The sequence below is a fragment of the Diceros bicornis genome, chromosome 8, assembly GCF_020826845.1.
Source record: "Diceros bicornis minor isolate mBicDic1 chromosome 8, mDicBic1.mat.cur, whole genome shotgun sequence".
NCBI classification, from domain to species: domain Eukaryota; kingdom Metazoa; phylum Chordata; class Mammalia; order Perissodactyla; family Rhinocerotidae; genus Diceros; species Diceros bicornis.
This window is the reverse complement of record NC_080747.1, coordinates 85,863,052-85,935,140: the sequence shown is the minus strand read 5'-3', so window position 1 is coordinate 85,935,140 and position 72,089 is coordinate 85,863,052. Positions and strand designations below refer to the sequence as shown.

Below are 72,089 nucleotides of genomic sequence, written 5' to 3'. Positions count from 1 at the left end.
ACCTGCAAACCAATAAGTTAGCCTACCATGGTCTTACAGATGCTGGCAAAAGACACGAGACCCATGGGTCAGAGATGCAGGACTTAATGACACAGTAATGACAGTGGCCAGAGTATCAACATTTGCACTGGTTCACTAAATCCCACTTCCCAAAGGGTGATACACAGTGGGCCAGGAGACATGCAGAGGGTTGCAAAATCTCAGAGCTTAAGGAACTCATATCTTTGATAACAGGCAGGATGTCTGCTGACCTTTGGCCTGGGGAGGGGTGTTATTTTTATTATACTGGGCAGTAAGCAAGCATGACCTTTGCTGCAGAGGAGGCCATTATTTCTATCTTCCAAGGTTGACAGCTCTACACACGTTCTTGAAAAGATAACCTGGTTTTACTGGCTTTCAAAGATAAGCTTGAATGAGACTTCATCATCATTCCGTTCTTCTGTTACCTTTATTGAGACTGTGCAAATATGCTCTTTTCTCTGTAAGGTTCACTAACTTTATTCATACATAAGGGATGCTTTTGGTTTTATTTATTAAGTTAAAATTTTCTTATTAGATCAAATGAGGAAACTATTATGGGTTGGATCTGAAGGTATGCTTTTCCAGGAAAAATGTGAAAGAAGATCGGTGCTCACAGAACTTTGCCACAAGGAGTTGATATCAACTTAAATGATTTTAATTTGAATACTGTTTTGTACAACTTTCTTCCATATTACCTCATCCTCTCTGCTTCCTGTAACTCTCATATGGGAATGGGGCAGTTTCAGGGATTCACTGAACTCATTTACAATATTAAAATGGTTTTTTCTGTTGTGTGTTTTTTTTTTTATTGAGGTAAAGTTAACATACAACATTAAATTAGTTTCAGCGGTACAACATAATGATTCAATGTTTGTATAAATGTTGAAATGATCACCACAATAAGTCCCGTTAACATCCGTCCCCATACATAGTTACAAATTTTTTTCTCTTGTGATGAGGACACGGCATATTTCAAGGTGCAGAAGAATCAACGATGTCATACTTTTCCATATACAGCTTGATGAATTTGGACATAAGTATACACCCTTGAGACTGTCACCACCATCAAGGCCACAAACATATCCATCACCTCCCAAAGTTTTCTCTCACCTCCTTTATTACTATTATTGTGTGGTAAGAACTCTTAATATCTACACTATTAGCAAATGTGATGTGTGCAATACAGTCTTGTTAGCTGTAAGCACTATGCCATATCCTAGATCTCCAGAACTTATTTATCTTGATTACTGAAACTCTGTATCCTTTGACCATCAGCTCCCCATTTCTCCATCCCCTCAAACCCTGGCAACCACCATTCTAACTTCTGCTTGTATGAGTTTGACTATTTAAGATTCCACATATAAGTGAGTATTTGCCTTTCTCTGTCTGCCTTATTTCGCTTAGCATAATGTCTTCTAGGTCCATCCATGTTGTCAAAAAAGGCAGGATCTCCTTCTTTTTTCAAGGTTGACTAATATTCCATTTCTTTATCCATTCATCCATCAGTGACATTTAGGTTACTTCCATATCTTGGCTATCGTGAATTAGCTACAATGAACATTAGAGTGCAGGTATTTCTTTGAGACCCTGAGTTCAATCCTGTGGGCATATACCAGAAGTGGGATTGCTGGATCATATGCTAGTTTTCATTTTTGGAGTAAGCTCCATACTGTTTTCCATAATGGTTGTACTAGTTTACATTCCCACAAGGGTTCCTTTTCTCCACATCCTCACCAACATTTGCCATCTTTAGTTTTTTTGATAATGGCCATCTTAACAGGTGTGAAGTGATAGCTCATTGTGGTTTTGATTTGCATTCCCTGATGATTAGTGATGCTGAACACCTTTTCATACACCTGTTGGCCACTTGTATGTCTTCATTAGAAAAAGTCTACTCTGGTCCCTTGCTCATTTTTTAAATTGATTTGTCTTCCTCTTATTGAGCCAACACAAAAAAAGAGAACAAAATTTCCAGGCATTATGGATGTTTCCCAGTTGATGCAGATGGTTTTGTATTTACAGTGGTACCAAAAGATCATGTTTCATGCTTTTTATTCAGCTTGTTATAAGACCAGCAGTAGCTGCGGCATGGCAGATAATCGGGATCTTCTGGGTTTGGAGGTTTACAACATAAATGAGTGGTAATGAATTTTTTATTATTCCAAGGAAATTATTGAGATCATAGTCCATGGAATCCAAGATTGATAGGTGTAGGAGGAAATTAAGGTGAGGATCGGTGATCTAGCATTACTTCTGATCATGAGGCACAGGTATCTACTGTATGAGTGTTTGAATAAAAATATTAGAGATCAGGAATTTGTGGTGGGTGAATATGTTTTCTGAATTATTTACTTTTGAACATAACCATTTGGATTATGTGAACATCTGGGATATGGGAGTAAGTCGTTAACAGGGGGTGGTTGATAATGTCACTATTGATTTAACTTCTAAAGGAGCTATGAACACCAAGTGGTCAATGGATTAAGCAAATGAGTAGTCAGAAAACACAGAAATGGTAGGATTTGGGAACTAGTAAAGGACTGGGGACCGACTGTCCTGAGAGGGAGTGCCAGGACTTATGAGGTTGAGAGTGACAAGGACAAGAAGAGAATAGAAACACACTCAAACAAGGAGGGGGTGTTAACAGGATGGAGGGGGAGAAATGATCTGGAGTAGCCTTGAGTTTTGACCTTGAGCTTTCTGTTCTTGATGCAAATCTGCCTGATGACATCCCAGGACACAGGTCAGATCTAGCCCCAGAGGATAGAGGGAGGGTGGAAGTACAAAACAGCCAGGATAATTGTAAAAAGGCAGGCTTCCTTTATCATTTGACCCAATTTCATGATTTATTTTTGTAGGGTAAGAGGAAAAGAAGGATGATAGCCAAGTCTTCACAGAGGAAGCAGCATAACTGTGGGAACCAGTCCAAACCAAAGCCTGGTTTAAACATCTCCATCCCTTTGAGGATGTCTAGTGACATATTCAAGAGGCCGGTTACTAGAATTCCATCCCATCCTGGCAATGAAGGGTCTCTGGGAGGACACCTTGGACGAGCCCCACCAGGTCTGCTGGCCCGAGAAACCACAAGGACTCAAGGCCTGCAGAAGTGCAGGACAACTAGTAAGTCCTTTCAATCTTGCCAAAGCGTTGGAAAAACTTGCACTTAGTCACACAGGTGAATCCCTTCCAGGTGTGCTCGCAGGTGGTCTGCACTCCAGGTCCCATGCCCACTCCTGCCGGTCTTCAGATTTGGCAGAGATGATTCCAGGAGCTGATCTGGGCATTCCACAGTACCACTGCCAACAATTTCTGGCGACTGAGGAAGGTATCAGGAAGGAGGAAAGGGCAATGAAGAACACAGGAGAGAGACTGGTGATAGCACTGATGGTGAACAGACTTGCTAGCGAGGCAGAGAAAGTGAGGGGCCAGGAAGGCCGTCTTGACAGCAGACGAAATGGAGCAGGCACCTCAGTGAGGTCTCTTGGCAGCGTCCCTAATGTTTCCTTGCTTTGAGCTCTTGAAACTTTGAAATATACCAATATGTTTCTTTTATTAAACTCTGCTGCATGACAGAAAATATAGACAGTGGTTTCTTTCTGAGGTGAGAGGTTGAGTTTCAAGTGAGGAGAGAAAGATCTTCCTTTTTCATGCTGTTCTTTCATTTTCCTTTACTATGTATGTTATTGATTTGTACTTTCAAGTCATCAGCGAGTTATCAACGTCACGGGATGATTCAGTTTTGCCCCATACAGTCACAGTAAAACCTACTTAAAGTGGATTATTCTTTTTGTGTAATATTCCAATAGATTCCAAAATATTATTTCAAAAGCACTTCGATGTCTATGTTCTCAAATTAGATATTTACTTCTAGGTCTCCATTTTTGTGTTACTTCTTGCACGCTAATTCAGAGTTGCATCTAAGGAAATACCAGATTTCCCTCAGTTTTTTAGATCCATATGTGTTGGAAATTTGATTCATGAAGATGGACATGGCAGCTGGGGGATCATGTTCTTATCAAAAGAGACCATTTCGGCATCAGTAATCTGACAAGAACTCACTGCTTGTTGAGATTTAATTGACTATTTGAGGGATCAAGCTTTCGCTATTGGTACTTCTCTTTCTCTTTAGAGGCGAAGTATTGCCTTCCCAGTCTTTTCATTACCAAACCACTTTCCTGGGTGGCTGTGCCATGTCAGGAAGGGCCTGGGATGCCGGGAACCAGGAGTCATCCTCAGCTTCTAGCTGTCCTAAGAAGGCTTCCCTGGCAGAGTCCAGCCTGTGTGTCTGGGTGACACTTGCAGCCATCAGTCAGGAGGCGATAACTCACAAGTGCCAAGTGATTCATCTGGCCCTTGTCTTACAGGGTGTTTCCAAGGGATGAGGTTCAAAATGCCACTTGGTAACCCTTTGAAAGCCCTTGTCGTGGGGTGGGTTCTCGGTGTGAGCTCAGAGCAGTGTGTATTCACCACCAGATGGGAAGAATTTCAGTATTTTAATTGGTAAGGCTGTGTTCATACACGACCATGGATCATCAGTTCCGTGGCTTTTCCTGCTGGACCACCCCACACTCCTGTCATGCCTCATCTTTCAAAGCTCCAAACAGGGTTCACACCCCATCAGGTGGTTGTAATGTAACCACAGCACAAGACTGGGGAAAAAAACACAACCACCCAGGGGTGACACACTTTAATGGCTCGGGCCCCATTGCCCCATTTGGACAAGTTGGCAACATCAACACTGAATGTGTAAACTGGAGAACTGTCCAAGACCGTGGACCTCAGAAGGACACAGGCTCAGAAGTCACCTTGGACAGCAAGGGACAGTGTGGGGTCACTCACTGGTCAGGATTATGGTCCCTTATCCTGGTAAAGTAGAGCTCACCCGGGATCCATCAGGCCAAGCCAGGGAGGAGCCTTCTAGGGAATTTCTGCCCTAAAGTGAATGGCATAAGGAAGGCAGAGGTGCTGGAAATCCTGGTTCACAGAGAGCGGTCGTATTTATGGAATGAGGTCCAGTGGTAGCCTTAAAGCTGCATCACAAATCTTTCCCATTGGATACAAAACAAGCAGGAAACAGAATTCAGAGTCCTGGACAAGGATCCCAGCAAGATTCAATTCTAGGTCAGTAGTGAACATGGAGGCACTAGAGGGGTCTCAGGAGGGAAAGTCCTGTCTGCCTTTAGTCCATTTGCAAATCACCTTTTTGGGCCTTGTCCTCTCCATGTGCATGTTTTGATCTTTTTACATTGTTTTTCCCACTTAGAGCTGATGCAATTCCAGAGATTGAACTAGAAAACTACAAGTTCCTAAAATTTGGTCAAAAGAAACCTCAACAAGAGAAGCAGAAAACATTCCCTCTTCCTCCAGAATGTAGAAAGGCACCCCCTGCCTATGGCACGACCTGGTCCTGGGTACTGCTGTTTTAAAGACACCCACATTTCAGTGGTTGTTGCTTTGCCTGGGAAAGTACCATCAACCTTTAAATCCCAAGAGAACGGGCGGGGGGCAGTGTCCGCCCCTGGAGCAGCTGAATGATACTGAAATGAACTTGTCCTCGGAGTTAGGGAGAATTGGGAGTGACGTCACTAGCCAAAAAATGGGCTGGCCTTTCTCCCTTCTCCAACATACAATAAGTTGATGACTCAGAAGAGTTCTTGATTCAAGGAGAAATGTGAGATTCTGTGTCTCACTCACATGCCTACAGAAAGCGACAGAACCACACCACATCTCCCAAGCTGTAAAAAGAACAGGACTTTAATATAATATTCAAATATGTCATTTATTATTTACAACAAATAACCACTGACCCTCCCCAATGGGTGAGTAGGTGCTGAGGTAGAGATGTCAGGGAGCTGGGATGGGGTCGTCCCTTCTCTCTTGGGCTTCAGGGGACCCCAGGAATCAGCTTAAAATGCTCCCCTTCCCATCAAGTGGGAGGAGCTGGCCCGGTGCATCGCAAGCATCCCAACAGTGTCCCCGCTGCTGAGGATGGGGCTGTGATCGGCCACTGGTACGGGGTTCGGCGTTGGGGCCTGGGGGCTGAGTAGAAGAGTCGGGTTATCTTCTGCAGCCTCCCTCTGAATCATGGCCCCCCACCCTGTCCCCACTGCACTGGGTGCTTCAGACCCTGTGCTCAGTGCTGTCAGCCACCAATACCCCATTCGTCCCTGCCACGTGAGCGATCATTTAGTATCACCTATTTCACAGAGAGGGAAACGGAGTCTCAGGAAGCTGAAGAGAGTCACCCCAGTCACAGGACTGGTCAATAGTGGAGCTGGGATCCCAGTGCCAGCTATCCGACTCCCAAAGGCCACGCTTAGCCCGAAGCCTTACTGAACCCCCAGGAGTCAGTCACCCCGGCCCAGACACTCACTCACCCCAGACCTTGATGATGGCCGGTTCTTCTTCGCCTTGCGTATTTTGCAGGCCAACTAGGTCTAGGGCTCTGGCTGGCAGGACAGGTTGTAGCTACAGGACAGAGAGGCACCTGTGAGCCTACCAGGAACCACACCTCAGGGGTCCCCCTACTGCCTGCCCAGCAGCTGGAGTCTGGGTGTCCCAGAGGTCGCCATGTAATAAGGCCGGGGGATGAGTGGGGGACCATGGAGACAGGCTCTCTGGACTGGCCAACAGGGAGAGTCCACCCCTGCCCTCACCCAACTCCTGCCCGGCCTCACCTCTCATTCTCGTTGAGCAACTCCATGTCTTGGAACCAGGCCACAAATTGCTCCCTCGGGTTCTAGGTTGTAATTCTTGGCAGCCTCCTGGAGCAGCAGGATCTTCCTCATGACTCGGTATTCCTGGGACCAGAAGGAAGGAGAGGAGGCAGACAGGGCCTGGGTGGAGGATGCTGCAGGGGCCTTGTTGGAGGTGAGAAGTGGGGCAGGGGACCAGTCCTGGAAACCATCCTTCCCTCCAGTTCCATCCAGGCTCTACCAGTTCTCAGAATGGGAATAATCAGCTCCTCCTCCAGGAAGATATCCTTGATGCCATCCTCCCCTCAACCCACCCGCCAATTGGATGGGTCTCCCACTCCTCTGTTATCAAACTCTTCCACTCAATGTAAGATACAGGGGGTGAAGCCAGGGACTGTTCTGCCCAGAAGGTCTCTGATTTCCACCTCTTTCCCCTCCCCTGCAGGGAGTGCCACAGCTGCTCCTCAGTCCTCTTCTCAAGGTTAATCTCATTCCCCTGAAAGGTAGACAGCCAGAGTCCATCAGACAAAGCCCCTTAGCCTGACTAGCTCCCTATGCCCACCCCTTCTCATGTTGCACTACTGCCAGGTACCCAGAGGGGGCCCGGCATGCAGAGAAAAGAGGACTTGGACCTAGGCTGGGCTCTGGGCTCCAGAGTAGGAGGACATGGGGGTGAGACTGAGGGACCTGGCAGCACAACTCTCTCTGATGACAGACTTGGAGGCTGAGGCCTTAGGCAGAGGGGACTGCTCAGCAACTTATGTGCTGCCTGACTTGGGGGGGCCCGACTTCTCTCTCCCTTCATGGGCAGCATAGGAGTTAGAGGCTGAGTCCAGCTCAGATAAAACCTCACGCAGCTGTGCCATCAGGCAGCTCTGAGCTTCCCCAGCCTGGGGAACTGGAATGGGTGTCTCTGGCAGAGCCTCTTTTCACTCATCCCTAAGATGGGCCTGATGCCCCAGCTCCCAGGGGCAGCTGCGAGGCTCTCATGAGAGGAGATGTGCCAAGTGCTGAGAACTCAGAGCTCAGTTTGGGGGCTCCCGCATCCCAAGGCTCAGAATCCTGGTCCTTCCTGCCTAGTCCTCAGGTTCACCCGCCTGGAGATAGTCACCCATCGCCAGGTGCAGCATCAGCAGGTCACTGAGCAGATTGCCAAGATAGGGGAAGACACCCTGTGACATCGGGGTGGGGTGGGATGAGCCCTTGCTCTCAAGTAGACCCCATGTAGACCCTCTCCTGAAAAGTCCCCACCCTCAGCCTCCTGGCCCACCACAGGTTTCCCACGAGGAGCAGCCTAGGATCCTCAGCAGCCTCCCCTCAATTCTTCCTCCCTTCACACCCCAAGAACACCACACTCCTCCTCCTCACCTCCCAGGGCCGGCTTCTGGCAAATCACATGGTGTGCCTTCCCTGGACCTCCCCAAAACAACCCATCCTGCACCATCTCTTCCAGGCCCTCCTCTTGGTCACTTCTACTGGGGGATTTGGGCACTGTGGCACCAAGAGAAAGGGCCCTCCTCTCTTGATCTGAGGCCTCCAGCTGGGAGCGCAGAGCCCCTGCCCCACAGGCACACTTACCTACTGCTGCTGCTGCTTCTCCTGCACTCTCTGGGGGTTGCACTCTGGGGGGGCAAACGTGAAGGGCCCCTCCTGTCAGGGTCAAGGAGAGTGTCAGCGAGGCGATACTCCCCTCACCCCATTTCTCTCCAGCTCCACTGGCCTCCGACACTGGACATCTGACTTGAGTCAACTGGTACCAATGTCATTCCATCCTCCAAGGTCTTGTGATTCCAGAACAAGCCCAGCTCCAACTCTCACTCTGGGTGTGAGCTTGGGCTCGTGGCCTGGCCTCCTTGAGCCTGTTTCCTCATCTGGAAAGTGTGAGAACTCCAGCTACCACACAGGTTCTCATGAGGACTCAGTGTCACAAGACTGTCATCCTTGTTCTGGCCCTCACCCCTCCAGGTGGAGCAGGCAGAAAGCTCCCACATTCCTTTCCTCCCTCTTACCTCAACACCACCCTGTGAGGCCTGCACAACACAATCACCATCCCTCCATTTCCCTGATGGGGAGACAGAGGCCCAAACATGGGCAGAGAGGTGCTCAGGGGCCCAGAGAGGAGAGGCCGCTTGCCCCTCTCAGCCAGAGGCCCTGTTCCAACATCCTCGCCTAACCCCCAGCCCCACCACTGAAAACAGTCCTGTCCCCTGAGCTCTCAAAGCTTGGTCCTGGGCCGAGTCATGGATGGAGAGGATGGGGTGTCTTGGGAGTCTGGTTGAGTGGCTCCTGCCTGCCCCAGTCATGTGGAGTGTCTGGCCCCCAGGCTGGGCCAGAGGCCAAGCCAAAGCCTTCTGCTCCCTAAGGAACGCCTCAGGACATTCCCCTGCACTGAATCCTTTTTTTTTTTTTTTTCTGTGAGGAGATCAGCCTTGTGCTAACATCTGCCAATCCTCCTCTTTTTTTGCTGAGGAAGACTGGCCCTGGGCTAACATCCATGCCCATCTTCCTCCACTTTATATGGGACGCTGCCACATCATAGGTCGACAAGCGGTGGGTCGGTGCGCGCCTGAGACCCGAACCGGTGAACCCTCAGCCGCTGCAGCGGAGTGCGCGCACTTAACCGCTTGTGTCACCGGGCAGGCCCCTGACCTCTTTCTTTATCCACTCAGGAACTGGACCCCCAAGGTGCCACCTCTGATCAACAGGGAAGGGGATGACAGGACATTTTGATTCCCTTTTTACATGAGGCTCCTAACTTCCTTTCAGCAGGGTCCACTAAGAATCCATCAGTTGCCTAGACACTTCTCATAAGCCACCGGGGGCCTATGTCATTGCCAACCAGGCACTCAGGTTAGACTCCTGTGGTTCACTCAAGTGACTGCACTAGGGGTCCAGTGGGGAGTCCCACAATGCACACACATCTGCCACCTAAGGATGAGCAGCCTGTTTGTCCACCTGGGCCATGGGAATCCTCTGCCATGCACATCCCTGGGGCAGGCAGGCGGCAGCCCCTTGGAGATGTGGTGAAGATAGAAGGAGCAGAGGGGTCCTGGCTTCCTGAGGATAGTTTTAGGCTGAGGGCTAAACCCACACCAACCACCCAACAGCCTGGAAGAAGCTACATCCAGCAGGATGGACATACATGGAAGCCAGAGACCTGCTGATGGCGCCAGCTCGGCAACTCCTCCTGGAACAGCCCAGCCAACACCATTGTGTCCCATGACCAGGGCCTCTTGCCCACAAACGGCACCCCACCTTCCCATGGGCAGAACAGATCTCTCTGCTTATTAATCTGGATGAAATAGATGAGAATGTTTCAGAGAAAGTTCAAGTGAGAAACTATCAAAATCACAGCCTGCCCAGTGCCCCTCCTCCGCACCCCCCTCCTCTCTTTCCAGACCCCCAGCCTCCACTCTACCTTGATCATCAGTTCTCTGTTCAAGGACTTGTCTTGACTATTGAGTTCCTTAAGATTTTCAGGGTTCTCTCTCAGGGGAGGGGAAAGAACGAGGGATAAATTTAGGAATAATGTGAGGGGTCTGAATGCAAATCCCTTTTCTTTGCAAACCCGAGAGATTCAAACGGCCTGGAGAAGTGTTCTCACTGGGCTCCTCTGAGCGCTGAGGTCTCATGGTACTGGGAGGGGGCTCTCCTGTTGGTCACTGGGGTCTCCACTCCCCAGCTCTACAGAGCAGCTCTGTTTTGACTGCTTTGAGTTTCAAATGGGCATAGAGTTCTGTTGCCATAAACACTTGAAAATCTCCAATGTGGCTCAACTGAGTACCCGACACTCAAGGAAGCCAAGTCCTGAAGCAGAGCTTGTGACTAAGGACCCGGGAGGCTTAGAGACCCCCTGCCGAGGCCCAGGCCCGGTCCCCAGCATTTGCTGCCTCCCAGGAGTTCCCAGCTGACTGAGGGGCCAATGGCAGACATACGGGAGATCCCCCATCCACCCTGGCCCTCCTATGGAGAGAGGCCTACCCACCGGGAAACTTCCCCCGTGTGTTCTTCAGGTGGCTTGTGGAGGTTTCCTGCAGAGCAGAGATGACAGTGCAGGACGAGGAGAAGTTCTTCAGGATCTCGAACTCCTGGGGAAGGGAAGAGAATGAGCTGTGAGGTGGGGCGCTGGAGCCCTGCTTGCTCTAGCTTCAGTCCCCTTCTATTTAAATCTCCCCTCTTGGATGAGACAGATGCTCAGGGAGCCCCAGAAGGGCACATTTAGGACCCAAAGAGTAACACTCACAGGGAGCAGGATTTTAGCTCAACCCAGGGAAGGAGCCAGGTAGGAAGTGAGCATCCTCTCACTGGGACCTGGAGTCAAAGTCAGCGGGCCCCTGGCAGGAAGGGCCTAGGGGCTGTGCAGGGGCTTAGACCACACACTGCAATCCTGGGAGCTGATAAAGGTGGAGAGGCAGTTCCCAAGGCTTCAGAGAGGGGCTCCACTGGGCCTCCCACAGCACACCTGGGCCACCTGGATCCAGCGCTCCACCACCCTCACCCTGTCCTGGGCTGTCATGCTCGGGTCCCCGAGGCAGGGGGTGATGATGAAGCTGGCCACCCTTCTGATGTGGTCGACGGTGGCCTGGACGGTGGGTGTCTGGTGTTCATTTCGGGCTTGCTCCTCTTGCCCCAGGTGGAGGCCAGGCACGGAGAGGGCACCACCTTCCGGAAGAGGTCCTGGAGAACAGGGGGAGTGTCACCCAGCCCTGCCACACCCCAGGTCTGTGTCCACAGCCTCCAAAGTCCCACACAGGAGTCACAGTTTAGAGCTGGAGATCAGAAAGCTCAGGATGTGGCCTGAGCCTTGTGAGAGTCCCTGGATTTTCTTCTCTGTCCCTCGAGGACACCCAGCACAGGATGACCCAGGACCCAATACTGGCAGGGAAGGGAAAGGGGCTTTTGACCCAGCCCGTCCTGGCTAACTCCAAGCTCCAGACCGTGGCTCAACTCGTCTCATCCCAAGAGGGCATCTTCCAATGCCCTGATCCCCTCTCTGGTCCCACTCCACATTCTGATGCACATCCCCGCGTGGCAGCTACAACCACAGGCCTTGTCTGTCTCCCTCGTAGTGGAGTACACATCAGATGTCTAATAAGTCCTGAGGCTGTTGAGCCTCCTGAGCAGCGGGTTGGGCCACCAGGGACCGGGCTGTACACAGTGAGCCCCTCCCTGCACAGATGAGCCAGGGCCCACCCAGCTTTCCGTCTCTTCTACCTCATGGAGTTGGCACAGTCACTCTGTGCAGCAGGTCCTCTTAATGTCCACCTCCACGGTCTGCAGGTGGACAGCAAAGGCTTGGGTGTTCAGAAAGTTGCCCAGGTCTTATGGTTGGTAAAGGGTGGAGCCTGGATTTGGGCCCAGATCATAGGAGACTGGATCAGGTCTGGGGCAACGATGGCAGAGGGAAGTCCTGCCCCACCCCTCCCTGAAAGCCCAGCTGCTCACCACATCCATCACGGTCAACTGCTCCACCACCAGCTTAGGAGGGAAGGCCATGAGATTAAGCTTCTCATGCTCCTTAAGAGCCACAGGTGGAGATGGACTTCTCACTAGAAATGATGGTCCAGGTGACTCCAGCTCAGCAGTTCCCACTCCTGCTGGAGCCCATGTTGGCCCTTGCTCCAGCTCCAACACTGCTGGTGGAGGGGACACTGGCTCCAGTGCTAGAGGGAGTGGTGTCAACGGAGCCGGAGGCAGCTCTACCTCCACCACTGCCCACTGCTCTTCTTCTGCCGCTGGCTGGAGCTCTGTAGCTGGCGCTGGAGCGGGATAAAGAGAAAGGTTCACCCACATAGCTGACTCTCCATGTGTCCTTCTAAACACAGGAAAGATCCCCCTCCCTTCCAGGAATACCCAGCCTGCAGTCCCCCTTACCCTCTGGCTTTGCCTCAGTGGCCTCCAGAAGCTCACACCGGACAAGGGTAAGAGGGTCACGGCACCTCATCTCCTAACCAGGCAAGGTGACATTCATGTACATCCCCTTTAGCTTGAAAAAGGGACAGCCCCAGTCTGGTTCCACCCTAGTTCTAGTCCAACCCCGTCATCTCAAGCTTCTGAGTGTGGAGACTCTCTGCTCCTGCTCTCATCTCAGAGCAGTACTGGAAAGTGTGGGTGGCCTCATGTACCTGCCCCTTGTCTAGTGAGTTGGTGGAGTTGAAACCATTGGGCAGCTACTCGACAACCTCCTGAGTGGAGTTCTGCAAAGACTGCCTGGGAGCTGGGCCAGAAGGAATCAGGGGCTGCATGCACACTGCCACTGGGGCCAACGCCCAAGAGAAAGTCTGCTCCTCAGTTCACGCACAGAGGAGCATCCCTGCAAAGAACTGTGGTCAGGGAAGGAAGGAGATGAATCCTCTAGTACTTGGTAACATATGATTAGAGGAGCTCACCTTCTCATGCTGCCAGGCATGGCCTGGGGTATGAACATGACAGACTCACCAGGTTTCCGACACCTAACAACCAGCTCCTGCTCAGGAATGACCCGTCCCTTATGTCCTGCCTTCTCCCCTCCTCACAGACACATGCACACACACACACACACAAAGAGGGGCAAGGGGTGTGGGGCTGATCAGGTGGGATCACAGCTGTGCCCTGGCCTGCACTAGCCTTTCCTGGGCTGTCCCGTGTTACCTTTCACTGCCTCCTGCCAGACGCCCAGAGGCGTCAAGAATGAGGGCTGAGCCAACATCGCCAACTACCAAAAAGATTCTCTTTCTGGGATTTTTTGAGCTCAGAGCCTCCAAAAGTTGGGAAACAACAACAAAACATCTTTGCCTGTTGACTGTCTCCAATCAAGTGAGCTGGATGGGGGGCTGTGGGTGCCTGGTTACCTGAGTTCTAAGATCTGTTGAGGTCTATGACCCCATGTCATCTCCTGAACTGTACACAATGAGCCTACACAGCCCTACCCACAGCTCACTGGAAACCTAACTAGGGACCTAGCTTTGAGGAGACAGAGATGAATGCAGACCTCCTTTTCCTTACTAGTTCTTCATCCTGGGATAGTCCCTGTGCCTCTCAGGTCCTCCCCAGTCTCTAAACCGGCACCATGGGGATCAGGCTAGAATCTACTTCCTAGGGACATCACCCAGTGTATATGAGATAATATCTATTACCCTTGTGGGCTGGTGTCACATGTACCTAAGGCACAATCTTAGAGATGGAAGAATAACAAGGAGGGGTGGGATGTAGTACAGAACACCACTCAAAACAGGCCTGGGCTCCAAGAATGTGATATTGGGACAGTCACTTCCAACTTGGCCTCATTTTCAGGTCAGCACCATGAGGGGGTTGCAACTAATGGAAATTCAAATATTGCCATCCTGTGGCATAAAACCATTCAATTGTTTCCTGTTTTATGGAGAATGAGACCCAAGTGTCTCATCTTGGCCTATGAGGTGGGCAGCCTCCACAGTGGTACCCAGTAAGCCCCACCCATGTTATACACATCCCCGTGGAACCACAAAGTGGTTAGTAAATGGCTTCTGAACATAATAAGAGCCAAAGTGATGGGATGTCTTGTCTAAATTTTAACTAAAAATGTCTCTCACCTCCTCTTGCTCCCTCTCTCATGTGCCATCTCTCTCTCTCTCACTCTGTCAAATCCCTGGAAGTGAGGAATCAAATATCGGTGTATTGGGGCTGCCCAATGTGGAGGCACATTGAGGAGAGAAGCAAGGGAGTGCCTGGGCCAACAGACAGAAAGGAACTCAGGCTCTCAATCCAAAATGAATCCTGAAGGCTGAGAGTGACCTTGTGGGCCAGTCCTCCCCTAGTCGAGCCTCAGTTGAGGCCACAGCCCCAATCTATTAATCTCACTGAGGCAGAGGCACCCAGCTAAAACATGCCTGATTGCTGATACACAAAAATTGTGATATTGTCAACATTTGATGTTTTGAAATGCAAGGTTAGGGGCAATGAAGTCAGAGAGGGAAAAGTAACGAACACAGCCTACCAGGCCCTGGTCCTACCTTCCACCCCAGCTCCTGTTCTCTCCTCCCAGCCTCCCTCCAGCTGCAGTGGCCACCTTTCTAACCTCCTCTGGCCAAACTCACTTCTGCCTGTGAGGCTCAGGACCAGTGGTGCCATTTCCCTGACACACTGCTCCCAGACTTGTGCAGGGCAGGCTCCCTCTTGTCATTCTGGTCCCAGAAATTGTCACCCTAGTGAGATCTTTCAGACCCTCCTACCCAATGATGCCCAGCCCTCCCTCACAGCCTCCTGATGTGTTTCTCTACAGCACTTGCTCTTTTCTTTCTCATGTCTTTGCTTTTTTCCATTTCCCCTCTAGACTGCGAGCTCCTGGCAGGCAGGGACCACTTGGTCATTTTCATCCTTCACTTCAGCCCACCAGGGCACCTGGCACAGGATGAGCGCTCAGGGCACAGCTGCTGAATGAGTACATGGGTAGATCTTGCACCTGGCCCCCTACTTTTGACCAACTTTCATTTTGGAGATGAACACTAGTAATAGGAGGTACAAGTTGTTTCTGAGGCAGGGGGACAGCCAGAAAGACCTCTGGTTGACTCTTCGCTGCTCCAGGAGCTCAAGAAAAGTTCAGTGGACACCGAGTAAATTCCAGGTTTACAGCAGAATGACTTGATATATATATATTATGTAATGGTTACCAAAATAATTTTAGTTAACATCAATCACCAAACAGAAAAAAAAGATTGTTTCCTGATGATGAGACGTTTTAGGATCTACTCTCTTAGCAAGTTTCAAATATACCACACAGCAATGTTAACTTAGTGCTGTATATCAAGTATATCTCAATACAACTGAAAAAAAATAAAAGCAAAAACTCACTGGCCACCACTGACACAAGAGGCTGCCCGCCCCCTCGTGGCCAGAACTAGCACTGCTACCCAGGCCGGAACTCCAAACAGAAAGGAATCTTTCTTCAGGTGTCCTCAAGGCAGAGGCTCTCCAGGGTCCCAGGGGTAAAGCAGCAGGACCTGTCAGCTTCGAGGGAGTGGGAGGAATCTCGGGAGCCTACCGTGCCCCCCTCTTGCTGTTCCCCACCAGGTGTCCTCTTCACTCCTAACGCATCCTAACTGCTGTCATGACAATGGTTCCCCCTACCTCCAGATGAGGACCTCAAGGGTCCAACAAGGATTAGTCTTCTCCCTGGACTCTGGACTTGGTGTCCAGTGCTCTGGCATCTTCTTCCTTATCCTCAGTTCTCCTCCACCCAAGCCCCCTAGCCTCCTCAGTTCTAAAGGATCTCCAGGGGCTGGAAATCATTTTCTCAGGGTTTCAGAGCAGAGTAGGTCATCAACAGAGAACCTAGTCCAACAGACATGTTGTGAGTGCATGGAACACTTGGAGTCACCTGCTGGATGCACTCCATTTTATACAGGAGGACCCTCACTGAGGTATTCTCTCCTGTTCCCAATGCCTACACAAAGGGAGGATGGACTCATCACAGTTCTGGGTGCCCACAGAGGTGGACTGCAGGACCCCAGTCCTGTGCTCCCCAGGCTGGGCCAGGGATGGATCTGGAACAGGTAGACACCTAGGAAACTTAGGGATTCCTCTTCCCATCTCTGGGCCCCTGCACACGAATCTAGGAGAATGGATGCTACTGCCCCGTGGGAGAGCTGCCTCCAACCTCTCTCCCTCATGCCTCTTGTCACTTCCCCGGTGTCGGCTCTTCTTGACTGCACCTCCGAGTTCTCCATATGAGAATTCAAGTGTGAGTGAGTGTGCCTGTGCACATGTGATGATGAGGAGAGGAAAATGACCCCATATGGAAAGGGGTGGGCAGCAATCCTCTAGGATCTTAATGCCTCTCATTGCCAAAGGAAACCTGAGGGAAGGGGTGGAACCTTGGCCAAGTAAGCTGGAGCTCTCTCTAGTCTTCAGGACTCTGACCACCTCCTGTGGTCTGGGACAGTATCTGCTTCTTTCTAGGCCAGTTTCCCAACTGTACAGTGAGGGGTAAGATGTGCAACAACACAAGCATGTGCTCGGCCAGGACAAGTCATCAGGCCCCATAGATACATTAAGTATGCTTTAAGGGTATTGAAGACATTAATATTGCTGTGCAATCATCACCACGATCCATCTTCAGAACACTTCTCATCTTGCAAAACTGAAACTCTATACCCATTCATGAATTACTCCCCATTCCCACTCCTCCCAGCCACTGGCAAAAAACATTCTACTTTCTGTCTCTGAATCTGGTGATTTCAGGAACCTCATAGAAGGGAAATCACACAAGGTTGTATTTTTGTGACTAGCTTATTTCATTTAGAGTAATATCTTGAAGGTTCATCCATGGTGTGCCATATCTTAGACTTTCCTTCATTTTTCAAGGATGAATAGTATGCCATTGTATGTATATAGCACATTTTGCTCATCCATACATCCCTGGACAGATACCATAGCAAGGCCCACAACCAAGCCCAAAATAAAATGGGGCCCCAGCCAGATTTTTCTCAACAGTACCCTGGAGACTACTTTCTTAAGCCATATCGCATATGATATTTACTAAGGATCTAATCTTGGGCCGAGAGTTGCTTTTCAGAAACTCCATTTCTCTTCCTTAAGCAAGTTTCAACTACTTTGAGCCAATGAGACAACAAGACGGCTTGCAAGACTCAAACTGCAACTGCATAAGTGACTGGAGGATGACCTGGGAGACCAAGAACTCCCCTGCCAATCATGTTAAGGACACCGCCTTTTGAACGTGGGATGTGTGACCGAACATGAAAATCTGTGCTTGCACAAAATGCCTAGGACTGCTCCCAAACTTACTGCACCCGCTCCTTTGCCCTTGAAAAGCCTCTTTCTACAGCCCATTGGGGAGAAAGAATTAACCTTTGTCTCCTTGCTGGCCAACCTCATAATAAAGCTTTTTTCCCTTCTACAAGAGCGCGTATACCTTTTGGCTAAGGGGTGCATTGGGCTGTGAGCCCTTCCTTGATTACAATACTTGGGTGGCTTCCATGTTTTAGCTATTATGAATAATGATGCCATGAACATGGGTGTTGAAATATGTCTTTGAGAACATGCTTTCAACTCCTTGGTGGGGTATACACCCAGAAGAGGAATTGCTGGGTCCTATATAATTATATTTTTAAATTTTTTTAGGAATTGTTATACTGATTTCTACAGCAACTATATATTCCCACCACAGTACACAAGGGTTCCAACTTCTCCACATCTTGGCCAACAGTTGTTCTATTCTTTTTCTTCTTTTTTTTTTTTTTTTTTGATAGATGCCATCCTAATCAATGTGAGGTGGTCTCTCACTGTGTTTCTGATTTGCATTTCCCTAATGATTACTGATGATGAGCATCTTTTCATATGCTTATTGGTTATTTGCAGATCTTCTTTGAGCAAATGTCTACTCATATACTTTGTTCAATTTTGATTTGTTTGTTTTTTGTTGTTGAATTTAGGAGTTCTCTATCTATTCTGGATATTAAGCCTTTGTCAGATACATGGTTTGCAAATATGGTCGCCCATCCTGTGGGCTGTGCTTTTACCCTGTTGATAATGACTTTTGAGTCACAAAACTTTTTAATATCCATGAAGTCCAGCATATGTATTTTCCTATTTTATTGGCTGCTCCTTGGGTGTCAGAACCATGAAATCATTACCAAATCCTATCTTGTCAAGTTTTGCCTTATGTTTTCTTCTAAGGGTATTATAGCATTAGCTCTTACACTTAGGTATTTGATTCACTGGGAATCAAGTTTTGTATACAGTGTTAGGTAAATGTCCAAGTTGATTCTTTTGCATGTAGATATCCACTTTTTCCGGCACAACTTGTTGAAAAGACTTTTCCTAATTGAATAATCTTGGCACCCATGTCAAACATCATTTGATCACATGGGTGAGGGTTAATTTCTGGGCTCTCAATTCTGTTTCCAATGGTCAATATGTCTGTCTGTATGCCATGACAATGCAGTTTTGATACTGTAGGTTTATAGTAAGTTTTCAATCAGGAAGAATCAGTCCTCCAACTTAGTATCTCCTTTCAAGATTATTTTTGGTATCTGGGCTTATTAGAGACTCCATGAGAATATTAGGATGGGTTTTTTTCTATTTCAGCACAAAACGCCCTTGGGATTTTGATAAGGACTGCACTGCATTTGTTGATCTCTTTGGATAATGTTGACACCGGCACAATAAGGAGTCTTCCTATCCACAGTGATGGGATGTCTTTCATTTCTACTAGTGCCAGGTATCTGTTCAGGTTGAGGGGGTGGCACTCCTCGAGGTAGTCGTGCAGAAACACACAGTTCCTCCTCACTGTGCTTTCACCATTTCCTTAGAACCCATCTACAGTCAACAGAGGGCAAAATGCATGTAAAATGCACATGGGAAGTTTTCAAAGACTGGATGTGCATGGAGCACACATTTCTTCCACTCCTCTCCATTAGCAAGAACCACGGACTGAAGCAATAGACCCTAACACATGGAGACTGCAGACTCAACCAGCAGACCCCAACAAACGGGGACTGTGGACTAACTAAGGGCCAGGGACTCGGGTTCCTGGCAGAACCATCTGGCAGCTCAAGCTGAACCGCTAAGCCTTTGCCTGGCACTGCTGACTAACCAAGTGCTAAGACTGATGCTCTCTTAGAGCATCCTGTCAGTCTAGACTGAGCCACTGACCCTGAACTGGAAAGCCAGTTAGATCAGGAGCTCAAAGCAAACAGAGTGGATCTCATATCCAAGAGGAACTTACCCACAGCCCTCAGAAACAGCGAAAAAGATGGAGAACTCAAAGGTTTTGAGGGTACCAATGACTGTGTTTCTCATCCTCAAAGCCATCAGGCGTCTCCTTTGGATCCCACTGCTGCCACCAAACTGGTACAAAACAAAATAAAATTGAGTAAATTTTAAACATCTAATTGGCTTTATTCAACAGTTCATGAATCAGGCAGCATCCAGTCTAACAGAGAGAAAGGAGCTCAAGGAGTTCTACAAAATGAAGGATTTTATAGGCAGAAGGGAGCAAGAACAAGGAAGTTACACTAGATAAAAAAGTGGGTTGGTTACTGCAAGGTTACCTTCCTTTAGAGGATGGCAGGGCTCTATCAGGAAGATGAGCTACCTGCTGCGCATCAGGTGATTGACTGGTTTAAGATTCTATCCCTGGGAGGGCCAAAAGTCTAATTAAGTCTCGACTTGTTTATGTGAGGCATAGCCTAAGCGGCTCCATTTGGGCCTGGTGTCTTGTTTTAAACACATGACTTCTGCTGGTCCCTGCTTTCCCCAGTTACACCCCAGCTGTCCCTTCACTGACCATTGTTGGTCACACACCCACTGCACCTGCTTCCAGTCCTTTCCCTTCAACACCGTAATCTCACACACAGCTCCTCCCGACACTATCATGACGTCTCCCACCACACGTCCCCTATAATTTCCACACTGCCATCAAGATGCTTCACAAACACCACCACCATTTATGTCCAATGGGCTGAGAGGCCTGTCTGTGCACTGGGAATCAGGAGTCACAGGGTCTGTCACTTGGCCTCCAATCACCTATTGTACCCCAGCTGAAGGGCTTACCCTGCGGAGACACTCAGTTGTACCCAACTCAATCGCACAACAACATCTTTGCCCCAGGCTTCCTTCAAAATGCTCCACCCACTTTTTGCCCCAACTGCTCCTTGAGGGGTCATTTTGGGGTAGCCTTCGAGGCCACCTTGGTGATTTTGTGCTCAGGCCCAAACAGCTCTTGGCCAAGAAACACTTTAACAATACCCCCTGAAATCATAGCATAGGTAACTAGTTAATGGGTGCAAATTACTGGTTTTACTTCCAAGGGCCGTAATGAATATTTCACACCAGGAGCATCCAGTTTTGGGTTTTACTGTAGGCTGATATCACAAGGCTCTCACCCAGTGAGGTTCTCTCTTCCCCAGCCCTCTGAGCAGATTTCTCCAGGTTATATTCTGCAATGCATCATTGTGTCTATTTCAGCCTGCTTCCCTCAGGTTGCAGGTCCCCCGAGGTTCCTGTCCTGACTGGCTACCACCAACCCATGGAGACACTGTCAGTCCTGTAGGACTGGGTGTTGATTTCTACTAGGACTGACTGACTGGACTGGACACAGGTGCGATGGCCCTACCCACACAAAATCAGGTAACTGAGGCAACGAAGAAGTATCGAAAACCTTAACCCAACATCGACAACAACTCCATAAGACCCTATCCTAGCCCTTGTGCAACAGTCTCATGAGTCTCTTGCCTAAATGGTTTTAGAGAATGGCCTGGCCCTAGACTGTCTATACCAACCAAGGAAGGAGGAGTTTTTGCCTTTCTTAGAACCACTTGCTGAATGTACATCAACTCACAAGTTCAAATCTACCTCCACCAGATGGCCCAAGAGGTTAAAATATTGCGTAATGTTACCTAAATCTTTTAAAAGATACCCAAGGCCCCCGAGATCACTGACATATTTTCATGGCTGGTCTCTCCAAGTTGGGGACAATGGAAACAGACTGGATTTTAGACTGTTGCTTGTACAATTATAGGATCTGTTACTATAGCCATCATCGGATATTTACTCTCTTGGCTACAATGTGCCCTACCCCTAATAACTCTATTAATTACCCTTATTAACTATCCCAACCAACTTTAAATTAACTAAATTAAAATTAATCAACACCCTGATTAATTTAAAAAATTCAAAAATTTTATGGAGAATCTGCTTAACACAGAATACACTGTTGTAAGCATTTAAAGTATACAGTTCAGTGCCATTTAGTACAATGATTATGTCGTGTGGTTATCACCACTATCTAATTCCAGAACATTTTCAACACCCCCAAACAAACCCATACTCATTCACACTATTTTCTCCTAACCCAAGCCCATGAAAACAACTCATCTGTTTTCTCTCCCTATTGGTTTCTGGACAGTTCATTCAAATGGCATCATGCTATCTGTGGCCTTTGTGGACAACTTCAGTGAGCACACATGTTTCAAGGTTCATCCATGGCCGAGCATGTAGCAGTAGCTTATTCCTTTTTATGGCTCTATAATGTCCTATATTATGAATAGGGCACATTTGGTTTATGCAGTCATAACTGGATAGAAATTTGGGTTTGTTCCACTTTTGGACCATTGTGAATAATGTTGCTTTGAATATCCATGGAAAAGTTTTTCTTTGAACATATGTTTCCAATGGTTTTTTGGACATACCAACATTGTGACTCTCCTGGTCCATGGTAATTCCAGGTTTAAGATTTTTAAAAATGGCAAACTGTTTTCTGCAGTGGATGCATCAAATTACTTTCCCACCAGTAATGTATGTGGGTTTCCCATTCTCCATATCTTTACTAACACTTGTTACTTTCCATTATGTTGAGTATAGCCTTCATTTTGAGTGTGAAATAGTATTACACTATGCTTTGAATTTGCATTTTCCTAATAATTTATGATACTGAACATCTATCTAGTGCTTATTGGCCATCTATGTTTCTCCTGGAGACATGTCAATTGCAGCTAGTTACCCATTTTCATTGGGTAACCAATGAAATGGTTTCATTTCAAACTTCTTTGAATGAAGTTTCATTTCAAACTTCTTTGTTTTTTATAATTGAATTCTAAGAGATCTTTATATAGTCTCAATATTAGAGCATTCTCAGTTATATAACTTGCAAATAGTAGGGGTCTTCTGTACCCCACTTTTAACAATGGATAGAATATCCAGATAGAAAATTAGGAAACAGCAGACATGAAAACATTAACGGACTTATCAGACATACACAGAACATTTTACTGAACAGCAACAAAATGCAGTCTTTTCTCAAGGGCACACATTATTTTCCAGAACAGATCACGTGTTAGGTCACAAAACAAGTCTTAACTAAATTAAGAAGATTGAAATCATACCAAGTATCTTTTCCAAAGACAATGGCATGAAACCAAAAGTCAACAACAGGTGGAAAACTGGGATATTCATAATACATGGAAGTTCAACAACAAACTCTTAAACAGCCACTAGATCAAAGAAGAAATCAAAAGGGAAATTAGAAAATAGCTCAAGACATACAAAAAGAAAAAATAAAAACACCAAATCTTATAGGATGCAGCAAAAGTAGTACTAAGAGGAAAGTTTGTAGTGACAAACTTGTACATTATAAGAGAAGAAGGATGTCAAAGAAACAACCTGACTTACAACACACAGCATTAGAAAAAGAAAAAATGAAACCCAAAGTTAGCAGAAGGATGGAAGTCACCAAGAGGAGAGTGGGAAAAAATGAAAGACAGTATGAAATATCAATAAAAGTAAGAGTTGATTTTTTGAAAAAATAAAATTGACAAACCCTTAGATACAATATCTAGGGAAAAAAAGAGAGATGACTCAAATAAAGTAAATCAGAAATGAAAGAGGAGGCATTACAACTGATGCTTCAGAAAGAAAAAGACCAGAAGAGACTATTCTGAACTACTGTACATTCACAAATTGGGAAACCTAGACAAAATAGATAAATTCCTAGAAACAACCTATGAAGGCTGAATCATGAAGAAACAGAAATCTTGAACAGACCAGTAACAAACAAGCAGACTGAATCAGTAATGAAAAACCTCCCAACGAAAGGAGAGTAAAGTTAATGCCTGACTTCACCACAGACCCCTGAGCCAGCCTGCCCCAGCACCAGGCTGACTCCTGTGGACCTAGCTGGCTCCCTGCAGGCTTCTGCAAATCCAGGCCCTTGGCTCACCCTGGAGCATGCCAGCTCTGGGGGCCCCAAGCAGCATCCTTGACGCCAGGTTCCCATCAGGCTCCTGGAAACCCAGGCCCCCATATCAGCCTAGGGGCTGCGATCTTCAGCAGCCCAAGGCGGCTCCTGTGACCACAAGTGGTGTCATTGACACCAGGCTCCTGGTGGACTCTGATGAATTCAGACCCTGGCTTCCCCAAGTTTCTGCCTACTCCAGGCAGCCACAGGCAGCACCCACAGCCACAGGCTGCTTCCATAACAGGGCACCCAGTGGGCTCTCACAAACCCAGGACCCCAGGTCACTCTAGCATTTACTGGCTCCAACAACCCCAGGTAGATTCCATGGCTCCATGCTCCCCGGGGGCTACTAGGAACACAGGCCCATGGCTCACCACACCACCTGCCAGTTCCAGCAGCCGTAGACAGATCTCACGGAACCAGGCTTCCGACAGGCTTCTACAGAACCAAACCCCCAGCCCACCCAGGTGCTTGCTGACTCAGGCGGCCCCAGGCAGCTCCCATGGCACCAGGCACGGGCAGGTTCCCATGAACCCAGGCTTCCATCTTGACCCAGTGCCTGCTGGCTCCTGCAATCTCAGGTAGCTCCTGTGGCCCCAGGTTCCCAGGAATCCAGACTTCTGGCCTACACCAGCACAAACTGTCTCTCATGGCACAGGCTCCTGGCAGGCTCCCGTGAGCCAAGACTCTCAGATCATCCCAGCACTGGCCAACTCTCATGGCCCTGGATGACTACTGTGGTCACAGGATCTCAATGAGGACCTGCCAAAACAGGCTCCAGTGGGGCTACTCATGATCTCAGGGTCCCAGCAGTGCCCAGGGCCAGACACAATACTGTGGACGCAAGCTTTCCACTCACCCCAGTACCAGGTTGCTCAAGGGCTCCAGCAGCAAGCCTGCCCCTGGACACCACCAGATGGCCCACCCAGGACCCCTAGATGGGCTGAATGTGAAGGCTTTGGTTTACTAAAGCCAGTCTGTAATGAGTGGAAGAAGTGTCTACTTCCTCAAATTTGCAGACACCAACGGAAGGCCACAAGGATCATGAATAATCAAAGATCCATGACACCACCAAAGAAAAAGAATAAAACTCCAATGACCGACCAAGAAATGGAGATATAGGAACTATGTGACAAAGACTTCAGAACAATGCTCTTTGAGAAATTCATAAAACTCTAAGGAAACATAGATAGACTACTAAATGAAATAAGGAAATAGTGCATGAACAAGTGAGAAGTTCAACATAGAAACAGAAAGCATTAAGGAAAAACAAACAGAAATCCTAGAGTTGAAGAACACAATGACTGAACTGAAGAATTCAATAGAGACCTTCTAAATCAGATTCAACCATGTACAAGAAATAATTAGTGCACTAGAAGATGTGTCATTTGAAATCATCCGGTCAAAGGAGCAAAAAGAAAAAAAGGAACGGATAGGATTGGGGAAAGGTAGTGTGAATTATGGGATACCTTGAAAAGAAATAGATAAGCATTATTAAAGTACCAGAGGAGAAGACAGGGAGAAAGGAAAAGAAAGTTGACTTAAAAAAGTAGCAGCTGACACCTTCCCAAATCTGGGGAGAGATGTAGACATCCAAGGTCCTGATGCCGATTGGTCACCCTAAAATTTCAAACTAAAACTTTCTTCTCCAAGACACATTAGAACAAAACTATCTAAACTCAAAAAAAAGGATCAAACAACATGATCAAGTTCAACATGATGCAAATCAATGAATGTGATACACCGCATTGATAGAATGAAAGATAAAAATCCTAAAATAATCTTTCAATGCAGAAAAAGCAGTTTGACAAAATTCAACGCCACCTCATGATAAAAACTCTCAAGAAAGGGTTACAGAAGGAACATACCTGAACATAATAAAAGGTTTACATGACAAACCCACAGCTAACATCATATTGAACAGTGAAAGGTTGAAAGCTTTCTTGCTAAGACAAAGAACAAGACAAGGGTGCCCAGTCTCAACACCACTCTTCAACACACTGCTGTAAGTCTCACCCAGAGACATTTGGCCAGAGAAAGAAATATAAAGCATCTAAATTGGAAATGAAGGAACAAAGTGGTCTCTGTTTGCAGATATGATTTTATGTAGAGAAATACTTAAAGACTCCTCCCCAAACTGTTAGGACTAATAAACAAATTCACTCAAGCTGCAGGAGACAAAATCAACATATAGACATCGGTTGCCTTTCTCTACACTGACAATGAACTATCTAAAAATGATATAAAGAAAAAAATCCTAGTTACAATACCATCAAAAACAGTAAAATACTCATGAATAAATTTAACCAAGAAGGTGAAAGATCTAGAAACTGACAACTATAAGACACAGATGAAAGAACTTAAAGACACAAAGAAATGAAAAGATATCTTATGATCATGGATCAGAAGAATTAATATTTTGAAAATGTTCATGCTACTCAATGCCATCTCAAGATTCAATGCAATTCCTATTAAAATTCCCATGGCATTTTTCAGAGAAATAGGACAAATAATCCTAATATTCATGTGGATCCACAAAAGACCTCCAATAACCAAAGGAACCCCGAGAAAGAAAAAGCTGAAGGCATCACAATTTCTGATTTCAAACTTTATTACAAATCTATAGTAATAAAAACAGTATGATACAGGTATAAAATGAGACACCTAGACCAATGGAACAGAATCAAGGATCCAGAAATAAAACCACACATATACAGTTTGCTAACAGTTGACAAGTCAGCTAAGAAGACTCCATGGGGAATGGATAGTTTCTACAACAAATGGTGCTGGGAAAACTGGATAACCGCATGCAGAAAACTGAAATTGGACTCCTATTTTACACCACTCTATAAATGATCCCAAATTGAATTAAAGACTTAAAGGTAAGACACCAAATATAAAACAACTAGAAGAAAATATAGAGAAAAAAGCCCCATGAAACTGGTCTTGACAAAGATTTTTTTGGATATAATATCAAAAGTGCAAGCAACAAATGCAAAACTTAACAAGTGTGATGACTTCAATCTAAAAAGCTTCTGCATAGCAAATGAAACAATTGGCAAACTAAAGGGGCTAATATCCACAGTATATAAGAAACTGTTACAACTCAACAGCAAAGAAACCAACAAAACAATATGAAAATGGTCAAAGGACCTGAATAGATACTTTTCCAAAGAAGACATAAAAATGGTCAACAGGTACCTGAGAAGATGCTCGTAATCACTCACCATCAGGGAAATGAAATCAAAACTACAATGAGATATCACCTCACACCTGCTAGAATTGTTATTCTCAAAGAGACAACAGACAACAAGTGTTGGCGGGGCTGTGTAGAAAAGAGAACCCTGTGCACCGATGGTATGAATGTAAATTGCTACAGTCACTATGGAAAAAATATGGAATTTTCTCAAAAAAATAAAAATAGAAATATATATAAATGAGCAATTCCACTTCTGGCTGTATACCCAAAGGAATTGAAATCACTATTCTGAAGAGATATCTGCACCCCCATGTTCATTTCAACATTATTCACAGAGAACATGGACACAATCCAGGTGTCCATCAATGGATAAATAGATAAAGAAAATGTGAGATATATGTATACATGTAATATATAATGGAATATTATTCAGCCATGCAGGAGAATGAAATCCTGCATTTTGCGACAATATGGATGGACCTTGAGGCATTGCGCTAAATGATATAAGTCAGATGGAGAAAGACAAATACTATATATTCTCACTCATATGTGAAATCTAAAAAAGCCCAACTCAAAGGAATAGAGACAAAAATGGGTTTCCCAGGGTCGCGGGGTTGGGGGAAATGGGGAGATGTGAGTCAAATTGCACAAATTTCTAGCTGTAAAATGAACAAGTTTTGGGGATCTAATGTACAGCATGGTGACCATAATTAACAATACTATATTCTTATAGACTTGAAAGTTGTTAAGAGAGTAGATCTTGAAAGTGATCACTAGAAAAACCAAGTTAATTATGTGAGGGAATGGAGGTGTTAACTCACCGTATTGTGGTAATCCTTTCACAAATGATCATCTTGAACACCTAAAACTTACCTATGTTATATGTCACCAATATTTAAAGAAATCTAAAAAAAAAATCTCTCAACAAAGTAAAACCCAGGACCAGATGACTGCACTGGTGAATTCTACCAAACATATAAATAAGTATTAAAAACAAGACTTCTTACACTCTGTCAAATATTGAAAAAGAGGGAACACTTCCAAGCTCACTTTACGAGGCCAGCATTACCCTGATACCAACACTAGACAAGGACACTAAAAGAAAATAAAATTACAGACCATTATCCCTGATGAACATGGATGCAAAAATCCTCAACAAAATACTAGCAAACTGAATTCAACAGCATGTTAAAAGAATTATACACTACCACCAAGTGAAATTTATTCCTGGTATACAAGGGGAGTTCGATATACAAAAATTGATCAATGTAATAAGCCACATCAAGAAAATGAAGGGGAAAAAATGACCAACTCAATTGATGCAGAAAACCATTTGACAAAATTCAACGCCCTTTCATGATAAAAAACTCAACAAACTAGGAATAGAAGGAGAGTGCCTCAACATAACAAAATCCATATATGAAAAACACACAGCAAACATAATACTCAATGATGGAAGACTGAAAGCTTTTCCTCTAAGACCAGGAACAAGGCAAGGATGCCCACTTTCACCACTTCTATTCAACACAGTATTGAAAGTTCAAGCCAGACCCATGAGGCAATAAAAATAAATAAATAAAAGGCATCTAAATTGGAAAGAAATAAGTAAAATGGTCTCTGTTTGAAGATGATATCATGTCGTATGTAGAAAATCCAAAAGACTCCACAAAAAAGCCGTTTGATCTAACAAATGAATTCAGAAAAGTAGCAGGATACAAAGTCAACACACAAAAATCAGCAGCATTTCTAGACACGAACCATGAGTTCTCTGGAAAGGAAATTACAAAAACAATTCATTTATAATAGTATCAGAAAGAATAACATGCTTAGGAATTAACTTAACCAAGGAGATGAAAGGCTTACACCATAAAAACTACAAAACATTTCAGAAAGAAATTAAAGAAGACATTCATAAATGGACACACATCCCATGTTCATGGATTGGAAGGCTTACTATTGTTAAAGAGTCAGTATTACCCAAAACAATCTATAGATTCAATGTATTCCCTAGTCAAATCCTAATGATGTTTTTTGCAGAAATAGAAAAACCCGTCCTAAAATTCACATGGAATCTCAAGGGACTCAGAATAGCCAAAACAATCTTGCAAAAGAAGAACAAAACTGGAGGACTCACACTTTCTGATTTCAAAACTTACTACAAAGCCACAGTAATCAATAGTATGGTATTGTCATAAAGACAGACATAGAGACCAATGGCATAGAATAGCTAGCCCAGAAACAAACCCTCACATATATGGTCAAGTAATTTTTGACAAGGGTGCCAAGACCATGGAATGGAGAAAGGTTTCTTTTCAACAAATGGTGCTGGGAAAACTGGATATCCCTATGCAAAAGCTTGAAGCTGGACCCCATCCAACGCTATATACAAAAATTAACTCAAAATGGATCAAGGACATAAATGTAAGACCTCAAACAAGAAAACTCTTAGAAGAAAACATAAGATTAAATATTCATGACACCAGACTTGGCAATGATTTCTTGGATATGACACCAAAGGTGCAGGTAACAAAAGAAAAACAATGGAAAAATTGGACTCCACGAAAATTTTATAAGTTGGTACATCAAGAGGCACCCACAGAATGGGACAAAATATTCGCAAATCATATTTCTGACAAGAGACTGGTATCCAGAATATACAGAGAAGTCCTAAATTAAACAACTAAAAACAAGCCAATTCAAAAATGGGCATGGACTTGAAGACTCCTTTGCGAAAGAGGACTTAGAAATGGCATATAAGCACATGAAACGATGCTCAACACCACTAATCATTAGGGAAATGCACATCAAAACCACAATGAGACACCACCTCACACCCAGTAAGATGAGTGTTATTGAAAAGACAGAAAACAGCAAGTGTTGGCCAAGATGCAGCGAAATGGGAACCCTTGTACACTGTTGATAGGAATGTAAAATGATGCAGCTGCTATGGAAAACAGTATTGATGTTCCTCCAAAAAATTGAACATAGAATTATCATGTGATCCAGCAATTCCTCTTCTGCATATACACCCAAAAGATCTGAAAACAGAGCCTTGAAGAGATATTTGTACATCCATGTTCATAGCGGTATTATTTACAACAGCTAAAACGTGGAAGCAACCCAAGTGTCCATTGACACATGAGTGGATACACAAAATGTAGTATATCCATACAATGGAATATTATTCAGCCTTAAAAATGAAGCATATTCTCCAATACGCTATACATGGATTAACCTTGGAGACATTATGCTAACTGAAATAAGCCAGTCACAAAAAGACGAATACTGTATGAAATGAGAGTAGTCAAATCATAGAGACAGTAAGTAGAATGGTGGCTGCCAAGGGCTGGGGGGAGGGGAGAAGGGAGGGTTATTGTTTGATAGGTATAGAGTTTCAGATTTATAAGAGTTATGGGGATGAATGGTGGTGATGACTGTACAACTGTGGAAATGTATTTAACGCCATTGAAGTGTACACTTAAAAATGGTTAAGATGAAACATTTTTTGCTATGTATATTATGACTCAATATACAAAAAGAAAAAAAAAAGAAATGAGCTATCAAGTCACAAAAAGACATAGTGGACACTTAAATACATATTGCTAAGTGAAGGAAGCCAACTGGAAAAGGCTATATACACTGTTCCATAGTTTTCATATATTCCAATTACACGACATTCCAGAAAAGGCAAAACTATAGAAACAGTATAAAGATCAGTGTTGCCAGGAGTTGGGGGGCAAGGGACGAAGAGGTAAAGCACAGGGATTTTAGGGCAATCCAACTCTTCCGTAGGATACTGTCGTGGTGGATACATGAGATTATGCATTTGTCAAAATCCAAGTACATGACAACAAGACAATGAACCTTAATGTAAACTACGGACTTGCTTACGAACACTATAGCAGCATCAGCTCCTCACTTGTAAGGAATGAACCGCACTAACAGGGGTGGTCACGCAAGATGTTAACCATAGGGGAAACTGTGGGGGAAGAGGGAGAAATGCTCTGCTCTCTCTGCTGAATTTCTCTGTTCATCTAAAACTTTCCTAAAAAAAATCTATTAATTAAAAAATAATCAATGGAAAGTAGGGAGTGGGTAGAAATATGGACGAAACAGGAATATCAGAATATTAATAAATGTTGAAGCTGGGTAATAGAGACATGGGGGGCTATCGCACTTCTCTGTTTAATTTGTGTATGTTCAAGGTTTTCCACAATAAAACATTTTTAAAGCTCCAGATTAAATCTAGATTATATGTACAAGGAATCAAAGAATGCAAAGAAAACAGATATTTTTGAAGCAAGTACTCAAGGGGCACACTGAGGGAACGTGCAATCACACTGGATAAAGAGTGAACGTCCTGGTTCCACCAGGAAGGTTCAGAGCTCAGTGAGCAAGGCAGGCAACAAAACAGTCAGGGAAGTGACAGATAATGATCACAGAAAAATGTTTGCCCTCACTGATCACAGAAATGCCAACGATGGGCCCTGACAGAACTGCCCCAGGATTTACAATGTCATGACACCCAGAATTAGAGCGGGCTCTGGGACAGAGCACCACGTCCTGTGAGAATGCCAATCAGCACCGGCTTTCTGGAGGGCAAATCTCCCAAACCCTGGAACCTGCAGGCCACTGGCCCGGCTGCTCTGTTGTATGGAATCTGTCCAAAAACAAAGAGATTCGGTAAAGATGATGGACTGAATAAACACATGTAGAGCCCCTTTGACATAGAATCCCTTAAACATGACCCAAAGTTTCCTTCATTGATGAACAAATTCATAATAGCCTTGGGAACCATCAAGAGAGCCGACATTTTGATGAAAACATCAAAGAGAGTCAAGAGCTGGTGATCGGAGATCTCAGTGGGGAGCTCCGTGTGAGCCATGAAGACCAAGCCAGGATGTCCTCTCTCCCTCTCCCTCCTCCCCCTGCCGTTCACCTAACACCTTCTGCATCGTCCCTCCACTCCTAGCCACTGCCAACCTCACGCTCCAGGAATACAGGAGCAGAGGCACAGGGCGCCCTTTCCACTAGCACAGCTCGTCCTCTTTCTCTCTGCACGGCGCCAGGCAGCAGAGCTGTCGTGACATGAGTACAGCCATGTTTGGCTGCTCCATTGACCTACAGCCACCAGCACAAAAAGAAATATAAAAGCTGCTTTCTGCGTGGTGGGAACCGGCCCTTCTCCCATGGAGATAGTTGCAATGTGTAAAAAATTCAAGGCCCTTCGGGCACTGCAGCCTGGGGCAGACTAGCCATCTGAGCAGGGCTGGGAGGATAAGCAGGGTAAACAATGCACGTACACAACTACTGGGCTGAGACGATAGCCAGAGTGTGGGGCTCAGTGCATGTACGCCACTGATAACCATTTGTGCATGGGAACACTGAATGCTTTCTCTGTAAACTCTGTAACTGCTTATATAAATTGCTGGAGACTGAGACCCGGTGAGAGTTCCACCTGTGGAAGGGACGCCTTGCCCAGGACGTGTGATTTCCGCCCAGCCGAAACAATTGACAGGACTCTCCCGGCAGTGGGACGTGGATGTTGTGAGTAATTGATTTATTGTGAAGTAATTGATCTGATGTGTTCTCTTTTCAGTTAACCTGGCGTTTCTCTTTCTGGTTGATTTGTGTCATTTCCCTTCAGTCGATCTGGTGTTTCCCTATCCGATAGAACTGATGTTTTTCCCTCTTATTATATGACCTATTCAAATGTGCCGCTATCTCAGCTGATGTGGATGTTTTCCCATTCCAGTCGAGCTGGTGTTTTTTCCCTCTTATTATTTGACCTATTCAGATCTGTTTGCGGACTATCACCTTTACCATCCTCTCTATAATAAAATATACCTTCAACCCATTTGTTTGGAGTGGAAAGTTTCTTTTACATCTACAATTGAATCCCCAAACCTCTCATAACAGGAGCCCAGCCCGGCACCTCCTCAGGGCCCAGCACACTCTTCCTCTCCATCTGGTCCTACCTGCAGCACAGACACCTGCTAGCTCATCTCCACCTTACAAACAAAACTCTCCCTTGGACCCAGGCTCCCTTTTGGCTACTGTCCACTTTCCCAACTCCCCTTCATGGCTAAACCTCTTAAATAAAGTGCCTTATACATACTGCCCTCCCATGGACCCCCTACACTCACTCTAGACCCAGCTTCATTCCCACCCTCTCAAGGAGACTGAGGTCACCAGTGATGCCACATGGCCGAGTCCAGCCATCTTTTCTCCATTCTGATCAGAGCTGTATCCCACCCAGCTGAGCACCCCTCCTTTCTGCAATACCCTTTCCCCTCATGGTTCCTGCAACTTCATGCTCCACGATTTCAGTCCCCTTTCCTGGACTCTCTTCAGCTGCACCTCTGCAAACACTGCCTGCTCCTAGGCTGGGCCCTGGTCCCTTCTACAGCTACAGTGTCTCCAGGAAACCTCATTCAATTCCACGGTTTTAAACATCTCTGACCTCATCCCGACTCTGCTGACACATCAATGCAACTTTAAGAGTTTAGGTGCTAGGTCCCCAGCATCAGCACCTAAGGAGTATCTCAGACTCGATTCATCTCAAAATTTCACTGTCATATGAGTTCCAAAATAACATCAAATCTTTCCAAAAGGAGGAAAAATTTGGATACAATAAACTGTTGTGTACAAAGTAACCGATAAAACTTATACTTACATCCAATCATGGTTGCTTGATGGGGAAAATAAGAACACAGAACTAAGATCCGATATTCTCAAGCTGGGGACCAGAAGGTGATGAATTGGGAGTGTAGAACACAGGAACTGATCAACTCTAAGCATTTACAGAAAGAGAGGCAGAAATGGTTGTTCCTAAAAACTGAAAGACACCCACTAAAAGAAGAGAAAAATCATGAGAAAACCTAACAAATTAAAAATTAAATTAAATGGTAGACTCACATTCCAATTTATCAATAATCACAATTGTAAATGGATCAAATTGCTCTAGAAAAACATGAAGGCTCTCGAGTTAAAATATTGTTATAAAATAAAGGGATATAATATGGTTGAAAATAAGGAGATAAAGAAATAAGACTCTAAATGGGACAAAAATGGGTTCTCTGTGTTGATAACTGTCAGGAACACTTATGCACCTAACAATATGGTCTTGAAGCATAAAGCAAAACTGGACAAACAAGAAGACACAGGCACCCCAAGGGAGGTGTCTTCCCTTTCCACAGGGAAACCTACCTTACCTCTCTTAAAAAGCCACAGGTCAAGTGATACAGTAAGTTAGGAAACAGATCTGCTGACGAACACAAAAAAGCTAGATCTAGCCTCAGCCCCAGGGACAACAATGTAAGCAGCTAGTGGAGAGCGAACATTCTCCTCAAACCACAATGAAACAGTCACCACAATGGACTGTGTGCTAAGCCACAATGAAATCTCTAAAGAGTCCAAAAAGCAGAAATCTATAAGTGACCATATTACTGGAACTTAAAGCAATAAAAGTAACAAGTAATCACAAAATATTGGCACCCCTCCCCCAACCTATCCACTTGAAAATCTGTCCACACCCTTCTAAATCTCTCAGGTTAAAGAGGGAATCCAGACAGACAGGAGAAACTCTTTAGAAATGAACAGCAATGAGAGCAGCATGAGACAAATCCATGGCGTGGGGACAAGGGGACAGAGGAAGTGCACAGCCTCCACTGCAGGTATCAGGGAATATCACCTGTACATGAAGAAGCTGAGCCCTTCCCTCCAAGAGCAAGAACACCACCACAATAAAACCAAAGACAGCAGAATGAAGTGAGAATTCACCAGGCAGGAACAACAACATAGACCTGAACAATGGAGTCGAGAGCTGGCTGTCTGGAAAGACCTGTAACAGTGAGAAACCTTGGGCAGTCTGACCAAGAAGAACAGACAAAGGCACCAAGAGGAACAGACAAAGGCACCAAGAGGAACAGACAAAGGCACCAAATTGTACCATCAGGTACGAGAAACTACAGAAACAGCTTTAACGTGATAGGAGAACATAGTGGATAACTCTGACCAGGACATCAGTGGTCCTCAACTGGAGCTGTCCTTCCCCTAGGATGCATCTGGAAACACGAGGGATGGGTTTTGTTTCTTGTTTTGGGTTGTCCTACTGGTTGTTGCCCTGGGGGTCCCGGAGATCCTGAATAGCCTGTCTCACAGACCCGTTTCTCTCCTGAAGTGTTACTGGCATCTGGGAAGACAAGCACTGATCCAGATTAAATGAACAATGTGGTAGGAAAATGTTTTCCATGGATGTATAACAGGCAAAAAGTGGTACCCTCAATACATAAGGAATATCGAGAAACCAATGTTTACAACTACTAAACTGTAAGAGAGCAGGATTATCAGAAACATAGCCAAGAAACACACCAAAAATATATCCAACCAATTTGTACAAGTGGAGAAATATGTATGTAAAGCACAGGGAACAGTAGAGGAGATTACACACCAAATTTTACTACCAACAAGGAATAAAAGTTGGGACGTAGGTGAGAAATAGGAGTTTTTACCACTTCTTTGCTTATATATTTCTCTGGTGTTTTAATTTTTACAAAAGAGAATGTATTCTACTCAAAAAGATGTTTCAAATTTTAAAGAAATTATTAAAATGTTCAAAATGACTTCAGTTCAAGGATATTCATTAAAACACAAATGAAAAGAACCTCCCCATGACTTTAAGAGTCTCCTATAACTTTTCCAATAGTTTACTATGTCGATTTTATTTCACATTTAGATCCTAACTCATTGGAATTTACATTTGTGTGAGGGATGCAATAGAAGCTGATTTTCTCCTGTTCAAGTGGTAAACCAACGATCCAGGTACAATTCATTGGGTAGGCGTGGCTTTCTCAGCTGACCTGCAATGCCTCCTTTCCCACCTGCTAAACCCTGACAACTAATGCTGCCTCTCGAGCGCCCTAGAGCGAGCAGGGTGAGCTCTGCAGCCTGGGCTCCCTGTCTGCGAGGGGCGGCTACCAGCAGAGCCTTCTCCCAAGACAGCAGCAGGCATGCTGCACACAGAAGTGCTCAGGGGCCGTCTGCTGCGGAGCAGCAGCATGAGGAAACCCCTCATGAGGAGCAGGCAGTGGGGGAGCCCCGAGCACCGGGACTGACCTCAGTGGGGGGCAGCATGCTCCTCAGTTAGGGAGCCCCCTTCATTCAGCTCGTCCATATCCTCCTGCAGCGTGTGCACCTGGCTGTCGGCAGCTGCCCCTCTTCAGCTCGCTATCCTTCTCCACCTGCTCCCGCAGGCGGCACCCGTGCTCCGGTTCCCCCGGGAGCAGAAGTAGTAGGAGACAGCGAGTCGAGGAGTTCTTGGGCCCCCAGTGCTGACAGGATGACCCTGCTGAGGGACGTGGGGCCGGTGTCGCTGTGTTCGCCCTGCACATCTTCTGCGGCTGGCTCGGGGGTGACATCTGTTGGAGGGTGGAGGGGCTCTGGGAGGGTTTCTGAGGCATCATTGTGAATGATGAATGTGGGGGCTCTGGGCCAAGCTCTCATCAGGCCCAGGGCTGGTCCCGCTGTAGCTGGGCTCCACATCTCTCTTCAGCCTCTTTCCGTCAACAGCCTCTCAAGGGACAGATGGCCTCTCTTGAGTGTGTGCTGAGGAGAAACTGTAAGAAGGAAGCCAGCCAATAAATGTGCATGCCTCAGATCCTGAGGGATAAAGTCACCCATGGAAATGCCACTCTTACTCAGCAGGCCCTGGCTGGGCAGAGGGGGTCTCATCGCCAGCATCTACAGCAAACGTGTTTGCATCTCCCAGGCTGCCACACACTGTGGAGGCCACACTGTCTCCTGGAGTTCCTTCCAGAGACTCTGTGCTCGCGCCTGACTGGTGGCTTCCTGGGTGGCACTGGGTGCGGGTTCGCCCTGCAGAGAGGCTCGCTTCAACTTGCGGGACCTTGGCTGGGCCCTCAGGTTTTCCCTCAAGGATGAGGATGAACCTGAAGCTCCTTTCCCATCTGCTTCACTCGCATGTTCCTCAGGACCCCGGCAGCTATCTTGGTGTCATTTCTCCTGCTTGGCCACGGCCTTCAGCTCCTCCTTCTTAGTCAGGTGGAAGTTGGAGGGCAAGACCATGGGCTTGAGCATGTAGTACTGATCCTCCAGCCTGTCCAAGAGTTTTTTTTGGTAAAATGTTCACTACAGATGAAAGAATGCTTAGTAGGGGCCAATCATCCCTGTGAACAGCTTTTAGCCACTGGACCAGAAGTTTTGAGCCCTTTATGTAGAGCCTGCAAGGATACATGAAAAAGTAATTAAAAAGAAAGAATTAAATGTCTCCCCCTAAAATAATCAACTATAAAAGCAAAACAAGTGTTTTTGGGAACACCCATACTTAGGAACTTTGCCCATTTAAACCTTTAGTAAAGATGTAAGGAACACCTCTGCTTGCAAGTTATTACTGGAATAGAAAGATGAAAGACCCACTGTCTACCTTAAGGAGCTGACCATCTGTAGGGCAGAGAAGGAAGGAAGGTGAAGACCTCCTCCCAGGCTGTGGTAAGTGCCCTGTAGGGCCACAGATGCTCGGGCAGAGAGCACAGGATGACACCAAGGCAACAGGAAAGGCTTCAGGAAGCCTCAGAAATAGTTCCTAGAAGCTCATGGTTGTCGAACCCTCCTGCTGTCCCTGGGATGCAGGACTTTGGGTGCTAAAATGGGGAGGGTTGGTCCCCCTATTTCAAAGCCAGGCCAGATGTCGGCCAGCAGAGCCTCCCGGGCACTCAGCAGGGCGGCTGGCCCCAGCTCTACTCAAGCAGCTGAGGATATGGGACTGCCGCCAAGAGGAGGTCAGCCCCAAGAGCTGTGGTTCGTTGTTCCTCCTGTCCTTCCACTACCAGGAGGAAAGCTGCTCCCTGTACCAAGCAACCAGCCCCTGAAATGTACTGACCAAGACACTTCATAATCTTTTCTCCTCATTAAGGTAAAATCTCTATTTAGAGAAAACTACGCACATGGGAACGTAGGGGGTCTCTCTCGAGGCTTTCTTCTCCTCCTGAGTTCATCTAACCCCCATGAGGCCACTGTGGACCAGACCAGGTGGATACTAGGTCCTCAGGGAGTTCCAAGCAACCTGACCTTCTAACATTTCTCAATGCTTTGTGACGAGTTACCAAAGGACCCCCACCTCCTTTGCCCCCAGACCATGTTAAACAATGACACATGCCAAGAGCAACCTTCTCTGTAGTGCTTTGCATCATTCTCAAAAACAGTAACAAATCTTTTGGGACACAGACTCTGAAGGAAACTGTCAAGAAAGCATGTTGTCTGACCTTTGAAACAAGCTCACATTACTAGATCTTTGGATAGATTGTAACAACTTCCGACTTAAAAAAACCACTGTGAACTTTGAATAAGACTAAAGACAACAAGTGGCATTCAGGTCTTGAAAAATTCAATAACAACCTGCAACATGAAACAAAAGGATCTGCCAGGAGGTTTTCAAAGTAGAATATCTTCACTGCACTGTTCTGAGACCTCCATTGCAGAGTCCTCAGGAAAGGACTCACTCAACTGGCTGAATTCCAGAAGCCCTCATGAAGGGAGCCAGGCCAAGGGGAAGGCAAACCCCTCATCCCGCTGTGGGATCCCAAGGAAGAAGTGAAGAGAGGAGCCCCTTCCCTGAGTCCCCAGGGTAAGCCTCCCAGTGAGGAGTGGGCCGCAACCTCCTCCACCCAGGATGCTGTCACATGCAGAGTCTGCAGAGTCAGACGCCTCTCCAGGACTCACCTCCAGTGCAGAGCCACCTTTCCCTGCACTGCCAGGACCCTTCTAGCAACAGAGCATCTGAGAGGCGTGTCCATTTGGAGGTAGAAGCTGCATCTGCTCAGCCACATTCCTGATTGCAGAGATCAAGGCAGGCTCCCTGCCGTCAAAAAAGCAGAAAAGTCACGGCAAATGAAAGAAGATAGTGACCTAAGAAAGAGTGTTTCCAGAATACCCTGTTTCTTGACATTGTTGGCCCCAGCCTGAATCAGTGGAGAGCAGAGTGGCCAGGGGGTGGGGGTGACAGTGTGGTGGAGGCCATAAGGTGGACGCCAGTAGCCATAGGATGGCCGCGGTGGCCCGAGGTGCCTGGAGCAGAGACAGTGGCACAGACCAAGGCCACATAGCGCCTGGCGCTCACTCACCTTCTGGACCGGCCCCAAGGCCCCAAGCACAGAGTGCTGCCTGCCTTGGGCTGGAACACCAGGGGGGCTGACTGGGCGGCAGCATCTGGTTACCTGTGGAAGGAGATGGCTGTTTCTCCTCGTTGCCCAGTGGTGGGAGCAGTTCGTGGCAGTGCAGTGATCACCATCCCGGGCCTCAGGCTGTCATGCTGCCAGGCTCCGGCCCCCTCCTCTCTGTCCCACAGTGGGACTGCCACAAGAGTAGGGCTCAAAGCGACACTGTGCAGCAAGTGGGATCTGGTCCCCAGGCCCCAAAGGATGGCAAGATGGCGGCGTGTGCCCATCTGTCCTCCGTAAAGCAAGATGGCCACGTCTGTGGGCCTAGGCAAACTGCTGCCTGATGCACCCACCCTGGGGGAGCACTGCCAAAACGCGTCTGTTCCGCTGCCCTGATGGGTCACTGCTGCAGTATTAATAGCAAATGACCCAGACCGAGGGGGTGGGAGAATGTGGCCGGCCCTCCGAGAGGGGCCCCGCCAGACGCCAAGATGGCGACTGACACACTTCCACCCGCACTTCTGGCCCCACCCACGTTGCTCACCTGGATTGGCCTCAGCAGCTGAGCATCACATTGTCCTCATTCTCCTGGGCAGCGGGGAGAGGGACGCGGGTAACTGCACCTGCACCGGTCAGCATGGAAGACTGTGCTCGCCTGGGCCCTTAGCAGCTGGGACTGGCTGGTGCAGTTTGGGGTGGGGCCGTTGTGGGGAGTGGGTCTTCAGGCAGAGCAGGTGGGGAGAGCTCCCATAGTGAGACCGGTGCATCTGACAACCAGGTCCCTGTGGGTCTGGACGCTCTTTCCATCCAGCCTTGGTGCTCCGGTGCTGGCCTGACAAGCCCATGGCTGCTGGGGCGGGAAGGGCAGCAGGGAGTCAGGGAGGGGAGGGGGGGCACTGGGTGGGTTTGGGGCAATGGTTCTTGGGAGGCTTTTTCCTTCCCCGCCAGGACTTAAGAAGTGGAAGGTCGCTAACTCCTCTGTAGTTATGATGTAGGCTGGAGGGGAGGGACATATTCCAGTGCTCACAACACATGCATGTTTTTGTTGACTGATAGATCATTCCAACTTCTTTTTCTGTGATGAGAAAGAGAAACAATCCATCTCGTTGGGCCTTAACTTCTTGGGGTCCTAATACAATGTGTTGGAGGAGCAGGGGTGAGGTATTGGTGCTTTGGTCAATGCTAATGTTGGGCAGGAGGGAGAATCCTCCTCTGCCCTTTCCCTTAAGGATCTTATGGCTGCCCAAATGATTAAAAGACAGGTTAGCAGGAGAAAATAATACCAAGTTTAATAACATGTATACATTTGAGAAACTCGGAAATGAGCAGCTCGTCATTCTGTCTAAGCTGCTTGCTTAAGTATTGTACTGTAGCTAAAGGCATGGAAGGTGTTGGAGGGGTAGTGGTTTGGGATTTCACAGGGAAGAAGACAATTCACATGGAAATGGAAATACAAATGTTTGTCTGACAACTCTTTTGAGGGCAAGCTATAGAGAATGTGGCCAGGAAGAGACAGAAATTTTGATAAAATGGGCTTGTTGGTGCCAATCCTATTGTAACATCTATTTTACATTATATTACAGCCATCATATGATATTGGCTCCTTCTTGAAACAGGTCTTCTATGTTAAATTCTTTAGGAAGTTTTGGAGGGGAAAAGCAAATGTTCTTCCTGAGTCTCCTGACTCTTTATTGTCTTCAGCTCAAAATAATCCACATACCAGAGTGGTGCATCTTGGAGTGGCCTGCCCTGACCACCATCGCCAGCACGCTTCTGCTCCAGAGGAGACAGTTCATTAATCTTTGCTGGCATGATAATTTGGAATTTTGCAAGTTGCCTTGAAAGCATTTGTACACGGGCTCTCTTTTTCTTCCCACAGCAATTTTAGTTCCCTCACTACTTGTGAGGAGTGATTTGCTTTCAAGTATCCCTGCATCTGTAAAGGAAAACTTTCATTTGGTTTAATTCCACTTGTCATCATGGATGGCATTGTTTTTGCTTCCTTTTTCTTTTCCTGGCAGCTGCAACGTAAGTTTACTGAAATCTCAGTTTGGGAACTATACGGTAGACACGTGAGCAATATTTCAATAGTTTGTGGCATCTGGACACTTAAATGCGTTAGGTGTCTGAAGGAAACAGTAGCCCTGACTTCCAAAGGAGCATGTTCAGCAGATGTATTTCTGGTGAAGTTTGTTTAAAAAAAACAAAGAATCAGACAGTGTTGTACTGTTTGCTGGGGGCACAGGGTGGGGGAAGGAATAGAATTATTTACTTCTCCATCTGTTCTCAGGTTATTACTGCTTACATACCTACAATCATTCCCAAGAGAGACTTGGGTAAGGTAGAAAACACAGTTTAATGTCAGTCATATTACATTAGATCTGAAAGTTATCATGTTAAAGTTAGCGGTAGGCATATGATGAGCGGTAATGGGACACTGAAGGCTGCTTCAAAGTAGAAAAGGTGTTTACATTTGAAGGGCTCTGTTGATGCTGCTAAAAAGATGTATGGTATTTGTAGGATGTGGTGGGGAGGTTTCTTTCTAACATGATGCTGTGCGTCCTTTTAGGGCTGATTAATGGACCAGCCTCCCCTGGCCCCTGGTGTTCTTACAGATTTGGCCTTCCTTGCCCAAGTGTTAGGCAGTTCCTTGTTGTTTTTACAGTCATCCATTCGTTAAGCTACATTTCTTATTGAGTGCAAGGTTTGTGTCACGCATTGTTCTAGACCCTGGGGCCAGAGAAGTGAACAAAACACAAAAAGCATGCCCTGGGTGACGGTCTAGATGTGACACCAATGGTGTGACTCCTGTGGGAGAGTGATGTGTGCCAGGCTGGAGAGAGATGGTGTTGTAGCCAGGAGGGCCAGGAAACGTCTCACTGCAGAGGTAGGTTTTGAACAAGGCCCAAAATCAGTGTAGGAGGAAGGGCAAGTGGCCTGCTCTGGGAGCAGTAAGGAGGCCAGTGTGGCCAGGGCACAGCCGGTGAGGGCAGCAGGAGCTGAAGGCAGAGTGGTGGCTTGGTCCCAATCATGGGGTCTTGTTGGTCATAGTGAGGACTTGGGCGTTTATTCTGAATGAGATGGTGACCATTTGGAAGGTTTTGAGAGAAGGAGTAACATGGCTGGACAAAAGGTTAGCAGACTTGATCTGGCTGTTCTGTTGAGAATATACTACAGAGGGGCCAGGGCAGAGGCAAGGAGACCAGTTAGGAGGCTGTTCCAAGAAGCCAGGCAAGAGGCCTTGGAGGCTTAGGTCAGGGTGGAGAGAGGAGGTTGAATTCTGGGTGTGTTTGGAGATCGAGACAGTAGTACTGTGTACAGATGGGAAATGGTGAGGGCTGGGGAGGGGGGAGTTGAAGTCAGTGCTGAGTTTATGGCCTGAGCTAAGAAATAAGAAACTCAGCTGGGGAGACTGGGGGCTGTCCTGCTTGGTGGGGAGCTGTTGGGAGTTTCCTTTTGGCTGAGTTGACTGTGAGATTTATATTTTGTCTGTGGCTCTTTTCCACGAGAGGAGAGCAGAGAATGGCCACCTGGAATCTGTTGTATGAAGTCCCTGTGCCCCTCCCAGGCTCTCTCCTGGCACAGACATCCTACAGGAAGGTCTTGGAGTGGAGGTTCCTCTGTGCAAACTTTCTTGGGTGTTCTGGCCTGTCAGCACTGCTCCTCCCTGGGTTTGTCACCTTGAAAAGATTTACTCACTTAGTTGAGCCTCAGGTTGTCAAAAGTTAAAGTTTATGTAATCAGTGGGCTTGAAAAGCAGTATAAAATATTTCTAAAGAGGCAAGAAATAGGTAAACTTCAGAAAAAATTAAAGATTTTAATATTACATTGAATGTGTTAAAAATTCTTGTTTCCCTTTCTGCATCCCCTGAGCGTGGGTAGTCATATTCTGAGGTCTGTTCTTTTCTTTGGGATGCAGTGTTTTCAACTGGAATTCCAGGGCTTACACTTGATCAGCAAGTGTTAAGTATGATTTAACTGTTTATAAAATAGTGTCTTGCCATGGAAACAGCAGTTAATTTACATTATGTTCTGAAAGTAATAAATACATGTGGCTTTTCTTGTTGAACTAGAAAAATGCTTTACAACTTTCTTCCCTCCTTTCCATTAAAGTGTAGGTTTGTGTGAATTTGCTGGATTCTTCAAGCACTGGGTTGTGCCATTTACAAGATCACTGTAGCCGAAAGCAACGTGACTGGGAGCAGAGGCCTGGGGTCAGGGTCTCTAAGCTAAGCCCCCCTTGAACCTGCACAGGGAAGTACTTGAGGCCCACACGTTCTTCCTGCATTTCCTCTCTGCTCATATCTACCACAGAAGGAGGTTTTCTGCTGAGAGAAGCTACAGAGCCCTGGAAAGCTGGGAAGGCACCTGCACAGGGGGAAGGAGTTGCTGCCCTTCCTGAGGTTGTCCCTGTGCTCTCCTTGGGCCTATGTCTACACACAGGGTGGAGTTTTGCACCCACAGAGTAGGTGCCTGCATAGGGTAATTTGTGCACATTGAGAAAGTCTGTGAATGTCAGGAGTTCTGTGTCTGGATTAGGGTTTATGAATTTAGGGTTCATTTGAGTCACAACCTTAAACTGCATCCTGTCGAGAGTCTCCTCACTTGTGAGAGTGGAAGCTGAGAGAAGGAGCCCTTCTCTTCCTCCCCAGGCAGAGGAGGGTGTGTGAGCTCCCAGAGTGCATTCCTGTGGCTGCTCATGTGTCCCCACCCTCCTGCACCATGAACTGACCCACTCCAGGGCTTCTGTCTCCACCAGGAGATTTTAGAATGTGTTTAACTTTCTGCATGTGGCTTTCCTTCCGTCCTGTGGGAAGCAGGCTGCTTATCTGTGCTGATCCCAATATTTGTGTTTCTTTGCTTTGGATTCCTGTATCGATTGAACAGTGCAGCCCTATATTTCTGATTTCCCTTAGCTCTTTGTAATTTTATTTCCTGTATGAGAAATAACATTTTGAGTTTCTTGGGCTGAAAAATGTGAATTGATGGAGAGATATAATGTCAATAAGGCAAGAAAATTGTGGAACTAAAGAGAATTTTTGTTCTTTTTATGCAAGAGAATCTCAAGGTGTGAAATGAATGTGTTGAAGTTTTCAGGTGTGTTTTTCGTTTTTACATCATTGTTTGCGTGTGCATGTCCCTAGAGTACATTGAGATTTAAAAAGCTAAAGTAGTGGAATTTCTATTTTAATTGATGTGGAGAAAACTAATCAAACTAATCCTACTATGTTTAAGGAGCTAAACCCAAACCCCTCTTGCATTATAATATGCCACTGACTCCTGAAAATCCTGCCTGTGTGAGACACAGTGGAGGACAAACTAGGATGCAGCTTGTCCTTGTAGTTAGCGAGAGATATGAAAATTTCATTTCCTATGGTTACTCTTTTGTAACCGTTAGTGTGCTAAAGGAATTAAATCTTAGAATGGTTTCCTATGTACAGAAGTTAAAATTAAAGAAAGACTGTGGAAAGGGAAAACATGGTATGTGTAAATTTCTGTTTATATTAGATAAATCTGTAAAATAGAAAAGTCTAACTTCAGAGGAGTCACTACCAACATTTCTGGGTCCCCTCCAGCGCTGTTACTCCAGCCACCCCCAGTACATAGTTTTGATCATTCTTGAGTTTCCTGTTGGTGTTTCTTTCTATAAAAACAAGCCATTGTGAATGCATATTTTTGTACGCATGTTTGTTCTCCACACTTTTCGATGTGTGCTGACAGCTTACGCCTCTCCTCTCCCTCTTCCCCTCGTTTCCACACCTGGACAAGCTGAGGAACAAGTTCAGAGTCTCCCTTATCTGGCATTCGCTTCGGATCCAACCACACAATCCCTGTCTGTACGCAGAACTCTTACCCTGGTCTCAGCCCTGGCAAAAATTTCTTGCTTTGACCAAACTTTAGTCAGGCTCCTGAACCTTCGTGTAGGCCTGTCTGTGCACTTCCTTGTAAAATCCAGTTTTAGCAAGAACCTTGCTAAGTCAGTTTAACCAGAACCCCCACCCGTATGTCTGATCACCATCGAGATCTGCTCAGGCTCCTCCTCCTCCACCATCCCTCAGGTGGTGTCTGATCACTCTGGCCTCTCTTTGGCAAGAATCCTGTTAGGTCAGGTTAGCCAGAAACCCCACACTTGTTTTTTCTCTTACTAATTTTACATCCCCTGACCCCCACCATGCTGCCTGGCCATGAATTCCCACTTGTCCATGCTGCATTCAGAGTCGAGCCCAATCTCATTTCTCCCCCGCTGTGAATCCCATCACGGTGGTCTCTGCGTATCACAGTGGTTCTGAATAAAATATGCCTTACCGACTTTGACAAGTGTCATTAAATAATTTTTCTTTAAAACCTCCAACCACAATAAAAGACCAGGCCAGGCTCCTTTCCTTGCTCTCTCAAGCCATTTCAGAGCTGCTTGAGATTCTGGCCCTGCTCTCCTCGGAGACCTCTATTATGTGAGTCATAAGACTTCTCCTAACTTCGGTGCGTGTGTGGAGGGGGGCACACACCAGCATCAGTCTCTCCATGGGAACAACAGCACTTGCCAGTGAGCAGTCATATTTTGAAAGGAATCTCTTTCTCTGAGTGGTAGGTCTCAACAGTGGACTCAAAATATTCAGTGAACCATGTTGTAAACAGATGTGCTGTCATCCAGGCTTTGTTGTTCAATTTGAGCATTGACTTCAACTTAAAGTCACCGGATGCATTACCCTTAACAAGAGAGTGAGCCTGTACAAAGGCCCAGGGGGTGGATTGGAGGGGGAGGGGAGAGAACAGGATCAGTTAGAGGAACCAGAGGTCAGAGTGTGAGACAGGAGTTGGAGAAGGGGCCAGAGCAGTCGGTAACAGCACTGCAGCCAGGTCAAGGCCCTGTTCACCATGTCTGGGAGTCAGGATCTTCTAATTGCAGTCAGTGGGGCAGCCCTATTTCTGCTTGGATCTCTGGGGGACAAGAAGACAGTGTCTTGCCACTTATGTCTGTCCACAGCTACCAGACCCTGGCCAGGGAGCGTGAAACGTTGATGCAGAAGTACCTGCACCTGCTGCTGATCGTGGAGACAAGAAGACAGTGGCCAAGCAGCTACGGCAGCAGATCGAGGATGGGGAGATCAATATCGAGTGACTGAAGGCAGAGGTGACTGCTGGCTAGGGGTGCAGAGGAGGCTGGCCAGGGTGCCCAAGGCACAGGGCCAACACCTCACACTCTGGGCTCCTGCAGGGAGCACCAGGGGGCACATGACGGGCAGGGGGACCAGCTTCCAGTCACAGCTAGGCCAGCCTCCAAACTTAAAGTTAGTGATGCTGGCAGAGTGGGAAGTGCCTTAGTCAGATCTGAGTTCAGATCCTACCTCTGCCACTTGACAGTTGCAACCTAGAGTACATCCCCCATCCTCTGTGCCTCCATTCCTTCATCTATAAAGCAGCCTTTTTATACTTGCCTGACAAGGTTGTGAGGATTGAGTGAGGTTATTTATGGGTGAGTTTTTAGTTACTCTGCTGATGACCACATTGACTAAGTATTCCCACATTATCAGCTGAAGTGTCCGGGGACACAGAGTTCCTGGTAAGTCATCATAGTGTGGGCTGCTGGCTCAGTTCTAAGCAGTCGTTCCCTCTGCCTGTCATAAGAGCTCCTACAGGGGCTCGCCGGGCATCAGTCTGGAGGCCACGCTGTTCCTAGGCTAAGCCTTCTAGAACTTCACTACTCAAATTGTTTTCCATGAAGAAAGAGCATGTTAGAGATGCAGAATCTCAGGCCCTGCCCAGACCTCCAGAATCAGAATTTGCACTTTCACAACATCCCAGTCGATTGCCATTTACATTAAAGCTTGGGAGGTGCTGGCTCTCTGTCCCTTAGACGCCCCTCACCAGCTGTCTACCCCAGCGCCGAATGATCTGATTGCCTCTCCCCCCTCATCTCACCAGTGCGCACCAGATGCTCAGAGCAATTTGGCCACATCACATAAGGACCGTGGACTCTGAGCTGAGGATGGGAAAATGGAAACAGATTCTAACCAGGGTTGGCTGCATGATTTGTAGGGCCTGACGCAAGAGAAAAATGCAAGGCCCTGGGTGGAGTCGGGGAAGCCGATCTCCCCTTCTCACAGACCATCAACCCACCCATGGCAGACAGGAGACCCCCCCAATATCAACCTCCAACCTCCTCACAACTCTGTGCCATGATACACTTGGTACCTAGATGAGGGTTGGGCAAGATGTCCCTGCTGAGTCACCCACCTAGTGACCAGGCATTGTCTCCTTGCCCCGCTCTGAGACACCATCGGGTGTGCACTGCACCCGTCCTGTCTACACCTGCCCCAAGGCCCCTTCAGAGGGTGGAGGGTGACTCACTGTGGAATGTGAGTCTTCCTGGCTGACTCCACCCATTTGCTCCCAGACAGAGGATAGAGGAGGTCATGGGTTCTGGGGTGCCGGCGTGTGGGGAGCGAGCAGCTGAGAAACCATCCCAGGGAGGCAGCAGGAGGCAGCAACACATGAGGGCTGAGGCTCCAAGCCCCTGGGGTATGCTCCATTGTTCCATCAGATGTTTCTCATGAAAACAAATTCAAAGAGAAATACTAACTTCAAGGTTGCAACTGCAGAACTTGAAGCCCCAAGCATGGGGCCTTCTGAGCATAGGACTCCATCACACACCCTTGAAGCCAGCTCTGTCTGGAATGTTCAACGATCTGAAATTTCCAATTCCACCTTATGGTGCCGCTGCCAAGCCCTAAACTAATGGTCACATCAGCTTGAAACTTGAGCTTGAACAAAAGTTTCAGATTCCACACACCTCCTCTACACTGCAGCAGGCACTGTCAGAGATGCTTTATTTGTCAGTCGCCATAACCACCTTCATAGGATGGAATGAGGAAGCAGGCTCAGAGAACTCAAGGCACCTGCCCAAGCTCACACAGCTGGGAGGTGGCAGAGCCAGGACTAGAATCCAGGTCTGCATGTCTACTTGCCAGTCTTGCCACACTACTAGTGGGTCCTGGGATGGGGGCTTGTCCCGTGTCTAAACCATCTGTTTCATTCTGAGATCTATCCTAGCCCTACACATATCCCTGAAACCAAGCTGAGTCCTTGCTAGGGACAAAGAAATAGGTCTAGGGACCAGTACCAGGTTAGTGGCTTCATGATCAAGGGTGTCATTCACTCACTCACTCGTTCACTAACTGCTTAAGATCAGCTGACCACTTCCTCATCCTCTTCCCCAAGCTCCTCTTCCTTCATCACTTGGGGCTCCAGCCAGTGCTCTCTGGTCATGAGCTGTGCACATCTTGGCCTTTGCATATGCTGGGGCTTCTGTTTGGAGTGCCCCTGCCACTCCCACGCTTCTCTGCCTGGTGGAATCCTACCAAGCTCGACTGCCACCTCCTGGGGACTCTCATCCCAGAATGTGCTCCATGACCCCTGCTGCCACAGCTTTCCCACCCTCAGCATGCCATGGCAGAGCCGGCTCCACAAGGTGTCTGTCCCTCACCTGGTCTGGTGGGCAGGGGTGTCCTTTATCACTCTGTCCCTTCTGCCTCGCACATAGTAGGTACTCTGTAAGGACTTGATGAATGAATGGACATCAGGTTCTGTGGGAGGCAGTAAAGAGATGGAAGCTTCTAGCCTTAAAGTCTGATTGTGGTAGAGTGTGACTGGCACCATAATAGAGCTTGCAGTGTGAACCCAGGTAGAAAACGAGTCATTTTATGGCCAAAGAAGGTATGGGTTCAAGTCGCATATGGCCTTGAAAGTTTTCGGGGTTTGGTAGGCAAGAGAAGGGGTGGGTGCAAAGGGCAGGGCCCTCTCTGGTGCTGGGGGCACAAAACTGGTCAGTTTTGGTGAAAGTGTGTGTGTGTCAGCGTGGCAGCAGAGGCCTTTGTAATGGGAATTTGGAGCAACGTTTCCAACTGAGTACATTACTCTCCAGGGAAAACAATTTTTTAAGTGAGACTTTTTGTGTGTGTGTGTGAGGAAGATCAGCCCTGAGCTAACATTCATGCCAATCTTCCTCTTTTTGCTGAGAAAGACCAGCCCTGAGCTAACATATATTGCCAGTCCTCCTTTTTCTCCCTAAAGCCCCAGTAAATAAGTGTATATCACAGTTGCACATCCTTCTAGTTGTCGTATGTGGGACGCCGCCTCAGCATGGCCGGACGAACAGTGCGTCAGTGCGCGCCCGGGATCCGAACTCAGGCCGCCAGTAGCGGAGCGGGTGCACTTAACCTCTAAGCCATGGGGCCGGCCCCTAAGTAAGACTTTGCAAGATCAGCTTGGTAAACGTTTCTGGCTGTAGTCTTTCTCTCTCTCTCACTCCCTCACTCTCTCTCACTCTCACACACACACACACACACAGACACACACACCTTGCAGAGCAAGGGCACCTGTGTGCTCTGGAGGGGCTCCAGGAAGGTGAAACAGAGCCCATTTCCCAGGAAGTAGGCCATCAGGTAGGCAGGAGGTGCTGAGGAGCCAAGTAAGTGATGAGTGATGCCCGTGACAAAGACAGAGGGTCATAGAACATCAGAGCTGGGAGGGATCTGAGAACTGGGAGGTCCACAGAAGAGGAAAGGACTTAACCAAGGTCACTCCAAGGTCACTTCCAGCGCTGGAACCCAGGCTCAACCTTGGGTCTCCTGGCTGTAGATCCTTGACCTGTGCCTGCCACACACGTTATTCCTTCCTTGCTGGGGAGACGGGCCATATAAAAGGTGCATATTCAGGAACGACTGTGTCACCTGGCTGGCCTCAAGCTCTCAGGGTCCACCTGATAGCCAGAAAACATCCTCAAGCCCCATCCCACGTATTCCTGAGGATTCTCAGGGTCTTCCATTTTCCTGGCCACATCTGGCTTCCAATTCTGCTCTCCTGGCTTCTTGTATCACTTCTCACAGTGCCAGTCTCCACTCAGTCTTGACTGCTCCTTACCCCCTTGTGGTCGCTCCATGTGTCCGTCAGGTGGAGCTAGATTCTGCTGCAATTACAAACAGCCCCCAAGTCTCAGAGGCTTAAAACAACAAAGATTGCTTTCTCTCTCACACTGTGTGTCCATTGTGTGTTCTGCTCCACAACATTCACACTCAGAGTCAGGGACACAGGCTGACGGGGCTCCCACCATCAGGAAATTCACCAGTCCCAGGGCAGGGGAAGCAACGTGGCAAATGATGCCTGACAACTCTGCTCACGTTTTATTGGACACAGCGAGTCACATGACCACACCCGACTTCAGGGGCCTGGGCAGTACAGTCCTGCCCTGTCCCAGGAGGAGAACCAGAGTATCCAGGAAAGCCCTAATGACACCCAACTGGCTCCTCCTTCACTCCCAAAGCCCCCAACACCAGCCAAGTATGGACCAGAATTTCTGAAAGGCTTAGATACAGTCGAGGGGGTTTCCAGTACTGAAACAGAAAATAGCTGAAAGCTAAATAGAAGACATCCTTGCCCTCCTGTCACTCAGCCTTTCCTGCTACAGGGATTTCTTGCTGACCTCCTCTCCTCACGCTGGCCTCTCTCCATACTCTCCCAACTGTCATTTTGGTGGTGGTGGGGGTGTTCATAATCCCTTTATCTGCCAAGACCCTCGCCTTACATCCAGTGATGTGCTGGAGCTGGCTCACACCAACTTGCAAGTCGGTTGTGAAATTTTCAAGAATCTTGCAAGCTTGTTATTCACTCTTTGGTAGCTTAAAATGGGCCAAGGTAGGAATGTTTACAGCATGGAAATTGGCCAGTGCTACCAGTCAGAGTTTTTCTTTCAGAGAGCTGGTAGTTAATCCTTTACCAATATACCCTTGTCTACATATTTTTTCAGGATCAGCTAAACACTTTGCTGGGCACAGTGCAAATTGAAAATGCAGGGCTCTTAAGAATTTCAAGGCAACAACAGCAGAGCCTTAAACCAGGCATTAGGCCCTTCTTAGCAGGCTGTGCACAGGTCAGACATCGAGGACACTGCCCTGTCTCTAGTCCCTCTATACCCTCTACACCCAGAGCCCCCACCAGCAGCCAACTCTCCCTAGAGGTAACGGGAGATCACACCCAAACAAAAGCAAAGTTATTAAGCAAAACTATCCAGCTCTGCTTAGTCTCTTCTCTCCCATCTAAACAGCCATCTTGGGCTTCATCTTTTGTAAGCAAAAAGCTCCAAGGACCATCTAAAACAAAGGGAGCATCCTCTTCTGCGAAGAATCCTCCCCTCCTCTAGAATCCTCAGTTTGGCACCATTTCATTGTTTTAATAGCTATTTTTCTCCCATTTATGATTGGAAGTAAGTTGGAATGGCTCAGGCAGCCCTAAAGGGCAGGGTAGGAGTTTAGAGATGGTCGTGGTATTTTCCTGGCTTGGGAGCACTCAGAATCCTGGAAGGCTGACTCTGCAAGAAACTGCAGAGATCTTTAGTTCAGAGTGTAACGTAAAACTGTAGCCTTGGGATCAGGTTTACAAACCAACTTTGACATAGAGAGGGCCACCTTGACCCCTCCCCAGGCAGCCCCTCTGCAGGGCCCACTCTATGCCTTGAGTCTTGTTTCCCATGTTCCTCCTGCCATCCCCACCCCTGCTGCCCTGCACTCAACACCCTGTTGTACCTGCATCTTTGTTCACATCAGCCCCTCTGCTCCAATTCCTTCTATACTCTAGCACACATGTTGAGTTCCTTTTTTTTATTTTTTGTGAGGAAGATCAGCCCTGAGCTAACATCCATGCCAGTCCTCCACTTTTTGCTGAGGAAGACTGGCCCTGGGCTAATATCTGTGCCCATTTTCCTCCACTTTTATATGGGACACAACCACAGCATGGCCTGACAAGCGGTGCATCAGTTTGGATCCTGGGCCGCTAGCAGCGGAGCTCATGCACTTAACTGCCACACCACAGGGCCAGACCAATTGGGCTCCTGTTTTGTCCTTCAAAACCTCTGGGTAGCGCTTGTGGATTCCGTGGTGAGACCCTCCCACTGCAGTAGGGGCACCCCTCTGTTCTGGCCTCACCTTGTTGGAGTATAAGTTACCTCTGTGGGTTTCTGACCCCTTTCTTAGGCTGGAAGCTCCTCCAGTGAAGGGATCTGACTTATCCACCTCTGGCTGTGTCTCACCCATGCCCAGCATGGTGCCCACCACACGAACTCCATCAGGACATGCTGACAGCATTGGCACAAAGGGAGACAGAGATGGGCATCTCTTAGGCTTGGAAGAGGCCAGAGGGAATGGAGAAGGAAGGAGAGAGAACTGAGTTGTGTGGCAGCTGTTTGAAAAACAAGAAGTACAGAGATCTTTAGCAAAACCTTGACTGCTAACAAAAGAGAGAAAACATAGACTAATTCCTCCATCAATGACTGCACTGACTAAATGCATTCTGGATTAAAGACACTGTCTCCAGAGAGGGCACTGTAGTGGGACAGGAGCCAATGAGTAGTGCAGCCAAGGGATGTGGCAAATGAGGGTTTACCTCTGATGGGCCAAGAAGGCCAGACTGTGGGGTGGCAAGTGGGCAGGGCTCAGCTGAGACGCCAGACATTGAGCCAGGTTGGGTAGCCAGAGCTAGACTCTAGCTGGCGGGTTGGGATAATAAGCCAAATTCCCAACTGTCCATTGTCATCGTTGACAAGGGTCAACTGAGCAGGTCTTGGATGTCAGCCAAGCCAACCTGGATCCAAAGCAAATGCATCCTCAGAAGGGACCAGCAGGATAAAGGAAAGGCTGGCTCTGTGAGCTCAGAGGTTCCTGCTACCATCCTGACATTGGCTCCTAGTAGGGGTGGGCCGTAGCCCAAGGCTTCTGCAGGGTCCCCAGGCTCACAGCTCTCCAGAGCTTTGCCCACCCAGCACAATCCTTAAATCAGACTCCCAGACCGCCGGTGTTGCCTGTACAGGGAGCAGAGCGTCTCACCTGACTGCGTCTGGTTTTTGCTCTGGTCCCTGGGGAGTAGGTGTCCTGTAGATGCCTCTGAGAAGAGCGCCATCAGTTTTACATACAAACTACATTTACCCACACACACATTCCCACACACATACCCCACAATCCTAAAGAGAAAAGGATACCACGTGCAAATCCCAGAACTGGCAAAGAGAGCAGACTGGCATGGGGGTGATGACATCAGGGCAGGGAGGGTGCTAACTGGGCATCCACATGTTTCTGAGCTCTCCGTGAGCCTGTGTGTGAGTCCCTTAGCTCTTTAGAATTCAGATCCAAGAACAGCCATTATTTCATGTGCCAAGGTTTTCAGAGAATGGAAAAAATAGAAAAGCCTGCATTGGCACTGAATATTTCTCCATTAGATATTTTCAGCCGCTCTTCAAGCACAGGCCGGGGTAGTTTTAGCAACCCGGAAGTGGAGAGTGGGTAACTGTCCCATTTTGCTTTCAAAGTGCTCCATTCGTTCAATTGTCAGAGCCCATTCATCCTGTGGTTCAGCAAGTGGCCTTGAGGGGACAAAGCCACATGCCCTGGAAAGGGAGGGGAGCTGGCTCTGTGGCATGTTTGTGATTTCCTGAGCTACTATCTTTGGACGTGTGCCACACAGCTCAAGGGTGTCTCTGTGTCCACTCAGCACGTTCCGCCCCTGCTCTTGTACTGAGAGAGTGAGACCCCAGGGTGGGGGTTTGCCCTCAGGGCACAAACTGCTAGGAGAGGAGACAGCCCCCTGTGACAGCTCACAGAAGAGGAAAGCACCAGGCGCCTCCAACAGCCAAAGTGCTGGGTCATCACAGAGGGAGGGAGCAGAGAGCACACGTGGAGAATGGCAGTAGGGAGGGGCATCTGATGTGGCAGAGAAAGACAGAGACCACTGCAGGGATGTGAGGACAGGCTCCTAGGCTGGGGCTGCCCTGACTCCCAGGGGGGTTAACTCTTTCTCTCTGGGCCTGTTTTCCTGTCCACAAATGGGGTGCATGACAGAGTCCCTTTGGCTTCCCCTCTATCGTTCAGCTCAAACCCCAGACACATTGGGGTGGTTTCCAAGTCTCCAGGGTGGTAGGAGCTGAGGGTGATGAACAAGGACAGAGGAGGTACAGCTGGGAGGGGAGGGGGCTGCAGGAAGTAGCAGAAGTCTCTCTGGTATCCTTACAGCTCATCCTGGGAGAGGAGACTCGGGCTGTGTTCTGGAGCTGGCTGGCTGGGGACCATGGGCGGGGAAGAGGATGCTGGGAGGGGAGCCACAGCAAATGTGGCTGCCAGGGGCGCTCAGAGGCCCATTACTCAACCTGGTGCTAAGCTGCCAGTTAGAAGGCATGATCCCCAGGGCTCTTTAGGTGGTGACAGGGCACGTGCATGGAAGAATCTGGGTGTTTTTGCTTTTCTAAGTTGTCCCCCCAAAAGGGGGTGGTGGAGAGCTAGCATTTACTGAGCAACTTCTCTGTACCAGGCCCTCAAATTGTCCCATTACTTACAGGGGTGACATCATTTCACCTTCATATTTTACAGGGAAGACCTGAGGTTCAGAGATGTTAGGCATCTTGCTGGAGGTCCCACAGCTGAGAAGCAGGATAAGGTGGATTTGAGACTGCTCTGCGTGGGTCTCAAGCCCTAGCTCTTTTCACATCATCAGTGGCATTTCCTCTGATTTCTCCAGAGCCCTGAGTTCCTCTAAGATCCCTTGGGGTCACCGCAGCAGGTGGACACTGAGGGTGCCAGGAAGGCTGGCAGCAAGAGCAGCTGCCATCCTCTGCCAGTTTCTGGGGCGTGTGATCCATGTTTAGAAAAATCTATGTTTGATTTAGTGCTCTGTTGTCACCATCTTGAAATTTTGTCATTTTTTAAGGAGTCTTGCATATTTTCTCTGCACTGGGCCACAAGTTACATAGTCCATCCCGCTTATGGGGTTTTCACATAAGGTGTCACTTGAGAAAGGTTGCTAGAGTCCCACCGGTGGTGGCAGCCACTGCCCTCTTCCTAGTTCCCTCAGCTCTGCTGGACTTGGGCGAGGCCTTGGAGGGGCAGGAACTCCATGGCCGGAGCTTACCCTGTGGCTCCTCTGTCAGTGAGGCCATCTGGTGTTTGCACCAGATCTTTACCAAGGCCTAAAGGCCTGCATCTCCAGCTGGCCCACTGGGGCCTGGGTGAGCAGGCAGCCCTGGCAGAGGTCTCCAGACCCACCTGCACTGAAATCCATCTGAGAAGTCCCTCTCCAGGGCCCACTCCTCCAGGCTGGCGGCACTTCCATCCTCCTGGGGTGTAACAGCGGCCCCTTAAAAACACACAGAATCCCTCAGAGGGAGCAGAAGAGAAAAGACAAGTCGGCAAAAGCTGTTTTTCTAGGAGGAAGCAATATATTTTTAGTTCCTTATCTATTTTTCCCTTTTAAAAATTATATATATGAACCCATTTGAGAAAATTTGACAATCTAGAAAAGCAGAAAATGTTAAAAGCTATATCAACCATAGTTCTCCTTTCCAAAGATAACCACTGTAAACACTTTGTTGTGTTTTCTTCAAATTTTTTTCTATGCACAGACCTTAGGTTTTTTCCCCCCGCTTTATTTACATAACGTCACATATATGAATGCTGAATTTGAATCTTGATGTGTTTGTTTTTTTACTTAACATTATAGCACAAGTGTTTTCTTATGCTGAAAGTATGCTTTTCGATGGCTGTATGATGCTCCAGTACCTGTGAGCATGCCATCATCCATGCAGCCATCTCCCATCATTGGCTCTTAAAGTTGTTGCAAATTTTTGTTACTAGAAACACTCATCTCTGCATCTGAAAAGTTCATATGAGAAAGCGTCTCCTTGGGACAGATTTCCAAAAGTAGAATGACTGAAACAAAAGGTAGAAGCACGGTCAAGGCTCCCACTCCTTCCATCCTGCATCACTGCTCTCCGAGCTGGCTGCACCGCCCTGACGGCCCCGAGGGCTGCACAGCAGGACCCCTGCATCGTGCCTCTCCCACACTGAGTGTGACATTTTGCTGTTCACTTCCCTAAGTCAGAGAGCCCTGCTTTTTCCCAAGGTCACAATGGGAAGCGGCCCTAGAAAGACGAGATCTGCACTTCCTGTAGTTGCGTGGTTGAAGGTGCCGTCCCTTGGGTAGTCGAATGCCCTGTGTAAGCTCCCACTTAGAGTTTATCGCAAAGGAGGCATGTTTTTCTTTAATGGAGTTTACAAGCAGAGGTTTCAGTGGACCCATCCCTGCCAATCAAGTACTGAAGGGCAGGTTTGGGGAGATTGGCTGGGCTTTCGGGGGCTGGAAGGCAGGGTATTGTGTTTCCAAGTGGTTGGGACAGAGCGGGCCAGCAGCAGACCCAAGTTGCTGAACTGGGGAGGCATGGAAGGACAGGGACAAGTGGATAAATGGACAGACAGCTGAAGGGACGTGACTCGGGGGGGCATGTCTTGTGGAGGGAAGCCCTGGAATGGAGGACTCAGGAGACCTGGTTCCAGGCCAGCTACTGACTCACCTTATGACCTTGGATGGGTCACTTCTGTCACTGGTGGGGCACTCTGGGTGGGAGGTCTCTTGAGGGAGCCAGGGCTGAGGGGGATGTGGAGCTGCAATTCAGTGACCACGGAGGCCTCAGCTGAACCCCCAAAACTCCGGAGCTGGGTGGCTTTCAGACCCTTCAGGCGGCGAGGCACACCAGAGCACCCGCAACAGCCCTCTCCGACCTTCCAATACACAGGTGTCAGACAAGATGGGGCCCCATCTCTATAAAGATCTGTGACTCTGATGTGGTCCTGATGCCTGGGGCCACCTATCTGGCCCTGGATAGGGCAGTGGTGCCAGAGTGATCCCCAAAGGCAAGGGTGTCTCTGGGTGGGAGCTCTGAACTTGGTCTTGACCTCTGTGGGTGGGGCTGGGTGACCAAGGGCTTGTGGAGCCACTCCTCGTGCAGACCCATTAGACATCCTGCAGCCCATGGTCAATTTCTATCAGGAGTTGGTCTCCAGCCACCAGTACAGCCTGCAGATCCTGTCCCACTGCAAGCAGAACAGTGACTTTGACAAGCTACTGAAGCACTATGAGGCCAAACTGACTGCAAGGAGAGAGTTCTGGAGATCTTCCTCACTGACCCCATGTTCCAGCTGGCACCTAGCCCTGTCCTTGAGGGCACATACCTTGGGAGCCTTCTGGGGGTCCATGGCAGTGAGGGCCCCAGCTGGGAGCAAGCCACAGCTCCGGGCACCATGCGGCCATGGCCGGGAGAGCCCAAGCCCTAACAGGCCCCAGCTCTGGGCTGCCTGGAGAATGGGGTTAGAGCCAGCTCCCGACCCAGCGGATGGCAGGCCTGTCCAGCTCCACAGAGCAGGCAGTGTGGGAAGGTGAGGGGGAGCTCCTGGTCCTGAGCCCATCACCAGGCCCTTTCTCCTGCTGGCTTAGAGCCTTAAGATCTGGGCTCTTGCCCCAGACAAGACCCTGGAAGAGCCTCCACATTAGAGTCTGAGATCAGAAGTGTTGTTGGTGTCCGTCCTCAGCCTTGCTCATGGGAGAGTTGGGAGCTGAGAGAACCATTCTCCGTCCACTTGGTCACTCTCTCTCCCTCTCTACATTGCTGTTTTCTCTCAGACTTACTTCATCACTGTCTCTCTTCTTGCCTCTGTCTCCCTGTCCCTCTGACCTTCCCCATCCTTGCCTCTGTCCCTGTCTCCCTGCCTCTCCCTGCCGCAGATTCCAGGTACATTGTGACACTGCACAAACTCCTGGCCCACTTTTCACTAGCACATAGAGCCAACAGACTGGAGGACGCCAGGGCTAAACTGGGGGAGCTGTCTGAGTGAGCCCGGCTCCCGGGTGCCCCCACCAGTGGAGAGGCCAGGGCTAAGGATGCTCCCCAGCGGGAGTTTCCTGAGCCCCAGATGCTAAAATCTCATGTTCAGGTTAGGATCCGAAGAGGTGGGCGTTGGGGCACCCCCAGCCTGTTCCACCTGGAAGCAGGGTCCCCGGAGCAATATGAGGAGTTCACAGCTCAAGCCTAGGGGGCAGTTGGTGGGATGGTGTGGGTGGTGTGCTGTCCCTGACACAGATGGGGTTCGAGGAAGGGCCCTGGCACTCACGTGGGTCCACCTGCCAGGTGGGGATCCACCCAGGGACTCGCAGGCACTCTGCCAACTTCCTCTGTTCTCCAGTGTCAGTGTCTCACAACCTGTGGTATAGGAGCCCCAGAGGGGGTCCTGGGTGACGGGCCTTCATGTACCCAAGGCTGCATCACAGCAGGGAGTGTCACGGGTGGACAAGCCCATGACTTGTCCAGTGTCAGAGGCCCCAGCCCTCTGGTCAAGGCCCCTCTGCTGCCCCTCATTCAGTCTCCAAAGCCCAGGGGAAACCTTCCTCTGCCGGGGCAGAAGCAGAGGGACCAGGGAGGAGGGGCCTACAACAGCCCAGGCAGCAGTTGACGGTGGCCTGCACCAGGTGGTGGCAGTGGAGGTGAGGAGGAGGTTCAGATTCGGGGTGTGTTTTGAAGATGGAACCAACAGGAGCTTCTGATGCATTAGATGTGGGGAGAGAGAAGATGGGAGGCAAGAGTGATTCAAGAGTTTTTGGCTGAGCAAGCAGAAGGTTGGAGTTGCTGCTAACTGAAATGGAAAAACTGGCAGGCTGGGCAGGTGTGGAGGGGAAATCTTTCTTGCTTCACTGGAGCTTGACTGGGGGCTTGTTGAGCTTGAGATGGACAACAGTGGTGGAGGGGACAAGATGGAGGAGGGCGTTTGAGTCTGAAGTGTAAGGGAGTGAGTGATTCAGGTGCCATCAACTCAGAGATGATATTTAAAGTCACAAGACTGGTGAGATCACCAAAGGAGTAGGTTTAGGCAGGAACGAGGTGCGTACCAAGAGCTAAGCCCTGGGGTCTGCACCTTATGGAGTCTAAGAGATGATGAGCAGCCTCATACTCAATGATGGGCTGCCAGAAGCTGCAAAGGAGGGTCGGTCTGCAGCGTGTGAGGTCCAGTCCCCAGCTCTGCCAACCACTCAGTGCCCTAAATGGCTTCCCGAGTCCAGCAAAAGGCAGCCAGTAGGGCCACGTCTCCCAGCTGGGCAGAGGGAGGACCAGGCTGGACTAGGGCAGGGCACAGGCCATGGAGTGAAGGTTCATTCAGGGAGCAGATGTAATCAGAGTGTGTTTGCAGACTAACAAAAAGCATTGTGGGGTGGAGACCCCAGTCCTCTCGTGCCCCAAGGAGCCAAATCCTGCACCCTTCCTCAAGCAGAAGACTTGGGACTCCAACGAGACTCCTCATCCCTGTGGGATGCCCTGTCCCAGTGCGTGCCGTTGCAAGGAAGGCACATGGGTGCCAAGGACTTTATCCCAAGATCCTGATTCCCTTTCCCGAAGCCTACTCATCTGATCACCTGATCACCTGCATCTGGCCCGAACACAGCCCTAGAGGCACAGAAGAGGGTTTTCCTATCGGCCTGACAACAGCCCTTTCATCCTCCTCTCTCCCTCCCTTGGGGGACTGAGGAAAGCTCCCAGCCAGGCAGGAAGCCATCAGATAATAAACCCTCCCTGGCTGTGCTCAGAAACACTCCTCCCCTGGGGCTGACTCTCTCCTACCTCTGGCCTTTGTCCCGCTTTTTCTCCTGAACCTCATCTCTTGGGCTCACTGTAACCCAGGTCGTCAATTCCAGCTCCCCCGGCAGACTGCGGCCCTGGGAACTCCTCCCCAGCTGCGTGGACGGTGTGGCTCTCAGCACAAACCCCAGCCAGGGCTGGCAGGAGTCCTGAGCATCTGCAGCTGGCACTTGTCTAACAGTGAAACTAGTGTTGCTACTGTGGGATCGCCCCCTTGTTTGTAGCAAATACAGCCTTCCTCAGCAAAATCCCTACCCTTGTCAAAAGAAATGGTTCTGCTTACCTTTGCTAACTTCCAAAAATGAATCCCTATCCAGGAAACTAGCAGCATATCCTTGAAAGGTGCCTCCCTGTGCCCCGTCCCTTCCAGAAGATGGCTAGGGCCTGGGCTGCTGAGAATAGCATTGCTGGGAGGGAGGGACTGAGGCTCCTAAGGAAGAGACTCCTTTCCATGCCCCAGTCTGATAACCAGAAAACAACGGGTAATAATAGTTGAATAATAACACCTTTGCAACCAGTGATACTAGCAACAGTGATCACGGCCCTTTACTCAAGCACCTGTTGTGTGCTGGGCCAGAGGTCAGCACGTGAAATGAGTTCTCTTCCATCCTCACTCCGACCGAGCAAACTGAGGGTCAGAGAGGCCAAGTAATTTGCTCATCACGCTGAGGTCGTTAATCACCAATCCAGCTTGACCAGTGTCATCTCTCATTGCTGGGAGGGTTAAACTGGACAGTGTCTACTAGAGAACTTTGGAAGCCATGCATATTAAGCAGCCCTCTTGGTGATCTGGTCATGGTTGTAGAATTTGAGACATCAGCAGACAAATAAGAGGTTTGTGCTTTTCTTGGAGTAAGTGGGGTACTTTCTCCAGATGCTTCTCCCCACAAAATTACTATCTTCCTAAGACTCCTGAAAACCCACCAAGGCTCTTAGCAAAGGTGGCAACTCACAGGCCTCTTTTCCCACCAATGCTATTTTTTTGTGCGTGTGTGTGAGGAAGATCAGCCCTGAGATAACATCCATGCCAATCCTCCTCTTTTTTTTTTTTTTTTTGCTGAGTAAGACCGGCTCTGAGCTAACATCTATTGCCAATCCTCCTCCTTTTTCCCCTCAAAGCCCCAGTAGATAGTTGTATGTCATAGTTGCACATCCTTCTAGCTGTTGTATGTGGGACGTGGCCTCAGTATGGCCAGAGAAGCGGCGTGTCGGTGCGCGCCCGGGATCCGAACCTGGGCCGCCAGTAGCGGAGCGTGCATACTTAACCGCTAAGCCACGGGGCCGGCCCCACCACCAATGCTATTTTTAAAAAGCAGTTAAATGGCGCCACCTCCTGGAGGAGGGGTGTTGCGACAGTCATAACAGGACAAATAGGAGAGTTGTCCTTATTCTCACATTAAGGGGCAAGGTGTGTCTTGCTCCCCCCAGACATGCTGGAGCCTACTGGAGTCAGACTTTCCGTGAGCCAGCTGGATTGCCAGGTGCTCCAAAACTAAGCCATTCCAGGGCCTGAACATTAAGGAAGCAACTGTATAACGTGCATTGGGGGAGAGGTGGAGACAGTAAGTGCAAAGACCCTGAGGAAGGATGGGTGGGTGGAGTTCTATGGATGGAGATAAGGCCAGTAGTGGTGTGGGGGGCAGAGTAATGAAGAAAGGTTTCCTATACTCCTGTCCTCCCAGTTTTGCCATCTCTGTTCCACGTGGTTCAGACTTTTAAATCAGACCTGCTTTCTAGCTATTAATCTCCATTTCCATTTCCAACACCTGTCTCCTTGGGCTATCAGAAGGATGATGTGAGATCATGCCCATAGAGTGCCTGGCAGAGCGGGCGTTCAATATGCATGCTCTGTCCCCCTTTGTGACCACAGGCTCCACCTGAGAATCCTGGATGCCAGGCCTTCTTCCTAGGTCTGGCCAGAGGCCCGGCATTCCCTTCTCCCTGAGAGACGGGGGCAGCCTGTCTCTGACATTTTCTGTCCCGACAGGATAACGTACAATGAAGTAAACGAGACAGAGAGCATCCAGGAAAACATAGCCATGGAAGGCATGATTGTCGAAGGCTGTGAGACCCTCCTGGACACCAGCCAGACTTCTGTGAGATGGGGCATGGCACCCTGCCTCCCCCGAATCTCAAGGTAGACCCCAGCAGTGGTGGCACATAGGGACACCACCAACTGGTTTGGCTACTCTGTGCCAAAACCTGCCAGCATGATTGTGGAGTATTCCAGGGCTGCTGGAGGAATGTGACAGCCATATGTAGATGTCGGTATTTGCACACATGGATGCAGATATTACTGGTTTTCACATTTCCTGACTCTCCAGATGTACACATCTTCCCAGATGCCCTTGATGTGTCTGTGGATGTCATAGTAACCACTGACATGTCCTTTTGGGGAGAGAGGAGTGGAGGAGGAGGACAGATACTGATTGGCCCTGTGAATCACAAGCATGTTCAGCATCCAAGGGAAAGTCGTGTGGGTCAGTCCCTCTGTCCCTTGCTCATCATCCTTAGCCACTCGTGGGAGGCTGTGATCACAGCGGTTCTCACAGATAGGAGGTTGCCTTCACCCTCAGCCTCCTCTCGCCTTGGGAGCAGTGTTTGAGAGGCACAGCCCTGTGAGGGGGCAGCTAGAGGCTGTGACTGAGGGGACTGACTTCCAACTCGGAGATGTTAGAGCCGCAAGGAGTTTCAGAGTCACCTCTTTAGATTCCACTTGCTGTGGGACCCTCAGCTTCTGCTTGCGTGCCCCCGAGGTGACCTCCACCTCAGATGGGCCTCCTGAGTTCCTTCTATCCAGCCCTGGGACTCTCTGAGCAGATGAAAAGCTCGCCAGCTCTTCCTGTGGCCTGTGCAGCTGCCTTTGGCCCCTGCTGCCCTTAGCAAGGGTATCGTTGACTTGGAGTTTTGTCCCGAGCCCCTCTGTGTGGCCCCTGTGCCTTTTCCCTAGGCCGACCTTGTGATCTACTGAGCCCAGAGCCAGCCTCCCTATGTCCTGGCTCCAGCTGAGCTGCAATGGGCCACAGCTGGAAGAGGCCCAAAGAATGACCTCTCCTGAGGTTGGCAGTGTCACCACAGTCCAGGAATCTGCTCCATTGCCCTGAGCCTAAGAGTTTCCTTCCCACCTGAGGGGCTGGGGTACAGGTGAAGACCAGAGAACGGGGCCCAGCAGGGTTCCAGGCAGTGATGGACGTGGACAGAAGGCAGAGTGGTGGCCCAGAGCAGGCCTGGGGAGATGGAGCGTCAGGGACGGCTTCCTGAGGCGGCATCACTGGAGTCGAGTCTTGAAGGGTAAGTAGGAGTGCACAGGGTGGATGGGGTGAAGGAAGGCCTTTCCAGGCCAAGGAGCAGCACTCAGGAGCCACAGGTAACTTGCCCTGGAACTAGAGTGGGAGCAGAGAGGGGAGGCGGTGGTAAGGAAGGAGAAGTGCTGGAGCAGCCTACTGGCAGGACTTGAAGGCCTGAGTCCCGAGGACAGTGAGGAGCTGGCGGAATAAGTGGGGAGAGGAGGCTTGGAGCACGTCTTAGGGGAGCTGGGATGGCAAATGGGTTCATCACAGCCCCCTGCTCTGCCCGGGAGTGGCTTCCATGTGCAACTTGTTGAGGACTGGGGGGCTCTCTGGGCTCTGCAGCCCAGCGTGTCGTGACTGATTGGTGATGTCTGCTGCGGCTGTGTGTGGCAGGAGGTGCCCTGTGTCTCTTGCTCATCCCTCTGGGCCAGAGCCAGCTCCACACTTGTCCAGCCTCCTGCCTTCCCCAGACCCAGCCCTAAAGAGGTACAGCCTTTTAGATACAGGATACAAACTTCCTTAGAGAGGGAGTACAAACAATACCCTAGTTGGCCTAAATTCAGCCACCAATTAAGAAAGCCTTCAGGTTCAACAATATACTTATCTTAATTTCAATCACAGAAACTAACTTCTAATCTAATACTGCATTAATCTATTAATTCATAAAAGTACTACTGTTACTATGAGGAACAAGAATTATTTCTCCTTGCATAATCTTAGAACAGATCATCACCGAAAGTTAACAATAAAATAAATTCAACCCAACAATTATTTATTACATTAACTGTTAACCCAACACAAGTAGGCATTCAAGGAAAGATTTAAAAAAGTAAAAGAAACTCGGCAAACACAGGCCCCACCTGTTTACCAAAAGCATCTCCTCTGGCATTTCTGGTGTTACAGGCACTGCTTGCCCAGTGACATGGTGTAAAGGCCACAGTGACTGGACCCTGCAAAGGCAGCACCATCATTTGTTGTCTAAATGAGGACGTGTATGAACAGCCACTCGAGGGTTTTACTCTCTCTTACTTTTAATCAGTGAAATTGACCTTTCCCTGAAGAGGCGGGAATGACAAAGTAAGACGAGAAGATTCTATGGAGCTTCAATGAATTAAAAAAAAACAAAGGTAAGCCAAATCAAGGGATAACAAAACTTAAATGGACTAACAATTTTGGTTGGGGTGACTTCAGAGAATAAAATAACCTCTGAGTGATTAAAATCTAGACCAGCTAGTCAAAATATTTTATCACTTATTGATCCAAAATATTGATCAACAGAACAAGTTACCCTCGGGAAAACAGCACAGTCCTATTCTACAGTCCATATCCACAATAGGGTGTATGACCGCGATGTTTGATCAGGAGATCCCAGCGGTGTAGCCGCCATTAATCGCTCATTTGTTAAACGATTCAAGCCCTACGTGATCTGAGTTCAGACCAGAGTAATCCAGTCAGTTTCTAGCTATTCCATATTTCTCCCAGTACGAAAGGGCAAGAGAAACAAGGCATACTTTACAAAGGCACATTCAAACAAATAGATGATATAATCTTAATCTAATATATATATATATATATATATATATATATATATATATAGACCTGCCTATAAACGGGGTTTGTTAGGGTGGCTGATTAATTGCATAAAAAGTAAAACTTTATACCCAGAGGTTCAATTTTTCTCCCTAACAGCATGTTCATAATCAATCATCTTTTGTTAATTGTCACCAATCTACCTTCCATAGCATTCCTTACACTAATAGGATGAAAAGTATTAGGTTATATATGACTATGTAAAGGACCACACATCATTGGCCCCATGATCTGTGGAGACACCAGTATTTATATCAGTGTCACAAGGCCATCAGCTGGAGTTCACATTGGAAAACATACCCGGGAAGACACCCTACGGAGGACCCATTAGCACACAACTGAACAAGTCATGTGGACTTTTGTCAATGACCTAGTATTTAAAATGGTAAGATAGGGCTGGCCCCGTGGCTGAGTGGTTAAGTGTGCGAGCTACGCTGCTGGCGGCCCGGGTTCGGATCCTAGGCGCACACCAACACACCGCTTCTCCAGCCATGCTGAGGCCAAGTCCCACATACAGCAACTAGAAGGATGTGCAGCTATGACATACAACTATATACTGGGGCTTTGGGGGAAAAAATAAATAAATAAAAATTATAACAAAAAAATAAAATGGTAGGATAAAGATGCAGGATTCTAATGGGTTCATGGAAATGCTGAATGCACAATTCGGAAACAAGGAATAATCGACAAGGTTAACCAACTCCAATAGATTTATAATTGCTCACTTGTACACAGTAAGAGTTTTTGCTGAACAATTAAGTATTCATGTATTTGTCTTGATGAAAACATGAAACTTTATGTTGAATAAAAATGGGCCATTTTCCTGTATTAGTACATTACTACTCATCATTTAGTCAATTTCTATAGTTAATGGAGTTATAAACATAATTACAAAGGCATGCATCCATCAGAAAACAACTATGAGTGAATCTGGAAATTGTAGGGTCAAAAATAATGTTTTCAATATTATGTATTAGAACATGTATATACATAACAAGGTTGAGAGAAAACTCTGATTAAAGGAGATTAAAATGTAATCTAATCTTAAAAGAATAAAAAGAGTGTCAGTCCTGGGAGACTGGGGATAGGCAGTAAAATTTCACAGAATTCTGAGACTGGAAATGGGCCATTCCCTACCTTCATTTTTTTATTGTCGTTGCCAAGGGAATTTTTCCACCAAGAACAGAGAGATGGAGGGGAAAGAGGACATGGAAGGATATGGCAGACACGAGAAAGGTTCCATTTTCAGGACACCTTAGAGCAGTCAGATGTCCATATTCTAGGTCATGTAACCACAAAAAATTTCCCCTGGGAGACGCCTTCTGTAGCTCTTCCCTCCAAATTTCCACTCATTCCTCCTGATGAGATCATCCTAAATGAGAACAGGCTGGGAGAAACACAGAGCTGCCTGGAGAAAAGCCTATCTTGTAAATTGACCCTGCCCTGGAGCTGGCTGGGCAGAGGGCAGGAGCTGCACGATGGATACCGACCCTTTTCAGTCCAGGGACTTTCCTTTATTGCCCTTTGGGGAATACACTGACTGTAACACTGAGGTTAACTGAAGGCCAATAGGATCTAGTGTGAGACTAAGGTGTCAATAAAGCACTTGACGCAACATGTTTTCATGTGTATCAATATGTGCATAACTAGGGAGAAGGGCCTTAACATCTTTATGATCCTTAAGGGAAATGTGACTCACACCAATTTAGGAATCATTGACAATAACGTGTCATGTAGAAGAAGGATCATCAATCTAAATGAACTTATTCACACACTCAGTGTCCTAGTCATAGACTGGGCACTTTATTTATTTATATTTTTCTGAGGAAGATTCACCATGAGCTAACATCCTTGCCAGTCTTCCTCTAGTTTGTATATGAGTCATGCCCACAGCATGGCTGCTGATGAGTGGTATAGGTCTGTGTCCAAGAACCGAACTCAGGCCACTGAAGAGGAGCTCATTGAACTTAAACACTAGGCCATGGGGCAGACCTCTAGACTGGGCATCTTTGCGTTTTGTGTGTGTGTGTGTGTGTGTGTGTGTGTGTGTGTGTGTGTGTGAGGAAGATCAGCCCTGAGCTAACATCTGATGCCAATCCTTCTCTTTTTTGCTGAGGAAGATTGGCCCTGGGCTAACGTATTTGCCCATCTTCCTCTACTTTGTATATGGGACGCTGCCACATCATGGTTTGAGAAGCAGTGCATCGGTGCATGCCTGGGATCTGAACCTATGAACCCTGGGGCCACGAAGCAGAGCACCCACACTTAGCCACTGCACCACCGGGCCATCCCTAGACTGGGCACTCTTAACAAGAGAAGTGCATTCCTCACAGTTCTGAAGACTGGGATGTTCAAGATCTAGGTTCAAGCTGAGTGGCTTTTGGTGAGAGCTCTCTTCCTGTTTTGCAGAAGGACAGCTTCTTGCTCTACCCTCATCTGGCAGAGAGAGCTCTGGCCCTCCATCTCCTTGTAAGGGCACTAATCCCACCATGGGGGCATCACACTCATGGCCTCATCTAAGCTAATTAACTCACAAAGGCCCCACTTCCAAATACCATCACGTCAGGGATTAGGATTTTAACTTATGAAATTGGATTACATAGACATTCAGTCCATAGCATTCATGAAACCAACAATTAACAAATATTTATAGAAGTCATACAGCCCAAACTGAAGAATGTTCTGGAGATCATGTGGCAAATGATACAATATCTTTCCCTTCATAGAGTCTCCTAGTGGAGGCAGTAAAAATTAACAGTCAAAGAAAACTTGTGCTATTTAAAAGCTAACATAAATCAATTATGACAGACTGTACTTACAATTGTCTTCTGGTAAGACAAGCCTGATTATCAGAGTCCAGATTCAGCAAATTCCCCCGGGTGAGGGCATGTCTGGCAATCTCACCTAAAAAGGCTCTTTCCTTTTTGAAATTTTATTTCATCTAGTCCTGTTTGCTTCCACATCCCTTTGGTGTTTTCAAACATACAGTATTTATTAAATCAATGTTTAACCGTTGCTCTGCCTTTACCACATCTGACTGGAAGCAGAAATTACTGGACTTGTCTGGAACCAAATTTCAGTTCATTTTTCCTCCTCTTTCTGCTCAGACTCTCTTCTCTCCATTGAAATAGCAAATGCCTTAGGAGAGAAGCCGCATGGAGCTGGTGCTCACAATCTTGTGCTTTCTTGTCTCAGAGCTTGTAGACCCCCAAGTCCTGTCTGCACAGGATGTTCTACAACCCTCCAAACAGCTGTTGTGTGCTTTGTCAAGCTCTTATAGCTGCCCAAGAAAAGCTACTCAATAAAAGTGGAACCTGCAGTAATTTTATCCTGAAATGTTTTAAATATTTTAAACCAATGTATATTTGTCATTTTTCAAGGAATATTTCTATAATTTTATAAGAAACATTTAAATAGGAATTTTAACAGCAATAATGGCTGTTCTTTGGCCAGAATTCCATGTTATTCATTGTTTGGAATTATATCTAAGCTTTGATGCACTCTCTTCAGTGCCTTTTAAAATATCACTGTTCCTTACATTTAAATATCTTGTGATGGGTTTGTATCAGTCACCTTCTTTGTACCATTTCAGATCCTCTTGGGTCCTCCTACCCTTGAGTCACATGTCATTTAGCAACCAGCTTTGCAGGTATCATATTTGCTTTATGCAAGTGCCTCCTGACAGCTCCCCACATTTTTTCCCTGTGCCCTCTGCCCCTCTCTCTCGCCCTGGGGTGTCCATGTTGATGCTGAGGTGTGAAAAACCTCTTGATCAAGCCCACTCGTGCACGACCACGTTCCTTGTTGTGTGGATGTGTGTGTGTTCAGCAATTCTGTATGGTCACAGGGTGCATGGTTATTATGGCATCTATGTGAAGGTGTGTTTTGTTGACGTGTGTGTGTGTTTAGAGAGTTCAAGTCACTGTGGGCTCTGAGACAGTGAGTGGTCTGTATGTGTGTGTGAGTTTGTGTGTATGTTCTGAATATCAGTGTGCATTATCAGGTGTAGTTTACAGTCTGAATGCTGATGGTCATTTGCAAATAGTGTGTATGTGGGTGTGTGTTGTCAGCATTTCCACGTGTTCAGAGGATGTCTGTCATTGTGGGAATGTGTGGAATAAGTATGTTATTAATCAGTGTGGACACCAACATTGTTTGCCTGTTACCAGTTGAACACTCAACACCCCTGAAGAAACATTGAGTCCAGACATTCACAGGCCCCATCAGGCCCACAGAGATCCTACTCAGCTGTTTTCTTCCCATCACAGAAATATGAACAGGTAGCCAAGGACCACTTGATATTTGAGGAATTCCTCTAGCATGAATGATGGAGCAAGAAACACATACACTGAAGTGAGGGACTAAAGGAGCAGAAAGGAAATACAGAGATCATAGTGAAACTTCATTTGCATATCTAGTAACATCTTCAAAACATTTAGAGATGTGCTGGTCCCATGGCCTAGTAGTTAAGTTCAGAGAACTCCACTTCAGTGGTCCTGGCTCAGTTCCTGGGCGTGGACCTACAACACTCATCAGTGGCCAGGCTGTGGTGGCCACCCACATACAAAATAGAGGAAGATTGGCACAGATGTTAGCTCAGGGTGAATATTCCTCAGCAAAAAGAAGAAGATTGGCAACAGATGTTAGCTCAGGGTGAATCCTCCTCAGAAAAGAAAATAAAAAAGATAAAACAATCAGTAAGTGCATATATATGTATTGATGTTACTGCACAATATTGGGTTTCTCTTGCCCAATGCACATTAAAAAATCCAATTATTCTGGCATCAGCTTTTGGGAAACGATGTGTAGCTTCATTTTGTGAGATTGATCTGCAAGGAGACAGGGGGCATGTGTCTGTCTCTGATCTGTCTCCCTGATCCAGGTCTTGGGGCACAATTTATGGGATGAAGGGCAGGGTGGTCTGACGTGTTGAGGTACATGATTGGAAGTAAGGAGAAGTGAGGTAATTGATGATCTGCACAAGCAAAGTCAAGCTTTGTGGCTCTTCATTGGATGTATGTTCACAAATTGGCAGTGTTACCATGATCAGAGAATGGAGTTTTTAGCTCCTTGATGTCCAAAGGTCACTTATAAAGCATTTGGGCACTCCCAGTTGATGAGTTGGTGGTCCCAAGTGGTCTGATCTGGATGAGGGGTCTCAGCTCCTGAAAGAAAACTCTTAGCTACTCTGTTGATAAGATGGGGTCACTTGAACTGGTCCTGGAGGGCCCATGGTTATGTTGGTATATGCGTATCTATGCATATGCATGAGATTATCTGTATGTGTGTTAAACCTAGAGTATAAACAAAGCCAGGCTCTAGTGAAAGTGGTCAGGACAGATTTTAATCAGTAATATACCACTGCACTAGGGAAGAGGGAACAGGGTGAACTGAACTCAATTTGATTTGTACAGAGGTGACTGGGCATTTGAAAGGGAGAATGAGGGAGCAGGCAGAGGGGTGAGCAGGGGCTCAGTAGCGTCAGGGAGGGAAAAGTTACAGAGTGTTGGTCAGTGCAGTGTGATCTGGCCAGTTGTGTCTGCTGGTTGGAAATGATCAAAGTTTCACTTCTCTCCTCTCACAGAGTCTGGGAGACAGACACCCTGTCCTCAGCTCAAGTAATGGCTGTCAGGACCTTTAGAAGTGCACTCCTGGGCCAGCCCCGTGGCGTAGTGGTTAAGTGCGGGCGCTTCGCTGCTGGCGGCCCGGGTTCGGATCCCGGGCGCCCACCGACGCACCGCTTGTCCGGCCACGCTGAGGTCGTGTCCCACATAGAGCAACTAGAAGGATGTGCAGCTACGACATACAACTATCTACTGGGGCTTTGGGGGAAAAAATAAATTAATTAATTAATAAAAAAATTTTTTATTATAATTATAAATTATATATTATATATCTATACAAATAATTATATATATATAATTATAAATTATAATTATAAAAAAATTTTATTAATAAAATTATTTTAAAAATTTATTTATTTATTTTTTTCCCCAAGCCCCAGTAGATAGTTGTATGTCATAGCTGCACATCCTTCTAGTTGCTCTATGTGGGACACGACCTCAGCGTGGCCGGACAAGCGGTGCGTCGGTGCGCGCCCGGGATCCGAACCCGGGCCGCCAGCAGCGAAGTGCCCGCACTTAACCGCTACACCACGGGGCTGGCCCATACATAAAATTTAAAAAAAAAAAAAAAAGAAGTGCAGTCCTGAGTTATAGGAGACACACATACAACTCAAAGGGACAGAGCAAAGATTCACAGTTGTAAGAACTTTTGGGTAAATGCTCTAAGAAAGGGATGTCAGGGATCAATGATGGAGTGTTGGCCAGAACAAACAGTCAAATCTTTTGGCTGCCTTGAGCTTTCTCAGGCAGGCACTTTAAGGGGGCAGGGGTAATCCTAGAGATGTGGATTTGAGCTGTTAGAAACTATGTCAGTGTTTAAGTCTTATAATGTGTGTGGGGGGGTGAAATCATTTGTGCTGAGAGGCTGTAGTTATTATAGGCCAAGATGGAGGCCTAGTCAGGAAGAGGGCTCAAAGGAGGCTGGCTTGAGTTTGGTCAAGTACAGGAAACTATATATATAAATAATATATGTATATTTTTTGAATAATACAAATCACTATATTGAATAATATAATATATTGAATTAAATAATTTAAAATATATATTTAATGAATATGTATTGAATGTGTATAAGTATGTGTATATATATTTGAATTAATTAATATAAAGATATATATATGATTTAAAGGAATATTCAGGCATAATAACAGAAATTTCCAGAATTGATAAAAGACTTCCACTCTAGATTCAGGAAGCTGAATACATCTCAAGCACAATTAAAAAAAAAATTTAGAGCCAGATCCATCCAGTGAAACCAAAGAACACTAAATACAAAAGAAGATATTCAAAGCCCCACAGAGGAACAGAACACTTACAGAGACTTACATTTAGACCTATGATACATTTCTTAACAATGGAAGGCAAGAGAGAGTTGGATTAAATCTTCAAGGTACAGAGAGAAAATAACTTTCAGTGTATACCCAATCAAACCATATCTCAAGAACTGGGGTGAATTAAAGATATTTTTATGCAAACATTTACTAAGAGTATTACCACCAACAAATGCTCATTAAGGAACTTCTGAAGAATGTACTTTAAGGGGCCAGCCACCTGGTGTAGTGGTTTAAGTTCAGCACGCTCTGCTTCCAAGGCCTGAGTTTGTGGGTTTGGATCCCAGGATTAGATCTACACCACTCATCAGCCATGCCATGGTGGTGACCCACATACAAAATAGAGGAAGATGGGCACAGATGTTACCCAGGCTAATCTTCCTCAAGGAAAAAACTTAAAAAGTAAAAAAGAATGTACTTTAAGAAGAAAGAAACTGATAGAAGAACTGCTAAGAGGTAAAAATGGATTGTGAGGATAAAAACGGGTAAACATCTGAATAAATCATTGAAAGCATGACTTTACCAAACAATAATAATATTCACAATGTATAACTAATGCAGTTAAAAACTAATGACAAGGGAACTTCTGTTTTAGAGGAGATTAAGACAGGAAAGCACTCTTGCTGCAAAAGTGGACACAGGCAGATAAATTATAAATATATTTTTAGAGCATCAGACAACTTCAGAATCAATCAACTAAAATTCCAGAAAGAAGAAAAAGTCTTTTATGTGAGCAAGGATTTTTATCTTTCTTTCTCCTGCAGGCGTTTTTTGATTCTGGGTGCTTGCCGAGGATCTGGTTTGCTCAGTCCGAGTCTCGGCTAGGGAAAAGAGAAACTAGCCAAACTTGTAGTGATTCTGCAGGAGTGGTGTGGCAGAGGAAACCTGAGGGCTTTCAGACACACAACTGCTCTTCCTCAAAGCACCCGTGTTATGTTTTGGTGCCACACAGGAATCT

At 47.2% G+C, this 72,089-nt stretch overlaps 2 long non-coding RNA genes across 2 annotated transcripts; both read right to left on the bottom strand.

Moving 5' to 3' along the window:
- Positions 1-5,976: 5,976 nt before the first annotated feature.
- LOC131409843 (uncharacterized) lies at positions 5,977-6,850 on the bottom strand. Its single transcript, XR_009221042.1, has 3 exons — positions 6,699-6,850; positions 6,399-6,489; positions 5,977-6,060 (listed from the first exon to the last, which is right to left on the bottom strand). It is a non-coding gene; the product is annotated as an uncharacterized LOC131409843 (long non-coding RNA).
- Positions 6,851-12,417: 5,567 nt separating this feature from the next.
- Positions 12,418-36,654, bottom strand: LOC131409844 (uncharacterized). The gene is made up of 3 exons (XR_009221043.1): positions 35,744-36,654; positions 19,420-19,541; positions 12,418-12,475 (listed from the first exon to the last, which is right to left on the bottom strand). It is a non-coding gene; the product is annotated as an uncharacterized LOC131409844 (long non-coding RNA).
- Positions 36,655-72,089: the final 35,435 nt, after the last annotated feature.